The sequence below is a fragment of the Leptodactylus fuscus genome, chromosome 6 (genome assembly GCF_031893055.1).
Source record: "Leptodactylus fuscus isolate aLepFus1 chromosome 6, aLepFus1.hap2, whole genome shotgun sequence".
In the NCBI taxonomy this organism is placed as follows: domain Eukaryota; kingdom Metazoa; phylum Chordata; class Amphibia; order Anura; family Leptodactylidae; genus Leptodactylus; species Leptodactylus fuscus.
The window spans coordinates 72034978-72101729 of NC_134270.1; the positions used below are offsets into that span (position 1 = coordinate 72034978).

The 66752-nt window shown below is 45.7% G+C and overlaps 3 protein-coding genes across 3 annotated transcripts; 2 read left to right on the plus strand and 1 right to left on the minus strand.

Moving 5' to 3' along the window:
• Positions 1-12208: 12208 nt before the first annotated feature.
• LOC142210790 (ferritin, higher subunit-like) lies at positions 12209-14707 on the plus strand. Its single transcript, XM_075280212.1, has 4 exons — positions 12209-12477; positions 13276-13422; positions 14007-14132; positions 14363-14707. The coding sequence occupies exons 1-4, from the start codon at positions 12376-12378 to the stop codon at positions 14516-14518; spliced, it is 531 nt and encodes a 176-aa protein (XP_075136313.1). The 5' UTR covers positions 12209-12375; the 3' UTR covers positions 14519-14707.
• Positions 14708-30348: 15641 nt separating this feature from the next.
• Positions 30349-32795, plus strand: LOC142210792 (ferritin, higher subunit). The gene is made up of 4 exons (XM_075280213.1): positions 30349-30625; positions 31620-31766; positions 32137-32262; positions 32455-32795. The coding sequence occupies exons 1-4, from the start codon at positions 30524-30526 to the stop codon at positions 32608-32610; spliced, it is 531 nt and encodes a 176-aa protein (XP_075136314.1). The 5' UTR covers positions 30349-30523; the 3' UTR covers positions 32611-32795.
• Positions 32796-54889: 22094 nt separating this feature from the next.
• LOC142209570 (ferritin light chain, oocyte isoform-like) lies at positions 54890-58515 on the minus strand. The gene is made up of 4 exons (XM_075278580.1): positions 58336-58515; positions 57263-57409; positions 56460-56585; positions 54890-55083 (listed from the first exon to the last, which is right to left on the minus strand). Exons 1-4 carry the CDS (start codon positions 58435-58437, stop codon positions 54925-54927), a joined length of 534 nt encoding a protein of 177 aa, XP_075134681.1. The 5' UTR covers positions 58438-58515; the 3' UTR covers positions 54890-54924.
• Between the last annotated feature and the right edge of the window lie 8237 nt (positions 58516-66752).

Consider the following 66752-nt stretch of genomic DNA (forward strand, 5'->3'; position numbering starts at 1 on the left):
CCTATGTACCCCTCCTACTCACAGTCTGCACCCCCCATTCTGCCCTATGTGAGCAAGAGGAGAGAATGGGTGGTGTAGGCTGTGTGTGAGCAAGAGGGGTACATGGGCATGCAGGCTGTGTGTGAGCAAAGAGGGTGACCTGGGGGTGCAGGCTGTGGGTGAGAAAGAAGGGGGAATGGGGGTGCAGGCTGTGGGTGAGAAAGAAGGGGGAATGGAGGTGCAGGCTGTGGGTGTGCAAGAGTGTGGTGGAATGGGGGGTTCCCCCTCCAGATCACCCTCTTGCTCGCACACGGCTTGCACCCCCATTTCCCCTCGTGCTTATACAAACCCTACACCCCACATCACCCTCTTATTCACAAACAGCCTGCATGCCCATGTACCCCTATTGGAGGGGGCCCTATGTCAAAAGTGTGCCACGGGGCCCCGCAATTCCTAGTTACGCCTCTGACTGCTCCCATCATCCGGTTCCCTCTATCTGGGTTGTAACAACCCTACTTGAGAAGTTTAAAGTGGATTTTTGGCCTTCCACTGGTTTTTCATACTAATATTGTGTCCACAGGATAGGTGGAGGCTATCACACTAGTTGGAGTCCAGGGCAGCTCTGAGCCTATTCTATTAACAGCAACAAAGCTGCAGTACCCTGGAGCCACCACTATACAATAGGAACAGAGATGCAGATTCCATCCATTACTTGAATAGAGGTACAGGTGCTGCTGGGCCTGTCCAGTGCAGTTCATTGATCAGTGGGAAGTCTGCGTGTTGGACCACCACCTTTTGGATAAGTCATTGGTATCAAAAACCACTGGGGGCAGGAAAATCCCTTTAACTGAATTTTGAATCGTGATGTCATCATACTTTATCATACAGAAATCCATTTTTGATGATATGGCAGTATGATAAGCCATCAATAAAGCTTTGTTTAGATCTATCTCACAGCAGTGATATTCTCCTATAGAACAAGAGGTGTAGCTAGTAAGGGGGGTCATGCATGCGGCCATTTTCTTGTAGCCGCTTACACAGTACGCTCGTGTAAGCGGCCACAAGAAAATGGTCGCAGGCATGGCAGAGCCGACTACGCATGCGTTCCATTTAAAGCCAGAAGAAGCCAGGGCGTGAGGGCGTTCCAGAGGAAGAAGAGGCCGTCACTGGAGAGTTCTCTCGCAGCACTGGGGATGCCCCCAGTGCTGTTTGAGCGCTGGGGACTGCCCCGCCCCCAGTGGTGCGAGAAAACTCATTTGCATACAGATGAAAACCAGGATATCTACAGAACAGCGGCGCAGAGAAGACATCTAAAGGTAGGAGAAGAATAGCTTTTCTTAATGCTATTCCTACATGTTAGCGAGAAAAATGCAGTTTTAATGATAGAATCCCTTTAATACTAGTGATTAGTAACAGAGAAAGAAGTCCTGCGAAAATCACCTGTCACAAACTGATATTTTAGGAAGAGACAAGCAGTCCCAATGTAACACAGCTGATCTATGTACAGTTGTGAGGTTCTGGCATCAGAATGTGTTGCGTATACAAATGCTTAGTACAGGCATGGAAAATTCCCATTGACATGTATTATATAACTATTAACTACATTTGCAATCTGGGCAAGAATTCAGAGCATTGATTGAAAATTTTCCATTCACACATATACTGTTTATCCTATAAAAGCAATCTGTAATGTCAGTATAGCAAAGCTGGTTTCTTCCAGATCCAAGCAAATTACACAACATATTCTTCTTATACAACCTCAGTTGCACCCTAAAACGAATATATGTCTTAGGTATACCTGCACAAATACAAGTATACACATGACATGCAGTTTCTAATTGCAATTAGGAGGACTGGGGTGACACTATGTACCTGCACTCAGTTCTGGGGTCACAGGGGACATCACTAATAAGTAAGTGACACAGTGATTAATTACAGGCTATTTCTCATTACTAAAGGGATGACATACTATGTAATTATAACTGCACTCAGTTCTGGGGTCACAGATATAGTCATTAATAAATAAGTAACACACTGATTAATTCCAGGCTATTTCTCATTACTGAGGGAGCGACACACCTTGTACCTCAATGTATTTACACCTGCACTCCGTTCTAGGGTCATAGGTACAGTCACTAATAAGTAAGTGACACACTATGTACCTGGATGTAGTTATAACTGCACTCAGTTCTGGGGTCACAAGTAGTGTCATTAATAAGTAAGAGACACACTAATTAATTCCAGGCTATTCCTCATTACTGAGGTGGTGACGCACTATGTACCTGGATGTAGTTATAACTGCACTCAGTTCTGGGGTCACAGGGCCATCACTAATAAGTAAGTGACACATGGATTAATTCCAGGCTATTTCTCATTACTGAGGTGATGACACACTATGTAACTGGATATAATTATAACTGCACTCAGTTCTGGGGTCACAGGCACAGTCACTAATAAGTAAGTGACACATGGATTAATTCCAGGCTATTCCTCATTACTGAGGGGGTGACACACTATGTACCTGGATGTAGTTATAACTGCACTCAGTTCTGGGGTCACAGGCACAGTCACTAATAAGTAAGTGACACATGGATTAATTCCAGGCTATTTCTCATTACTGAGGTGGTGACACACTATGTACCTGGATATAATTATATCTGCACTGAGTTCTGGGGTCACAGATACAGTCACTAATAAGTAAGTGACACACTGATTAATTCCAGGCTATTTCTTATTACTGAGGGGGTGACACACCATGCACCTGTATGTAGTTATATCTGCACTCCATTCTGGGGTCACAGGTCATGTCACTAATAAGTAAGTGACACATTAATTCCAGGCTATTCCTCATTACTGAATTACTAAGGCGGGTGACAGACTATGTACATAGATGTAGTTATAACTGCACTCAGTTCTAGGGTCACAGGTTCAGTCACTAATAAGTAAGTGACACACTGATGAATTCCAAGCTATTTCTCATTACTAAGGGGGTGACACACTGTGTACCTGGATGTAGTTATAACTGCACTGAATTCTAGGAGAAGTGATTTCCTTTAACCCCTTCCCAACATCCACCTTGGGAGATGAGCAGCCACCATAGCTGCTGGGTTTATGCTGTATTATACAGTAGACACCCTGCGCTTATGCCCACGATCAGTGCCTGCACTGATTGCGGGCATTAACCCCATTGGCGAGGCACCAATTTGCTTTTTTCCAGCATCCACAGTATTTTTTTTTACATTTGTCATTATGCAGAGCTAACTATATTAACTCCCATATGAAAGCTGTCACTATGACTTCACTACATATAAACACTCACTTATGTTGATCTCTCTGCTAAAAGCTATTATTTATCACCATACTTTTTTGCTGGATTACATTTTTGTTACATATTTACACATTATTTCAACTACAGGTAGCATTGATCCCCTTATGTGTATATGTTTATGTCTCCGCACTGTGTTGTATTAATGTTTTTTAATATTTTCAAATAAATCATTTTTTTATGTATGATGATTCCATTGTCTATGTTCTATATTAATTTTTTTGGGATTATCATCTAAAACTTTTTTGCCTTTAGTTGTGTTTTCGTATTTTTCCTGTCAACACAGAAAACACACAACAGAAAGGAGACACCTGGGTGAAGATGCAGCTTGGGCCACTTTAGTCGCCAGAAACATTTTAATTACGTTATCTTGTGCTTCACGAAGGGATATGAAGCCAACCTGGTTGGTGTGAACCGAGCCAGGCATTAAGGGGGAGAGGAAAATAGCTAGCATATTAGAATAATGTTTAATGTTGAAGTTGATCAAGGAGATTGTTTTGATTGCTTTTTATTCAAATTTTTATTGGAGGCAAAACATAAAAAATAAAAAAAAAACTGCGTTTTTTTTCCTGCTATGGCATTCATTGTAGGGTAAAAATATTTTTTATAAGTTAGTAGACTGGATGTTTTCAGAGATAGGGACACCAAATGTGTATGTGTTTCACTTTACTTACACATTTTTAGATGTATTTTTTACTTTTTTTTTTACTATTATTTTTAGACCTTATTAGAGATGAGCGAACACTAAAATGTTCGAGGTTCGAAATTCGATTCGAACAGCCGCTCACTGTTCGAGTGTTCGAATGGGTTTCGAACCCCATTATAGTCTATGGGGAACATAAACTCGTTAAGGGGGAAACCCAAATTCGTGTCTGGAGGGTCACCAAGTCCACTATGACACCCCAGGAAATGATACCAACACCCTGGAATGACACTGGGACAGCAGGGGAAGCATGTCTGGGGGCATAAAAGTCACTTTATTTCATGGAAATCCCTGTCAGTTTGCGATTTTCGCAAGCTAACTTTTCCCCATAGAAATGCATTGGCCAGTGCTGATTGGCCAGAGTACGGAACTCGACCAATCAGCGCTGGCTCTGCTGGAGGAGGCGGAGTCTAAGATAGCTCCACACCAGTCTCCATTCAGGTCCGACCTTAGACTCCGCCTCCTCCGGCAGAGCCAGCGCTGATTGGCCGAAGGCTGGCCAATGCATTCCTATGCGAATGCAGACTTAGCAGTGCTGAGTCAGTTTTGCTCAACTACACATCTGATGCACACTCGGCACTGCTACATCAGATGTAGCAATCTGATGTAGCAGAGCCGAGGGTGCACTAGAACCCCTGTGCAAACTCAGTTCACGCTAATAGAATGCATTGGCCAGCGCTGATTGGCCAATGCATTCTATTAGCCCGATGAAGTAGAGCTGAATGTGTGTGCTAAGCACACACATTCAGCACTGCTTCATCAAGCCAATACAATGCATTAGCCAGTGCTGATTGGCCAGAGTACGGAATTCGGCCAATCAGCGCTGGCCAATGCATTCTATTAGCCCGATGAAGTAGAGCTGAATGTGTGTGCTAAGCACACACATTCAGCACTGCTTCATCAAGCCAATACAATGCATTAGCCAGTGCTGATTGGCCAGAGTACGGAATTCGGCCAATCAGCGCTGGCTCTGCTGGAGGAGGCGGAGTCTAAGATCGCTCCACACCAGTCTCCATTCAGGTCCGACCTTAGACTCCGCCTCCTCCGGCAGAGCCAGCGCTGATTGGCCGAAGGCTGGCCAATGCATTCCTATGCGAATGCAGACTTAGCAGTGCTGAGTCAGTTTTGCTCAACTACACATCTGATGCACACTCGGCACTGCTACATCAGATGTAGCAATCTGATGTAGCAGAGCCGAGGGTGCACTAGAACCCCTGTGCAAACTCAGTTCACGCTAATAGAATGCATTGGCCAGCGCTGATTGGCCAATGCATTCTATTAGCCCGATGAAGTAGAGCTGAATGTGTGTGCTAAGCACACACATTCAGCACTGCTTCATCAAGCCAATACAATGCATTAGCCAGTGCTGATTGGCCAGAGTACGGAATTCGGCCAATCAGCGCTGGCCAATGCATTCTATTAGCCCGATGAAGTAGAGCTGAATGTGTGTGCTAAGCACACACATTCAGCACTGCTTCATCAAGCCAATACAATGCATTAGCCAGTGCTGATTGGCCAGAGTACGGAATTCGGCCAATCAGCGCTGGCCAATGCATTCTATTAGCCCGATGAAGTAGAGCTGAATGTGTGTGCTAAGCACACACATTCAGCACTGCTTCATCAAGCCAATACAATGCATTAGCCAGTGCTGATTGGCCAGAGTACGGAATTCGGCCAATCAGCGCTGGCTCTGCCGGAGGAGGCGGAGTCTAAGGTCGGACCTGAATGGAGACTGGTGTGGAGCGATCTTAGACTCCGCCTCCTCCAGCAGAGCCAGCGCTGATTGGTCGAGTTCCGTACTCTGGCCAATCAGCGCTGGCCAATGCATTCTATTAGCCCGATGAAGTAGAGCTGAATGTGTGTGCTTAGCACACACATTCAGCTCTACTTCATCAGGCTAATAGAATACATTGGCCAATCAGCGCTGGCCAATGCATTCTATTAGCTTGATGAAGCAGAGTGTGCACAAGGGTTCAAGCGCACCCTCGGCTCTGATGTAGCAGAGCTGAGGGTGCACAAGGGTTCAAGTGCACCCTCGGCTCTCCTACATCAGAGCCGAGGGTGCGCTTGAACCCTTGTGCAGCCTCGGCTCTGCTACATCAGAGCCGAGGGTGCGCTTGAACCCTTGTGCACACTCTGCTTCATCAAGCTAATAGAATGCATTGGCCAGCACTGATTGGCCAGAGTACGGAATTCGGCCAATCAGCGCTGGCCAATGCATCCCTATGGGAAAAAGTTTATCTCACAAAAATCACAATTACACACCCGATAGAGCCCCAAAAAGTTATTTTTAATAACATTCCCCCCTAAATAAAGGTTATCCCTAGCTATCCCTGCCTGTACAGCTATCCCTGTCTCATAGTCACAAAGTTCACATTCTCATATGACCCGGATTTGAAATCCACTATTCGTCTAAAATGGAGGTCACCTGATTTCGGCAGCCAATGACTTTTTCCAATTTTTTTCAATGCCCCCAGTGTCGTAGTTCCTGTCCCACCTCCCCTGCGCTGTTATTGGTGCAAAAAAGGCGCCAGGGAAGGTGGGAGGGGAATCGAATTTTGGCGCACTTTACCACGTGGTGTTCGATTCGATTCGAACATGGCGAACACCCTGATATCCGATCGAACATGTGTTCGATAGAACACTGTTCGCTCATCTCTAGACCTTATACATTGACAAGCCTGAGAGCCTTCAATAAGCTGTCATCTGTTGCAGCTGTCAAATGGATCTATTCTATGTATGTAAAAAATTTAATGTGAATGGACCCTAATACTCTGTAAGAGGGGTAGCTTTTATCACCTTACATATACGTCAAACAGGGCTATAATGATTTACCTTCGTTCTTCCATCAATGAGCATAAAATTAAGGGACTCAAACCATATGACTGCCATTACAACACTCATAGGAGCTACCACTAAGCTTTCCTAAAATCCTGAAAAGTTAACATAACTGCCAAGTGATGCAACCATATGTACTTGGCAGAAGATAGTGACTTGTACGTACAGATTTTTTTTTTCCACAATTGCCCTTTCATTGACATAGAGAAATGATATGTCATACAGACAGGAGAATGCTGCCTTTTTAGAATGGGTGAAGTCACTAGAGTAGCTGTTGGGCCTCAGATCTGGTTTAATCTAAAGGCTTTTTCCTCAGTCACTAAGACAATCAGCACACGTCACCTCCCCTCCCCACTTCCTCTATTATGTTCCTAATTTTGCCTAGTCATGCTGGCTGGTCACTCCCCATGTGCACTTTGCTTAGTCATGTTCACATGACCACCCCCACTTCATAATGGAAAATTTCTGACATTTATGTCACAGGTTTATCATTTACGGTTACAAAATGTTTTTCACGCTTTAGGGTAAGAGGTTTATTATAATACAAACATGATCTATAACTATCATACAATATGTATCAATCTATATATTATATCTTGGAATCATGGGTAAGAGGGCACTGTAGGTTTCCAAGAACAGGAATACATAGATTCCTGTAGAGTTATATCATGTGTATATGTTTGTAACATAGCCCCCCACTATACTGTATCAGAACAGATGAAGGTGCATATCAAATTCCATAAGAAGCCACCAAGAAAAAGGTAATTGGTGGTTGTAGTTTGGAAAGGTGTCGGGCTGGAGAGGTTACGTGGTAGATGGCACTAGCAGGTCTGGGGAGCATTTGCAGATGAACATTGATGAGCATTTCAGCAATAAAAAGTGTGAAAAGAGATTGTATAGGGGAAATGTAGGATACAATAGGGGATTTATGCATACAACAGGTCAGAGGTTTCATAGCGTGTTAGGAGAAGTGGTTCATATTGATGACTCTACAGTATCACTTCCATCACTATTACACAGGAAAGGGTGATCTGCAAAACTGTACTGGAAAGAATTACATACTTTTAGGTTAGGCACATGGGAAGGCAGAGGCAACTGAGGACAGGGGCATACTGAGACTAGATTTACCCCTGGTTATTAAAAGTCAATAATCATGATACACATGATTGGATTTATTACATGTACTCGCTTTAAAGATTGTAATTATTTATCTACTGCTGCACAAACACACATGATTATGGAAAAAAAAAATGTGGACAGTACGCAAAATATCTTCAAAGATTATAAAGACAGTAATTGAAGTGGCGTGAAAGACAACTGATGGGAGTAGGGTCACATGAGACATTGACAAGGTGTATAAATTTGAGGATGGATTTTTGTGCTACTCTTACTGTTAGGGTGAGACCTGCTCCTGCGGACTCCAGTATGTTGGGAAAACAATGAGGGAGTTCCGCAGGAGGTTTAGGGAACACAACATGGCATCCTAAGGGAAGAGCCAACATCTATTTCACGCCATATTAAAGAGATACACGGTGGAGATTTTCATCATCTTGGCTTCCAGGGGATTGAAAAAGTTATCAAATCCCCAAGAGGGGGTGACTTTGACAGGAAGGTGATTCAACGGGAGACACGGTGGATCCTCCTGATGGACACAGTAACCCCTAAGGGACTCAATGGATATGTATCGTTCGCATCATTTCTATAGGAGGTTTGGTTGCTTCTGGTAGCTGTCTTACTTTCTCTATTTTCACTCATTAATCGCGCTACCCCATATCAGCCAATGCATTAGCAGATAGTCCTACTGTGTGCATGTTGCATGTGACACCAAAGAAATGAATTGTCGCAGTATAGTCCTAGCCTTATGATCAGTCTGCTGCTGCAGCTGCATGTGGATTTTACAATACAAATCAATAGGAAAAATGCAAGAGAAATGTTATGTAAATTGTAATCTCCCTATAAACTCTTCTTAAGGAGAAAAAGCGAATTTTTAGGTCTGGGGACAAAAAATGGCCTGGGGGCGGTGCAGAAACAGCTAAGACAACTGATCAGAGAAGGGAAAGCCAACTACAGGCAGAAGATGGAACTACAGATGGGGGAGGGTAGAGTCTCAAAGGTCTGGGACAGTCTGAAGGTGATATCCGGACATAAACAACAACAAATGGCAGCTCATCAGATTGAAGGAGACAGGAAGTGGCTTAATGAGCTTAATCTATTCTTTAATAGATTCAACTCCAAACCAACTCCCCCCTCACAAGCAACCCCCCTCCCCTCACACACCAAGACCCAACCCCCACCGACTGGCAGTAAATTGCAATCCGAATGTCTGATCCTCAAAGAGTCTCTGGTGTGTCGGGAAATCAAGACGATTAAGGCAGACAAGGCCGGAGGGCCCGATGGGATAAGCGCAAGAGTTCTTAAAATGTGCAGTGACCAGCTGTGTGGTATTATTACGCACATGTACAATATGAGTCTAAAGCTGGGAGTGGTACCTCAACTGTGGAAAACATCTTGTGTGGTACCAGTCCCAAAGAAACCCAACCCGATGGACTACAATGACTACCGACCTGTAGCACTGACATCCCACCTGATGAAGGTCCTAGAGAGACTGGTCCTGACACATCTACGCCCCCTAGTGCGCTCCGCTCTGGACCCCCTCCAGTTTGCCTACCAGCCGGGCATTGGGGTAGATGACGCCATCATCCACCTTCTTCATAGAGCTCTCTCTCACCTGGAGAAACCCGGGAACACTGTGAGAATAATGTTCTTTGATTTCTCCAGTGCGTTCAACACCATTCAGCCAGGACTACTGAGGGAGAAGCTGAACCTTGGTGGAGTGGACCACCACCTGTCCAACTGGATACTAGACTACCTGACAAACCGCCCTCAGTATGTGAGAGCCCGGGACTATGTGTCTGACACTGTGATCTGTAGTACGGGGGCACCACAAGGTACAGTTCTTGCCCCATTTCTCTTCACACTGTACACTGCTGGCTTTAGGCACAACTCCTCCAGCTGTTACTTACAGAAGTACTCCAATGACTCTGCTATAGTAGGCCTTATCACTGATGGCGACGATAGGGAATACAGAGACTTAAACCGGGATTTTGTTGAATGGTGCCAGCGGAACCAGCTCAGGATTAATGCTGGGAAGACCAAGGAGATGGTGGTGGACTTTGGGAAACGGAGGAGTGCTCCAACCCCGGTGGAGATCCAAGGAACATGCATTGAGATAGTCAGGTCCTATAAGTATCTGGGTGTGCTCCTCAATAATAAACTAGACTGGGCTGATCACCTGGAGGCGCTGCACAGAAAGGGCCACAGCAGACTCTACCTGCTCAGGAGGCTGAGGGCCTTCAGTGTTCAGGGGACACTTCTTAGGGCCTTCTTCAAATCTGTGGTTGCCTCAGCCATCTTTTTCGGTGTAGCCTGCTGGGGGAGCAGTATATCAACCAGGGACAGAAATAGACTTGACAGGCTGATCAGGAGGGCCAGCTCTGTCCTGGGGAGCCCCTTGGACCCAGTACAGGTGGTGGGTGACAGAAGGATACTGTCCGTGGTGACCTCCATGCGGGAGAACAAATCCCACCCCATGTATGAGACCTTGATGGCACTTGGCAACACTGTAAGTGACCATCTGCTTCACCCCAAGTGTGAGAAGGAGCGCTATCGCAAGTCCTTCCTTCCAACCGTGACCAGGCTGAATAATCTACATCAGACCAAGCGAAGATCACTCTGCACAGAGAACTAATGATTATGAATGTCCTCCTTCTTTCTTCTCTGTTCCTAAGCTGCTATGGACTCCTAGTATATCTTTCTCAGCATATGTGTGTCTACTTCTTCTGTAATATTTACTGTGTATTATCATGTATCTGTATTACTATGCAGCTGAAACATACTGAAATTTCCCCACTGTGGGACTATTAAAGGATTATCTTATCTTATTTTAAAATTCAGACAGACAATGCAAACTTGTGTGTGTGTGTATATAATATATATATATATATATATATATATCTCACAAACAGCCCCGGATTCAGCAGACAGATTGAGGGGGACATTAAAGGGATCCTATCATACAAGCCCTTTTAGTATTTTAAGGGGCCATTTTCTCGTAGCCTGTGGGCATGCGTAGTCTGCTCTGCTCGAGGCCTAGAAGTCTGAAACCTGCGCTGGAAGAAGAGGATGAAGAGGATGTTGCTGACGAAGATGGAGGCGGAGCTGGAGAGAGTTCTCTGGCAGCATTGGGGATGCCCCCAGTGCTGTTTGAGCGATGAGGCCCGCCCCCACTGCTGCGAGAGAACTCATTTGCATACCAACAAAAACCGGGATTCCTCCGTAACGGCGGCACGGGGAAGACAATGAAAGGTAGGAAAAGAACAGCCTTTCTTAAGGCTATTCCGACGTGTTACTCAGAAAAAAAAGGGTTTCTAAGATAAGATCCCTTTAAACTTTGGGGAAGATGTAGGGGAGAAATTACACTGGGGGGGTCATATGAAGAGGGACATCAAATCGGGAGGGCAGATGAAAGGGACATTAAACTTTGGGGTCAGATAGAGGGGGCATTAAACTGGGAGAAGCTGGAGGGGGACATTAAACTGGGGGCAGATGGAGAGTGGGAATAAACTGGGCAACAGGAGGGGGACATTGAACTGTGGGCAACTGGAGGAGGACATTAAAACATGGGGGTAGCTGGAGGAGGACATTAAACTGTGGGCGTAGTTGTTGCCCCAGTTTAATGTCCCCCTCTAGTTGCCTCCAATTTAAATTAGGGCAGCTAGAGGGGGACATTAAACTGAGGAACACGGGGAGAGAACCTTTGTACTGTGGGTGCAATTGGAAAGGTACATTATAATGTGTGGGTATATAATATTAGTGTAACTGTAGGTTCATTATACTGTGTGGGGGCACAAAAAGAAATGAATGGGAATTAGTGAAGTCCCACATATAAGTGGGCGGAGCTAAATTTGTTGTGGTGCACTATAAGCGCCACACATTCTGTCCCTCTTTCTGTCCTGTGAAAGTTTGGAGATAGGGGGTTGCTAGTCAGATAATTTCTTGTAACCTTTAGAGTTGCTGTCAGCAGAATCCTCCATAATGTGTATAGAGAGAAATAAAAAGCCTTTTGCTTGGATTTCTGTAAGGTGACACTAGAAATGTTACTTTGTATACCTTGGTGTCAGTGACATTACCTCACAGGCTTGAATGAACGTGTAGACAGACTGGTCAGATCTGCAGGAGGCTCCACCTCACATCTTGCTGTGTGTGAGTGCAGCAGGTCCACACAGGATTGGCTGCTGACAGATGATGTAAGTGCAGACAGCCCCACCACTCCCCAGACTGCTGCCTATAAATACACAGCTCTATTGTGCACGGAACAGACCAGCCCTGACTCTGAGCAGAGTTCTTGCTTCAACAGTGATTGAACGGAACACTCTCTGAGTCCTCCGCTCCTTCCTCCAACATCTTCTATTTCTGCATTGAGACTTTTTTGTGACCTTTTTGCGCCACCAAAAACCACCAAGAAGCCGCAATGGAATCCCAGGTGCGCCAGAACTTCCACCGCGATTGCGAGGCTGCCATCAACCGCATGGTGAACATGGAGCTCTATGCCTCCTACACCTATCTCTCCATGGTGAGTACTCTACTCTATGCAGGATTGTTTATGGTGCTTTTCATTGTGTCCAGGCTTCTAGTGCTAGCAGGATACATGAAGAATCAGATGTTGGGTCCTATCGTGCAGATCTATGGCCATAAAATGTCTGAGCTACCTGTTTAGTGATCTCCACCTCTTGCTTTGTAGTGCCTGAAGCTTTCCTAGCACCACAATGGAGACACTTGCTAGCATCTTCTTCACCCTTCCCTCTAGTGAAATCTTTAGCGCTCTCTAGTGCACACCCTGTACTGTACTTGCCCTCATGTGGATGACTCTGCTAATCTCTGAACCCTGGGGCTCACATGTATCTTGTGCAAAGTGATTACACAATGACATTGTGGGGGAGGGACCACAAACTTCTGACCCCAGCCTCATAACTTCATATATATATTAGAATTATTTTTATATGCCTCTCCCAGATTTATAACTTACACCAGTAAAATGTACAAATTGTCCGGGGAATCTGCCAGCTGAGCTGCTGTACACTTCTGCACACATATACACAGCTCGGTGTGCACCACATCATAAATGAAGTGCAACACCCACTGGCTCAGTTTGTGAAGCCTGGTGTTTAAAAATTTCATTCTTCATAAATCTGCCCCAGTGTTTAAAGTGTCTGTTACAGCCACCATTTTAACCCCCTTTTTCTGGGTATATGTAGCACAGGCTGAGGAAAAAAGTGTTGTGGTGTTTTTAACCTCATCTCTTAATCTTCTATATATATTTATTTTACAAAGAATTTTGAACGATTCTAATATTCCTCTCCTTCTTTTTCAGGCCTTCTACTTTGACCGTGATGACGTGGCCCTTCATAATGTGGCTAAGTTCTTCAAAGAACAGAGTCATGAAGAGAGAGAGCACGCTGAGAAGTTTCAGAAGTACCAGAACAAGCGTGGGGGTCGCGTTGTCCTGCAGGACATCAAGGTGAGACTTTGGTTTCTTCCTGGCTTAGAAGAGCATTTGAGGAGTACCATGGGAGTGGACCTCTGCAGTGCATGCCTTGTATATACTACTCAGTGACTCAGATGTTTCTGTGAGGACCTATTTCTATAAAGTGTTCAGTAGTTATGGAAAATTTCAGGGGCATACAATATCCACCACATGTCCTCATGTAGTATGCAGACCTGAAACTGAGTCTAAGTAAGCCTACCATGGAGAGAAATCAGTTGTGATGCCTCAATGACCCCATTTATCTTTAAGAAATGTCTCTCAACAGGAAAAAATTGTCAGGTCTTACTCAGGGCTCATTCACATCTGCGCCCGGTCTCCATTCATGCAGGTTTCCTGCACAAAACTGAGCAGGAGACGGAAACCTGCAGGACTCATTTGAATGGGTTTGAAAGATGTCCGACCGTGAGTGTTTTATGTTCTCCGCTGCGAAACTTTTTTTTTTTTTTTTAAATCTGACACCGAATCGGACATACAGTACGCTGTCCGGTTTAAAAAAAAAAAAAAACTCAGTGGAACAGTGGCTGCGTTATGGTGACTTTCTGTTTTTCTTCTCTTAGAAACCTGAACGTGATGAATGGGCCAACACCCTAGAGGCCATGCAGGCTGCTCTGCAGTTGGAGAAAACTGTGAACCAGGCCCTTCTGGATATTCACAAATTGGCCTCTGACAAGGTCGACCCTCAAGTAAGTGCCTCTATAGACTTGTGGACTTTCAACTGCCCCAGCCTGGAAAAAGTCAGCTCTATACTCTTTCCCCTGTTTCAAGGGGTAGTACAAGATGTTTAAAACATCTGAATAGATTGTTATTGTAGTACTGCTCTGAAATTAACTGATATGAGCTGCAATTCTACATCCAACCTATTCTTATAGTGGCGCTGGTAGTAATCTTATATAACTGACTCCTTCTCTTCCAGCTGTGTGACTTCCTGGAGACTGAATACCTGGAAGAACAGGTGAAGTCTATTAAGCGACTTGGAGACTACATCACTAACCTGAAGCGCCTTGGGGTATCCCAGAACGGCATGGGCGAGTACCTGTTCGACAAGCACACCTTGGGAGAGAGCAGCTAAGATGCCTCCTTCATGGATACCACCAGTCTACTCTGCATTTACAATTCCTTGTCTATCTGTGGAAGAAACGTAATGTCCTCCTTAGTTGTGATGGACCATCAAATCTCTTGTGATCTTTCAATTACCTAAGCAGACATGACTGTGCTTGTCAACAAGTTTTCCAATAAAGTTTTTTTTTCTGCATTTTAACTGGTGTTTGGTGTTCAATATTAAACTTCACAGGTTTTATTTAGGACTATCTTGCAAACCTCTGTCTCAAATAAAACCCCATTAGAGGCGCTGGAAAGGAATACAAACAAATCAATAGCTGTCCAACGTGCATTATGGCCTCAGCCCAGGTCTTGCTATGGGGTTCTAATTCATCAAAGGGTAAGAGTAGCATGAGACTGGCTGGAACAGGTCATGTGAACATGACAAGTCTACAAAATGCAAGTGTCCTAGCCAGAGGCCACAAGCAAGCGGATAATAACACAAGATGCTGTGGCACTGACTGTGATGGCCCAATCCTGGGACAAATGGTAAACAAGAGAAGCCAAGTCTCTCAGAACAAGACTTGGCATGGAGAACGGCTAAGGAGCTGGATGATTGCCTCTGGCAAGGCATATGAAAAGAGGACAGCTGGACAGAACCTGACATCTGAACTAAGGTCACGTAAAGAACTCGTTAGATATATTCCCTCAAGAAGGGATGGTTCGGAGAGGCACCACTGGCTTCAGGAGAGGAGATGCAGTGCGTGTATCACATTGAAAGCAATAGGGGGGAAAAAGCAGCCCATTCATTTCTATGGGGAGCACACGTATGCTGGCTCCCATAGAAAGCAATGGGATCTGTTTTAATGCTGCTGATTCGGAACGTGTTGCATGTTCAGAATCGGTAAGCATATACTCCTTGTGAACGGGCCCAAACATTGCTCTAGGAGGACAAGAGCAGCTATGGAACCTGTTGCAGGGATTAAACCTCAGCAATCTCTGAACTCGCAACCACTGGTTTACAAAACCAGTGTTCTAATTACTGAGCCATGGTCAGACAGTAGTAGGTTACTAAGGTCTGCATAGAGAAAACCCAGTGATAAGGAACTGGTAGGATCCCCAATGTAGCCTAGACAGCCAGTAGGTGTCAGGAACCGATGGCCCATGTGTAACATGCTGCCTAATTTATATACAGCAATCAATCCTCTGTAGTGTCTTGTTCAAACGCGGCTTCAGACCAGGAGTGTCTGGAGTTTGGAAGTTAGACATGAATTAGTTTGGTCCATAAGGCCAGTCAGTGGCGTGACTAGGAATGGCGGGGCCCCGCGGCGAACTTTTGACATGGGTGCCCCCTCCGAGAGGGGTACATGGACGTGCAGGCTGTATGTGAATATTAGGGTGATGTGGGGTGCAGGGTGTGTATAAGCAATAGGCGAAATGGTGGTGCAAGCTGTTTGAGAGCAAGAGGGTGATCTGGAGGGGGGAACCCCCATCACCACACTCTTGCTCACCCACAGCCTGCACCCCCATTCCCCCTTCTTGCTCACACACAGCCTACACCACCCTTTTCCTCCACTTGCTCACATAGGGCGGAATGGGGGGTGCAGACTGTGAGTAAGAGGGATACATGGGTGTGCAGGCTGTGTGTGAGAAAGGAAGGAATGGGGGTGCTGACTTTCTCACACAGCCTGCACACCCATGTACCCCTCCTCCTCACAGCCTATAACCCATTCCCCCCCATTTTACACTGACCTGTACACTACGGGTAGCTCCGCCCACAAAAGACACTGAGTCTGTTAGTAGATTAAAGGACCTTTGATGACGTCATATCTCAGGTCTTTCAATCTACTAGTATAGATGCCGGCACAGGGCTTGGGACAGCGGGCAGGAGATAGAAGTTTCTCCTGCCAGCTGTCACTATGCAAGTGCCGGGAGGCAGGGGCCCGGACAACAGGCGGCCCCTGCTTGGGTGCAGTATTAAAGGCAGCAATTGCTAGCTTTACTACTGTTAAAAGTGTTTAAAGGACTGTGGAGGAGGCAGCTCCTCTCCATCTTCAGGCAGCCCCCGACACTGCAGTAAATAAGGCCCGTTACGTGCTGGCATACCTCCCAACCGTCACGATTTGGGTGACATGTCCCGCGGTCCCGGTTGGAGGGAGGTATGTCCCGATTTCAACTCAGATCTGCGTCCAGAGGACGCAGATCTGAGTTGAACACATATGCGGCTGAAGCAAGGAGCTGACACAGGTCAGCTCCTCGCTTCGCCGCTGCCCGCCTCTCTCCCTGACACATGCGGCTGAAGCTGCTCGCGTGCTCGCTTCGCCGCTGCGTCTCTCTCTCGCTGACACATGTGGCTGAAGCGAGGAGCTGACCTGTGTCCTGCTGCTGCCGGCTCCTGGCTTGTAGACGCGATGTACAAGCGAGGAGCTGACACAGGTCAGCTCCTCGCTTCAGCCGCATGTGTCAGCGAGAGACGCAGTGGCGAAGCGAGCAGCTTCAGCCACATGTGTCAGGGAGAGAGGCGGGCAGTGGCGAAGCGAGGAGCTGACCTGTGTCAGCTCCTTCCTTCAGCCGCATGTGTCAGTGAGAGAGGCGGGCAGAGAGCGGCGAGGGAGCGGAGGAGAAGGTAAGTTTAATGTGGAGGTGGAACGTGAATCTGGGGGCAGATGAAGGAGAGGACGGCATGACACTGGGGGCAGAGATGGAGAGGACGGCATGACACTGGGGGCAGAGATGGAGAGGACGGCATGACACTGGGGGCAGAGATGGAGAGGACATGAATCTGGGGGCAGAGATGTGGGACATGAATCTGGGGGCAGATATGGAGGGACATGAATCTGGGGGCAGAGATGGAGTGGACATGAAACTGGGGGCAGAGATGGGGGACATGAATCTGGGGGCAGAGATGGAGAGGACATGAATCTGAGGGCAGAGATGGAGAGGACATGAATTTGGGGGCAGAGATGGAGGGACATGAATCTGGGGGCAGAGATGGAGGGACATGAATCTGGGGGCAGAGATGTGGGACATGAATCTGGGGCAGAGATGGAGAGGACATGAATCTGGGGGCAGAGATGTGGGACATGAATCTGGGGGCAGAGATGGAGAGGACATGAATCTGAGGGCAGAGATGGGGGACATGAATCTGGGGGCAGAGATGGAGTGGACATGAAACTGGGGGCAGAGATGGGGGACATGAATCTGGGGGCAGAGATGGAGAGGACATGAATCTGGGGGCAGAGATGGGGGACATGAATCTGGGGCAGAGATGGAGGGACATGAATCTGAGGGCAGAGATGTAGGACATGAATTTGGGGGCAGAGATGTGGGGACATGAATCTGGGGGCAGAGATGGAGAGGACATGAATCTGGGGGCAGATATGGAGGGACATGAATCTGGGGGCAGAGATGGAGAGGACATGAATCTGGGGGCAGAGATGGAGGGACATGAATCTGGGGGCAGAGATGGAGAGGACATGAATCTGGGGGCAGAGATGGAGGGACATGAATCTGGGGGCAGAGATGGAAGAGGGACATGAAACTGGGGTCAGATGAAGGGTGTATATGAAACTGGGGGAGAGATAGAGGGGGGACATATAATTTACGGGTGACTGTAGGAGGATTACACGAGTGGGCGGAGTCAACACAAAAGTGGGCACGCCGCACATTTTGTCCTTCTTTCGGTTCTTCAAAAGTTGGGAGGTATGCGTGCTGGAGTTACACCAGTAGGTAACGGCCTATTTAAAAAAAAAAAAAAATCTGCAGCGGTAGCAGCTGTCACCAGGTCCCCTAGTGTCCCAGGCCCTCTGGCAGCTGCTACCCTGGTAGTTACGCCCCTGAGGCCACTCCTAATGTTACATTAGCACAGTTCACTGTAACAGAAACTGAAAAGGGGCACACAGCCATGCAGTCTGTAAAGACACATACAAATGCTGAGAGAGACAGAAAAAGCATGGGAGACCTCAAGTGAGGCACCTGAATAAAATCAGCCCCATCACCAAAGAGGGGACTGTCTAGGTGTTACCGCTCCACAGAGAGGGTGCTTAACAGGGTCCCAAACAAGGTCAGTGCTTGTTGTGAGGGAAGGGAGACAGCCTCATGCAGAGGGAGTCCTTTACAGCCTGCATGGAATCCTGCAAGGCACAAAAGTAGTACGCTCAGATGGGTTACCCATCTAGAATACTCGCACTCAAAGTGGGATTACCAACACTCCAGCTGTGGTTGCAGTCAAACTGGGGGACTGGGTGACGGTGATGAGGAGAGACACAGGCCTGAGCCTAGCTGCCTGACTCCTAGCACCCACAGGGGTACAACTAATGTGGTAGTAAATGCTGAAGACCCCTCTGTAATCTCATTGATTAAAACATTTAATAAAACTAAAGGTACTATTCCGTTATCGGGCCAGCAGCAGCGCATTTCAGCACCAGCTTTCGGGACAGCAGTTCAGTTCAGCAGCGGGAATTACAATGACATCCGAGGACTGCTGGCCCGATGCTTGTGCCCAGTAGCCAGTACATCAATGACCCCCCCTCCATCTCCTCCTCCTTCCAGTGCTGCCCCCCAGCTCTCCTTACATCTACCCCGTACCCTCTCCCCGCCACATGACTAAGCCGATGCTGGCCCGATGATAGAGGCCGTGCTTGTGTGTAGTAGGCAGTACATCGATCGATGCCCTCATCCTCCTCTTCCTTCCAGTGCTGCCCCCCAGCTCTTCTTACATCTGCCCCGTACCCTCTCCCTGTAATAGGCCTCACCGTAAATCTTGAGCAATGAATGCTACTAGATAGCCGCCGGACGCTGCAGAAAGTTTGTCCCTCCGGCTCGCTGTAGCTCACCGTTCCTATAGTCGGCGTGTTTCTTGTCAGGGCCTGGATTGAGCCCCGGTGTCTTTCCTTTCGGTCTCGGTACTAGCGCTGAGGTGAGGCCTAGTCGTGTGGCGGGGAGAGGGTACGGGGAAGATGTAAGGAGAGCTGGGGGGCAGCACTGGCAGGAGGAGAAGGATGGGGGAGGGGGGTCATCGATGTACTGGTTACTGGGCACAAGCATCGGGCCAGCAGTCCTCGGATGTCATTGTAATTCCCGCTGCTGAACTGCTGTCCCGAAAGCTGCTGCTGAACTGCGCTGCTGCTGGCCCGATAACGGAATAGTACCAACTAAATAATAAAAAGCAGAAGGCCTGCAAGCAGGATATGTCTATCTTACATGGACACTAAGCTAAAACTGATTAACTCCCGATCGGTGGAGAGGGTAAAGCCCCCTTGGCCAGAACCAGCACTTTCTTATATTTCTCGTGCCGGACCTATACCCATGGTTCTGTGTCCCTCAATGATATAAACAAGAATGCGAATGCAGCTCTATTTTTATTTATTTATTTTTTTTACAATGTGTGGATTGTATTAACCAAAATCTCATTCATTTTGTTGGTACTGTAAAATGCAGTTTTTTCTCCACTGCATTTCTACACAAACCAAAAATGCTGCATTTTCACAATGTGGGGCCTTAGCCTAATAGCCTAACACTGAGTTTACACAGTGCTTTATTTTTTCTAAAGAACTGCACATGATTTTTAATTGTAATGAAAAGCACATGTTACTATGCCTCTCACCTGTCGGCTAAAGTCCAGTACAACAGAAGTTCTCAGTTTAAGGCTCCATTTTCACAGAGTAATGCGCCGCTCATTTAGACACGTATACACATGTCAGAGCGCGGCGCTTCAAAACAGATCCCATTGATTTCAATGAGTGCCAGCTTACGCGCGTAACACATTGAAATCAATTGGTTACAAAGCCTCCCATTGATTTCAATGTGTAGCGCACGTATGCCGGCACCCATTGAAATCAATGGGATCTGTTTTCAAGCCCCTCTCTCTGACATGTGTATACGTGTCTAAATGAGCGGCGGGTTACTCTGTGAGAACGGAGCCTAATGGTCTTTATATACTGTTATATATAAACATCCCTAAAAGATTCTATTTGGGAACTATAAAAATAACGATTCATAAGTCATCAGTTTCACTTCTGTCATTTTGCAAATCACATAGCATCAAAGATGTACGTCAGCAGTTTGGTTAGGATGACCATTAGTCTCAGAACACTTTCTTTCTGAGCCAAGAAATTAGGTGACCAGACATAGATGTAAGAGAGACTGAAGAGAGAATGAAGAGAGAATCTGAGCTTTTGCATTGTGACCAAGCCTGGATCAGTGTTGGGCTCACACCTTATTGAAGAAGAGTCGTTGATTTAGAAATATATTTTGGATTGACATAACCAACAAAACCATAACCACCTCTTCTTATGGGTGGGGATTGGCCCAGACAAAAATTTTCAACCATTGGACCCTTCCCTTTTCTCTCTGACCACCATGGTCCTTTATTTCATCAGCATCCATTGACTCTTTGTCTTGGTTGTCTAGACAGGTGTCTACTTCCACCACCACCAAAACCTCTGCACAAGGCTACTCTACAAGTGGTCTGGCCTTATCGGATCTTCTCTTCTTCCTGGCCTTGGTCTCCTGCACCTATGTGGCTTTTTTTTACTGGACTGTTCTTTGGCCAATAATCAGTTTGTTGACTTTATCAAGAAGAGGTTGAAATGGCGCCAGGTCATTTCACTGCATATTACACTAACCTACTCAAAGAGGATGTATAGGGTGACCAGCTCCTCGATATGCCATTGGTTCTAGAAGTTAAGTGGAAAAAGCACACTGATACTCTCAGGTCATGGTTTCACTGGCCACTTTACTTAGAGATTGTTGTTGACTACTTGAAAACAGTTCACAAAATTTACACAGCAGATCTCAGTGGTTTCACAGATTGTAGGAAATAGCTTCTTCAGATAGTGCTGGAGTCACAATCCTGTAGAGACACCTAGTAGAATTCATGTTCTCAAAGGGGTTGAGTTCAGCTCACACTGCTTATCCAGGCTTCTGCCGTCACTAGCTCTGCTGACTTTCAGGAAACACCCAGGCATGCAACAGTTAGGGTAAGTTCACAAGGGGTATTTTGGTCTGGCATCCAGTCGTGTACTCCGCTCCGGATTAGGCCCAAATGAATGGGCCTAGTCGGGAGGGAGTGTCTCAGGTGGATCTCGCGAGGCGAACTGACCGACTCCCATTGATTTCAATGGGAGCCGTCTTTTTGGTCCATAAATTAAATAAATAAATAAATTAAATTAAAATAAACATTCTTAACCTGAGTGGAGACTTAAAAGGGTTGTGCATAGAGGAAGATCTAGCAGGGGGGCATGGGTAGCAGCAGGCCCACTGACTCTGTGGGGCCAACCCCAGGCTGCTGCAAACACTAGTAGCCCTTTAAAGACACAGAAGAACAGAAAGCAGTTAGCTGTTCAGCCACTCTGTAACTTGTAGGCAACACGTCAGTTCAGGCCTGCATCTTACAAGACATCGTGACTACAAGCAGTACGTCTGCTTCCCATTGCAGGTGGATGCAGTGATGTCACAGCATTGAACCTCTGGTGCTGGGACCCAGACATTTTTTGTCTGTCGTTAGGGCACCTTATAAGCTGCAGGTCTAAAGTGGCTTCTAGCTTACAAGTCAGAGCAAGAAGTGAGAACACGAGACAACCACTCCATGCATGAAGGGATCAGAGGCAGGTGAATATAACTTTTATTAATTTTTGTTACACACTTTGGGGGATATCATAATTAGCATTTTATATTATAAGTGGCATTTTATAAGTGGAATATTAAAAGAGGCATATTACATTATGGGTGGTGTATTATAAATAGCATTCAGTCGCGGCTATCCATATTTTGGACTATATTATACGTCATATACGTCAAAATACTTAACTAATTTTAATACTTATACTACATATACATCAAACAGGGCTACAGTGATTGAGCTTTGCTCTTCCATCAATGAGCATAAAATTAAGGTCAAACAAAATGTCCACCATTACAACGCTCATAGGAGCTACCAATAAGCTTTCCTAAAATTCTGAAAACAACCTGCCAAGTTTTGCAGCCATATAGAAAGGAATAATGCGGCAATATGGCTACAATAATGACTTGTATTTACAGATTTATTTTTTCCACAAATGCCTTCACTGGCATACATAGAGAAGTTATATGTCTTGGACTAGTTCACACCTGCGCCTGATCTCCACTCAGGGATTCCATTCCCCATTCCACTTTAAAAATGTAGAGAGAAAAGTCCTGCAAGCAGGATTAGATTTCCGTTTGTGGGTCCCCAAGCGGACCCCGTGAATGGAAACTTGAATGCTGCCTTTCTAGTATGGGTGAAGTCACTAGAGCAGCTGCCGCTCCTCAGATCTGAAGGCTTTTTCCTTAGTCACAGACAACGAGCACACATCACCTCCCCCTCCCCACTTCCTCTATTATGTTCCTAATTTTGCCTAGTCATGCTGGCTGGTCACGCCACGTTCTCTGCTGTATACCGTGTGCACTTTGCTTAGTCATGTTCACATGACCACCCCCACTTCATAATGGAACATTTCTGTTATTTATGTCACAGGTTTATCATGTTTACTGTCACAAAATGTTTTCATGCTCTAGGGTGAGAGTATTTTCTATGAGAATTCTATAGCTGCATTTACACAGAGGTTTATTATAAAATAAATTTTATGCATACAACAGGTCAGAGGTTTCATAGCGTGTGTTAGGAGAAGTGGTTCATATTGATGACTCTACAGTATTACTTCCATCACTATTACACAGGAAAGTGCAGTATGCAAAACTGTACTGGAAAGCATTACATACTTTTAGGTTAGGCACATGGGAAGACAGAGGCAACTGAGGACAGGGACATATTGAGAGTGGACTTACCCCCTGGTTATTAAAAGTCTATACCCACGATACACATGTTTGGATTTATTACATGTACTCGCTTTTACTGCAAATCCATGTGCAGAAGGCCATAGTTACCCGACATGACAGAAGTATGCGCTGCCTCCGCATGGTGCTCTGTATAGAGATGTATTGAGGGTTAAATTTCAAAAGTAAAAAAGATCCAGCAAAAGCCAAGGTAGATGGTTCAATATAGAAAATTTTCTTCTTTATTATAAATCGCACATGCTCAATAAAAACCGCAACGGTACAAACATTACAAGCAAAAAATAGCGTCAGACTGACGCGTTTCGGATCCTATGTTCTTCCTCAAAGTCTGAACTTCAAGTTCAGACTTTGAGGAAGAACATAGGATCCGAAACGCGTCAGTCTGACGCTATTTTTTGCTTGTAATGTTTGTACCGTTGCGGTTTTTATTGAGCATGTGCGATTTATAATAAAGAAGAAAATTTTCTATATTGAACCATCTACCTTGGCTTTTGCTGGATCTTTTTTACTTTTGAAATTTGTGCCTACTGCTCCGAGTCGAGGGAGTCTAGCTTTCCGGGCATAGCCTTACCGAGGATATATCGGTGAAAAGGAGCTCTACACATGGAAACCGAGATTCGACGACGTTTGGGCTGAGTATCAAATCTTTTTCTTGCTCAATTTTTTCACTGACTGTATTGAGGGTTATCCTTCCCTAAAAGCAATGTTTTTAGATTAGAATAGATCTACAATATAGTGCCCAGAGTAATTCATATGAAATACCACATTATAAAACCTCTATTAAAACACAGAGTGACAGCATTGCTGCATACAAGTGTATACACTAATACTATGGTTGTGTACAGCTCAGTGACTGTATGGACCCATAGTATGGTCATGTGACTGAAGCTTGAGGAGCCCGACTGTTCAGGGGCTGTCGTCTGCTCTAGGTTTGAGCCCTCCAGAACTACCTCAGGCTAGGGCCACATACCGAAAATAAGACAATATGAAATTTTGGAACTAAAGATATGATGTGTCTTATTTTCAGGGGATGTCTTATTTTATTTTTGTGTGCTGCTGTCACCACTGCGCTACACTGAGATGTGCTTGCTGCTCAAAGACATTATGAAGAAAAACATTGCAGCCTGCTGAACGCTGTGTGCGGTGCTCTGTGTGCACAGGAAAGCTGGCTGCTGCCACTGCTGTGATACCATACGTTGTATCCACTGTTCCTGCTGCTGTGGGATGAGCTGGGAGAGTGGACCCCCCCGCTGCATACAATGCTTAGTGTATGTCCACGGGCATCTCCCAGCTCATCCTACAGCAGCAGGAACAGTGGATACAACGTATTGCAGCGGCGCCAGCAGCCGGCATACCTGTGCACATGGACCATCACGCACAGTGTCCAGCCAGCTGCAATGTTTTTCTTTATACAATCTTTGCACAGAAGGATTATTATAATTGGGGGATGTCTTACTTTCGGGGGTGCCTTATATTAGACAATTCAACAAAACCTCTGCTATGTCTTACTTTTGGAGGATGACTTATTTTCAGGGAAAAAGGGTAGCAATATATGTCTTGTGACTAGAAATTGCATTAAAATCATGTGATAAAAAGTTGCACAATATGATTTTGCTGTAACATGCACGTGTCTGCCATTGCTTGTTTTTTTAAAGGGATTCTATCAGTAGAATCCCATATTTTACTACTAACACGTAGGAGTAGCCTTAAGAAAGGCTATTCTTCCCCTACCTTTAAAAGTCTTCTCCGCGCCGCCTTTCGGTAGATATTTTTTTGTTTGTTTTTGTCGTTATGCCAAAGAGATTTCTCGCAGCACTGGGGGTGACCCCTTGTGCTGCTTGAAACCTTTCCAGTGCCGCCTCATCTTCTTCTGGCACGCCTCTCTGCCGCGTTCTCTGCGATGTCTTCGGGATCTAAATCCCAGGCATGCACAGTCGGCTCTGCCATCGGACTTTGGGCAGAGCCAACTTAGACCCATTTTCTTGTGGCCGCTTACACGAGCATACTGTGCAGTACGCTCATGTAAACAGCCACAAAAATATGGCGGCACAGATATGCGCAGTCGGCTCTGCCTGAAGTCCGATGACAGAGCCGACTGCACACAGGGGTGAGCCTGCTCCTTTCGCCGCCCGAGGCTAACTGCAGAAAGCCGCCCCCCCCCCCCCGCCGGGAGGAGGGGGCGGATCAGGGGTGTGGCCGGGCGGATCGGGGCGTGGCTGAGTGAAGAGGCGGGGCTTTGCCCCGTTCGCCGGCAGAGAGTAGGAGCGGAGACTGCCAGCTCTCTGCCTGAGCGTGAGGGGAGGCTCCTGGAGCAGCGCTGCTCCAGTGGCCTCCCCAAACCACCGCTCGGTGATAAGCCAGTCCAGGACAGCTTGTCCTGGACTGGCTTAGGTTAGCAAAAATGCCGCCCTCCCTGAGGCCCTGGCATAGCGCCGCCTGAAGCGCTCGCTTCAGGTCGCCTCATGGGAGGTGCGGCACTGACTGCACATGCCTGGGATTCTGAAGACACCAGTGCGGAGAAGACTTCTAAAGATAGGAGAAGAACAGCCTTTCTTAAAGGGATATTCCCATGTACATTACCGTTTTTACATTTTGTACATAATTAAAAGTTAAATATTTTTGCAAATATAAGCAATTAAACATTTTGCAGAGTTTTAAAGATATTCTCTAAGCATCCTGAGGTCACAGTTTTGTTGTATTGATCGTTTGCCAGTGGATACGACTAGAGATGAGCGAACAGTGTTCTATCGAACACATGTTCGATCGGATATCAGGGTGTTCGCCATGTTCGAATCGAATCGAACACCACGTGGTAAAGTGCGCCAAAATTCGATTCCCCTCCCACCTTCCCTGGCGCCTTTTTTGCACCAATAACAGCGCAGGGGAGGTGGGACAGGAACTACGACACTGGGGGCATTGAAAAAAATTGGAAAAAGTCATTGGCTGCCGAAATCAGGTGACCTCCATTTTAGACGAATAGTGGATTTCAAATCCGGGTCATATGAGAATGTGAACTTTGTGACTATGAGACAGGGATAGCTGTACAGGCAGGGATAGCTAGGGATAACCTTTATTTAGGGGGGAATGTTATTAAAAATAACTTTTTGGGGCTCTATCGGGTGTGTAATTGTGATTTTTGTGAGATAAACTTTTTCCCATAGGGATGCATTGGCCAGTGCTGATTGGCCGAATTCCGTACTCTGGCCAATCAGTGCTGGCCAATGCATTCTATTAGCTTGATGAAGCAGAGTGTGCACAAGGGTTCAAGCGCACCCTCGGCTCTGATGTAGCAGAGCCGAGGCTGCACAAGGGTTCAAGCGCACCCTCGGCTCTGATGTAGGAGAGCCGAGGGTGCACTTGAACCCTTGTGCACCCTCAGCTCTGCTACATCAGAGCCGAGGGTGCGCTTGAACCCTTGTGCACACTCTGCTTCATCAAGCTAATAGAATGCATTGGCCAGCGCTGATTGGCCAATGTATTCTATTAGCCTGATGAAGTAGAGCTGAATGTGTGTGCTAAGCACACACATTCAGCTCTACTTCATCGGGCTAATAGAATGCATTGGCCAGCGCTGATTGGCCAGAGTACGGAACTCGACCAATCAGCGCTGGCTCTGCTGGAGGAGGCGGAGTCTAAGATCGCTCCACACCAGTCTCCATTCAGGTCCGACCTTAGACTCCGCCTCCTCCGGCAGAGCCAGCGCTGATTGGCCGAATTCCGTACTCTGGCCAATCAGCACTGGCTAATGCATTGTATTGGCTTGATGAAGCAGTGCTGAATGTGTGTGCTTAGCACACACATTCAGCTCTACTTCATCGGGCTAATAGAATGCATTGGCCAGCGCTGATTGGCCGAATTCCGTACTCTGGCCAATCAGCACTGGCTAATGCATTGTATTGGCTTGATGAAGCAGTGCTGAATGTGTGTGCTTAGCACACACATTCAGCTCTACTTCATCGGGCTAATAGAATGCATTGGCCAATCAGCGCTGGCCAATGCATTCTATTAGCGTGAACTGAGTTTGCACAGGGGTTCTAGTGCACCCTCGGCTCTGCTACATCAGATTGCTACATCTGATGTAGCAGTGCCGAGTGTGCATCAGATGTGTAGTTGAGCAAAACTGACTCAGCACTGCTAAGTCTGCATTCGCATAGGAATGCATTGGCCAGCCTTCGGCCAATCAGCGCTGGCTCTGCCGGAGGAGGCGGAGTCTAAGGTCGGACCTGAATGGAGACTGGTGTGGAGCGATCTTAGACTCCGCCTCCTCCAGCAGAGCCAGCGCTGATTGGCCGAATTCCGTACTCTGGCCAATCAGCACTGGCTAATGCATTGTATTGGCTTGATGAAGCAGTGCTGAATGTGTGTGCTTAGCACACACATTCAGCTCTACTTCATCGGGCTAATAGAATGCATTGGCCAATCAGCGCTGGCCAATGCATTCTATTAGCGTGAACTGAGTTTGCACAGGGGTTCTAGTGCACCCTCGGCTCTGCTACATCAGATTGCTACATCTGATGTAGCAGTGCCGAGTGTGCATCAGATGTGTAGTTGAGCAAAACTGACTCAGCACTGCTAAGTCTGCATTCGCATAGGAATGCATTGGCCAGCCTTCGGCCAATCAGCGCTGGCTCTGCCGGAGGAGGCGGAGTCTAAGGTCGGACCTGAATGGAGACTGGTGTGGAGCGATCTTAGACTCCGCCTCCTCCAGCAGAGCCAGCGCTGATTGGCCGAATTCCGTACTCTGGCCAATCAGCACTGGCTAATGCATTGTATTGGCTTGATGAAGCAGTGCTGAATGTGTGTGCTTAGCACACACATTCAGCTCTACTTCATCGGGCTAATAGAATGCATTGGCCAATCAGCGCTGGCCAATGCATTCTATTAGCGTGAACTGAGTTTGCACAGGGGTTCTAGTGCACCCTCGGCTCTGCTACATCAGATTGCTACATCTGATGTAGCAGTGCCGAGTGTGCATCAGATGTGTAGTTGAGCAAAACTGACTCAGCACTGCTAAGTCTGCATTCGCATAGGAATGCATTGGCCAGCCTTCGGCCAATCAGCGCTGGCTCTGCCGGAGGAGGCGGAGTCTAAGGTCGGACCTGAATGGAGACTGGTGTGGAGCGATCTTAGACTCCGCCTCCTCCAGCAGAGCCAGCGCTGATTGGCCGAATTCCGTACTCTGGCCAATCAGCACTGGCTAATGCATTGTATTGGCTTGATGAAGCAGTGCTGAATGTGTGTGCTTAGCACACACATTCAGCTCTACTTCATCGGGCTAATAGAATGCATTGGCCAATCAGCGCTGGCCAATGCATTCTATTAGCGTGAACTGAGTTTGCACAGGGGTTCTAGTGCACCCTCGGCTCTGCTACATCAGATTGCTACATCTGATGTAGCAGTGCCGAGTGTGCATCAGATGTGTAGTTGAGCAAAACTGACTCAGCACTGCTAAGTCTGCATTCGCATAGGAATGCATTGGCCAGCCTTCGGCCAATCAGCGCTGGCTCTGCCGGAGGAGGCGGAGTCTAAGGTCGGACCTGAATGGAGACTGGTGTGGAGCTATCTTAGACTCCGCCTCCTCCAGCAGAGCCAGCGCTGATTGGTCGAGTTCCGTACTCTGGCCAATCAGCACTGGCCAATGCATTTCTATGGGGAAAAGTTAGCTTGCGAAAATCGCAAACTGACAGGGATTTCCATGAAATAAAGTGACTTTTATGCCCCCAGACATGCTTCCGCTGCTGTCCCAGTGTCATTCCAGGGTGTTGGTATCATTTCCTGGGGTGTCATAGTGGACTTGGTGACCCTCCAGACACGAATTTGGGTTTCCCCCTTAACGAGTTTATGTTCCCCATAGACTATAATGGGGTTCGAAACCCATTCGAACACTCGAACAGTGAGCGGCTGTTCGAATCGAATTTCGAACCTCGAACATTTTAGTGTTCGCTCATCTCTAGATACGACCATGAATGCAGGACCTTTCTAAGGACAGAAAATCAGCTATGATTTCCTTATTGTGGCCGGGATATCTTCTGATACATGTAGTGTCCCTGCCTGATAACCCAGCTACAATAAGAAAATCATAGCTGGGTTTTTGAAAAGTCCCAGACCATAGAAAGTTTCTGCGTTAGTGGTCGTATCCATTGGCAATCAATCAAGATAACAGGCTGTGACAACTAAGATGGTTAGAGAAAATCTTTAAAACTACAGAATTTTTAATTACTTATATTTGCAAAAATGTTTAACTTTTAATTATCTACAAATATAGATATGGTTATGTTCATGGGAATATCCCTTTAAGACTATTCCTATGTAGTAAAATATGGGATTTTAATGATAGAATCCCTTTAATACTCTAAAGACTCTAATTCTCTATCTACTACACAACACATATGTATAATATAACAATGTGGACAGTATGCATGCAGCATGCAGTAATGAATTGTAGCAGTGTAGTCCTAGCCTTTTAGGGCCCCTTCACATGGCGTAAGTGCGCCGCTTATTTAGACACGTATACGTGTCTGAGCGCGGCGCTTCAAAACAAAGCCCATTGATTTCATTGCATATACGCGCGCTTCCCATTGAAATCAATGGGCTCTGTTTTGAAGCGCCGCGCTCGGACACGTGTATACGTGTCTAAATGAGCGGTGCGCTTACGCCGTGTGAAAGGGCCCTTATGGTCAGTCTGCTGCTGCAGTTGTATGTGGCTTTTGCAACACAGATCAATAGGAAAAATGCAAGAGAATATATATAGGTGGTCGCTATTCATACAATTACTTGTAACCTTAATGTGTATAGAGAGAAATAAAAAGCCTTTTGCTTGGATTTCTGTAAGGTGACACTAGAAATGTTACTTTGTATACCTTGGTGTCAGTGACATTACCTCACAGGCTTGAATGAACGTGTAGACAGACTGGTCAGATCTGGAGGAGGCTCCACCTCACATCTTGCTGTGTGTGAGTGCAGCAGGTCCACACAGGATTGGCTGCTGACAGATGATGTAAGTGCAGACAGCCCCACCACTCCCCAGACTGCTGCCTATAAATACACAGCTCTATTGTGCACGGAACAGACCAGCCCTGACTCTGAGCAGAGTTCTTGCTTCAACAGTGATTGAACGGAACACTCTCTGAGTCCTCCGCTCCTTCCTCCAACATCTTCTATTTCTGCATTGAGACTTTTTTTGTGACCTTTTTGCGCCACCAAAAACCACCAAGAAGCCGCAATGGAATCCCAGGTGCGCCAGAACTTCCACCGCGATTGCGAGGCTGCCATCAACCGCATGGTGAACATGGAGCTCTATGCCTCCTACACCTATCTCTCCATGGTGAGTACTCTACTCTATGCAGGATTGTTTATGGTGCTTTTCATTGTGTCCAGGCTTCTAGTGCTAGCAGGATACATGAAGAATCAGCTCATGCAGATCTATGGCCATAAAATGTCTGAGCTACCTGTTCAGTGATAGCACCGTGTTCGCTCATCTGTAATACCCCTTGCTGTACGTGCCTGCAGCTTTCCTACAATGGAGACACTTGCTAGCACCTCCTTCACCCTTCCTTCTAGTGATATCAGCTCCTTGCAGAGCTCTCTAGTGCACACCCTGTACTGTACCTGCCCTCATGTGGATGACTCTGCTTATCTCTGAACCCTGGGGCTCACATCTATCTTGCACAACGTGATTACACAACGACATTGTGGGGGAGGGGCCACGAAACTCGTGACACACTGTAAAAAAATGTTTTTTTCTTTCACATCTGCCCGGAAATCTAGCATAAGTAGGATGGGAATGTTATGGCAGGAATGAGCTGATATGTCCACACACAAGTGCGCCCTCTACTGGCTCAGAGGTTCTCAAGACTGGTGTTAACCTTAACTCTTCATAGATCTTACCTAGTCTCAACAATGTTACTGTCACCATCTTAACCCCTTCCTCTATTCCTGGGTATGTGTAGCACAGGCTGAGGGAAAAAATGCTTGTGGTGGTTTTAACCTTATCCCTTAAAGGAGAAGTACATAACCATGTTTCAGCCAGATTCACCAATTTGAGTCTTGTGCTGGGAGCGGGACTACTAGCAGTATAGCTATCTCTGATGCTTATAGTAGGCCACTAGGAGTCAGGGTCTCCTATCCTTATAGATGACTATACTGCGAGGAGTCCTGCTCTCAGCATGGAATTGAAGACAGTAAATCTAGCTGACATGCGGACTGTGTATGGACTGTGTATCATGGGTCAAACACGTTTGTGTGCTGTTATCGTTAATCTTCTACAATTCTAACACAGAATCTTGAACGATTCTAAAATTCCTCTCCTTCTTTTTCAGGCCTTCTACTTTGACCGTGATGACGTGGCCCTTCATAATGTGGCTAAGTTCTTCAAAGAACAGAGTCATGAAGAGAGAGAGCACGCTGAGAAGTTTCAGAAGTACCAGAACAAGCGTGGGGGTCGCGTTGTCCTGCAGGACATCAAGGTGAGACTTTGGTTTCTTCCTGGCTTAGAAGAGCATTTGAGGAGTACCATGGGAGTGGACCTCTGCAGTGCATGCCTTGTATATACTACTCAGTGACTCAGATGTTTCTGTGAGGACCTATTTCTATAAAGTGTTCAGTAGTTATGGAAAATTTCAGGGGCATACAATATCCACCACATGTCCTCATGTAGTATGCAGACCTGAAACTGAGTCTAAGTAAGCCTACCATGGAGAGAAATCAGTTGTGATGCCTCAGTGACCCCATTTATCTTTAAGAGATGTCTCTCAACAGAAAAAGTCAGGTCTTGCTCAGTGGAACAGTGGTTATGTTTTGGTGATTTCCCCCTGTTTTGTTTTTTTTTCTTCTTAGAAACCTGAACGTGATGAGTGGGCCAACACCCTAGAGGCCATGCAGGCTGCTCTGCAGTTGGAGAAAACCGTGAACCAGGCCCTTCTGGATCTTCACAAATTGGCCTCTGACAAGGTCGACCCTCAAGTAAGTGCCTCTATAGACTTCTGGACTTTCAACTGCCCCAGCCTAACTTCCTAAATACAGGATGTATAAATCATGGCTGAATGGTCAGATGTAGCACAACTCTGAAGAAATTATGTGCTGCGATACCACATAAAACTTATTCTTATAGTGGCGCTGGTAGTAACCTTATATAACTGACTCCTTCTCTTCCAGCTGTGTGACTTCCTGGAGACTGAATACCTGGAAGAACAGGTGAAGTCTATTAAGCAACTTGGAGACTACATCACTAACCTGAAGCGCCTTGGGCTACCCAATAACGGCATGGGCGAGTACCTGTTCGACAAGCACACCTTGGGAGAGAGCAGCTAAGATGCCTCCTTCATGGATACCACCAGTCTACTCTGCATTTACAATTCCTTGTCCATCTGTGGAATAAACCTAATGTCCTCCTTAGTTGTGATGGACCATCAAATCTCTTGTGATCTTTCAAGTACCTAAGCAGACATGACTGTGCTTGTCAACAAGTTTTCCAATAAAGTTTTTCTGCATTTTAACTGGTGCTTGTGGTGTTCAATATTAAAATGTACTGGCTTTATTTAATAATCTGGTATTATTTAGGAATATCCTGCTAGCCTCTGTCTCAAATAAAACCTATTAGAAGACAAAAAGCATTGTTAAGGAATACAATCAAATCAATAGGTGGCCAAAGTGAATTCTGGCCTCAGCCCAGGTCTTGCTATGGGGTTCTGTATAACATCTGTAAGTTTGTATACTGTAAATCAGACCTGGGCAAAGTTCGGCCCCCGGGCCATATCCGGCCCTCTGACTGATTCAGTCCAGCCTACACCGCTTTGACTAGGGAGGCGTGTCTTAGTGCCGGCAGAAGATGGAGACATGTGAGTGTGTGTGTGTCTCTATATGTGTCTGTCTATATCTGTGTGTGTGTGTGTCTCAGTAACCTAGGGGCAGAGATGGAAGGGGAATGTTATACTAGGGCAGAGATGGAAGATGGAGGGGGACATGAAATGGGGAAAATGAAGGGGGATATGAAACTGGGGGTAGATGAAGAGGGCACTTGGAAACCGTGGCGGAAGCTGTAGGGGACCTGTCTGCCTCTAGTTGCCCCCAGTTTAATGTCACCCTCCATCTACCCCTACGGTTTCATGTCCCGCTCCAGTTTTGTGTCCCCTCTAGTTTATACTGGGAGATGGACTTAATACTGTGGGGCAGTTGGAAGGGAACATTATAATGTGGGGGCATATAATGTACGGGTGACTGTAGGAGGATTATACTTTGTGGGGGCACATGGAAAGATGATTGGGACTGGGCGGAATCAACGTAGAAGTGGGTGGAGCTAAATTTGCCGTGGCACGGCCCTCTAGCATAGTTTCAATTTCTTATGCGGCCCCATGGGAAAATTAATTGCCCACCCCTGCCGTAGACAATAGCGCACTGCAGATGTGGAAATTGGTAGCTACTATGGAGAAACTTCCATATCTGCCTAAAAATTAACTGGATGCCAACTGTATTTAATGGTACAGTTGGTTCTACCCAGTCAGACATAAAGGGTGGGTATATGGGAAACTTGTGCCTATTATTGAGTTTTTGTAATCTGTAACTTTTAGTGCAATGAAAATGTTATAGTGGAGCCCTAGTCGTCTTCACATGTGCAATGCTAACACTGGGGGACTTAGGCTATATATATAGCCTATATTTTTTTATTTTTTTTTTTAACAAATATGGACATGCAAAATGTGTCAATGCACCACCTCTATGCTAGTTCGCTATAGAAAAGTGTTTAACGTTCCTAGTACAGTAAACAAAGGCCATGTTCACACAGGGATCTGGACCCAATAGACTAAAGATTTTTTTTTTTTTCTTCCCTGTAGTGCTTCTTAGAGAATGTTTGCAGAGGAAACCTCTGCAGACTTTCTGCTTCAATTGTGTCTATAGGAAACCACTTGTATTTCCATAGGTATAACGGACATGCTGAGACTTCTAAAACCATGACTGTTTTGGAAATTGCAGTGTCCACTGCATGTATTTTACCATACTGCTATCGGATACCGTGAATGCAAAAAGCTTTTTTTTTTTTTTTTTTTTTTTCCTCTGCAGTGTTTATGCCATGTGGGGTCCCAGGCCCAAAGGGAAATCAAATTACCAGTAACTAATTATCATCTTTCCCCCTCCATGACAGGATAATGACTATATCAAGGAGGGGACACATCAGGCAGCACTTTGTAGCTAAGAGATCCTTATCCAGTCCTGACTGAAGTCCAGAATCAATGATACAAGAGATGGTCCCACTTGTCTTCAGAAAATAACAGGAAGGCATTCTAAGTCCTGAGGTAAATTTTAAAGGTAAAGAAGAAGCCATACGCAGGATAAGGGTAGGCCTCTCATGACGTGGGCCTGAGCCAGACTGCAGCTATTGGAGTGTAAGAGGAGGACGAAGATGGGGTGTACCTGATAGGTTGAGGTGGGGGGTTTAAATAAGCCTGTGAAGATTGCAACAGTCTCGTAAGAAAGAAGACAGGACAATGGGGGCCACACAGTGGCTCAGTGGTTAGCACTGCAGCGCTGGAGTCCTGGTGTTCAAATCCCGCCAAGGGCATAAAACCATCTGCAAGGAGTTTGTATGTTCTCCCCATGTTTGCATGGATTTCCATCCCATATTCCAAAAAAAAGACATACTGATAGGGAAAAATGTACATTGTGAGCTCTATGTGGGGCTCACAATCTACATTTAAAAAAAAAAAAAAAAAAATGAAGACAGGACAAGTGATCTCTGCTACTCACCGTAACACTGTGAGGCTTCCCACGCAGTGTCTGCTCTCGAGGTGACGATCAGTCAGCAGAGGTCCGCAGAGTGGCTGTAGATCCTGCTTCAGGGGCCAGCGGATTTCCCTGCTGTGGATCCCCTGTGCAGCAGCGTAACTAGGAATGGTGGGGCCCCGTGGCAAACCTTTGACATGGGCCCCCCCCCCCCTTCCTGACCGACACCGAAGACCTCGACCAACCAACCCCCTGCCGCATTCCTGCGTGCTCTATTATGCCTCATAGTGGCTCCTGCACACAGTATTATGTCCCATAGTGGCCCCTGCACACAGTATTATGCCGCATAGTGGCCCCTGCACATACTATTATGCCCCATTGTTTCTCTTGCACACAGTATTATGCCCACTGTGGACACCCATGAACAATTACTATACTCTGGGGTCTTTTCAGACTCCAGAATATAATAATCGGAGACCCGGGGTGATAAACATAAAAAAACACTGTTACTTACCTATGTCCCGCTCCGCTGCAGTATGGCAATGCGACCTGGAGCCAGGGGAACCGACAGTGGCAGGGGAAGGCGAGTACACAGGTTATGTCATTCATATATAGAATATAAGAAGGCATCTGACGTTAGAGAGTTGGGTGTACGTATAGATAAGGGCACCCTCACCTGTGCCTGTCCTCTCTAGCCGGGTCACCTTATTCTAGTCACTGATTCCTCCCTGTTATCAAGCAGCTTCCAGTATTGACAAAGAGCTCCTGTCATCTGCTTTTGCTATGGATGTGTGTGTGTATATATATATATTTCTGCCCCTGTGTGCTGGTAGGACAGGCGGATTTTTAATTAGCCAATTAATTAATCATGGCTTGCCCTATAAGAGGGCACAAGAACCTCCCCCCTGCGTGTATATACAAGAGTAACCTAATTATACATAGGTAACATAATATATTTATAAAAATGACAAAATTCTTCCGGGCGGAAGTCTTGTGCTAATGTTAGGACTAAGGGAAACAAGATTATCTTCATAATCCTTCATTCCCTGTCGTCCTACAGCAGCACAATATGGGGAGTTAGCAAGTAATCCCCTAGGGTGGGTCCTCACCCCCAACTGCACTTAAACCGTGACCAAAAGCAGTAGCTTCTGAAGCCTGAGTGTCCAGGCGGTAGTGGGACACAAGGGTTGCCTCTGAGGACCAAAATGCAGCAGCAAATTTGACTTAGAGACAAGGCTTTTGTCTCTGCCCAGGAGGTGGTAACCAACCTCGTGGAATGCGCCCTTGAATAAGATAACTTAATTGTCTCCCTGACCCAGCGTGAAATTGAGGCTTTGGAAGACTTAAGCCCTTTGTGTCTCGCCAAGAAGTTGATGAGGAGGTTTTCCGGACTTTCTGAAGGAACGCGTACGCTGGAGGTAGATCCTCAGGCATCTCATGAGGTCCAGTGTATGGAACTTTTCTTCGTCAGCAGCGGAAGGAGATGGAAAAAAGCTGGTAAGGTGATCAGCTGGTTTATATTTGTGGTGGAAGGATTTTGGGTCTGAAGCCCGGAAGGAACCTAAGCGGAACCCGATCCGGAAAGAGGAGGTATATGGCTTCTCCGAAGACAGAGCTTGCAGCTCACTGACCCTTTTGGCTGATGTTATAGCTAGAAGAACTGCTGTTTTATAGGTCAGGAACTTTAGTTCGACCTCTTCCAGTGGCTCAAAAGGCTTTGTGAGTAGTGCCGAAAGGACCATATTAAGGTCCCACTGGTGGACAAGTGTGGTAACCACAGGTCTCAGCCTAGTTGCCCCTTTCATAAAGGTGCTTACTATCTGGAGACAAACGCCTCCCCAGATAGGCGGACAGAGCGGCTACATGTACATTTAGGGTGTCAGCAGCGAGCCCTCTCTCTAGTCCGTTCTGAAGAAAATCCAGGATCACCCTCACTGGGGGATCGGAGGAGTCCACTTCATGTTCAAGACACCAGGCATTGAAGATTTTACCAATTCTTCTATAGTTGTTATAAGTAGACCCAGCTCTGGCGCTTGCGAGAGTCTTCAGAACGGCTTGAGACAGTCCTCTATTCCTTTATAGGGACTGGTCAACCTCCAGGCTGTCAGGTTGAGTCTCCTCAGATCCTGGCATCTCAGCTCTCCTTGGGTTACCAGGTCTGGGAGGGGGGGGAAGCCTCCAGTATATGTCTTGACTCATCCACATGAGCTGGGCAAACCAAGCCCTTTTTGGCCAGAACGAGATTATGGCAATTCCCGAGGCTTGGTCCTGTCTTACTTTATCAATGCCCCATGGTATGATTGGAATTGGAGGGAAGATGTAGAACAGCCTGAACCTCCATGGGATGGACAGGGCATCCACTGCCAAGGGATTATCCTTCTGGTACAGAGAGCAGAAGGTACCCACCTTGGCGTTGAGTCGGGTTGCCATAAGATCGACCTCCAGGAGACCCCATCTCTGGACGATCAGTTGAAATACGTTTCAACTGAGTGACCATTCACCAGATACAGTGATACCCCGACTCAACTGATCCGCTACTATGTTCAGGGAGCCCTTGATGTGAACAGCGGATAACTGGGTCAGATTCTTTCCTGTCCAGGTAAATATAAGCTTTGCCTCTCTCAGCAGGGTTGGAGATCTGGTGCCATCTTGTTTGTTCATATAGAATACAGTGGTCATGTTGTCTGAACAAACCTTCACAGCTTTGCAAAGTGAAGAATAGCCAGATAGACTGCTCTGTGCTCTTTGATATTGGACATTCCCAACTCAGGTCTCCTCCAACGACCTTGCACAGTCTTGTCTTCCAGATGGGCTCCCCATCCCAAATGGGATGCATCTATTGTCAACAGAGTCCACACTGTCGGGACCGGGGACCTTCCGTCTTTTAGGTGTATCACCATCTGAGGGAAAGACGGGTACTGTGAGAAAAGCAGATCTTCTTGTGCAATCCCTGTGGAGAGCCATTCCAGGTTCTCAACACTTCAGTCTGAAGGGGACTCAAATGCCATAAAGCCCAAGGGACCGCCCTGGCCAAGGATGACATCAGGCCAAGGACTCTCATGGCGGTGCGGATGGTAACTCGCCGGGTCCGAAATAGGAAGCAGGCGGCAGTCTCTATTCTCAACCTCCTTGGGCTGGAAGGAAGATCTGTATCAACTCTGAATCCACAATAAAACCCAGGAACTTCTTCCGGGTAGCTGGCACGATTTCTGATTTCTCCCAATTGACTATCCAACCTAACTTCTGTAGGAGGTAGATAGCTATCTGGAGATGATGTTGGAGGATTGCAGCAGACTGAGTTTTTATGAGCGTGTTATTCAAGTAGGGAACGATGAATAGGCCTTGTAGTTTGAGGGCGGCGGCGACCGGAGCGACCACCTTGATGAATACGAATGGAGCTGAGGAAATGCCAACCGGCAGTGCGGTGACTTGATAACGCTCTCTGTGGTGGGCCATATAAATGGCGATTCTGGGATACTTCCTGTAAGGACTAAAATTAGGGACATGGAGATACGCGTCTTTGAGATCTAGAGTAATCATTACTTCTCCCTGCTGTAGATAAAAATGTTACAGAGTTTACCGACTCCATCCGGCCGGTCGGAAGGTAGATGATCGAACTCTATAGAGTAACCGCATTCTACCACCTGTAGAACCCAAAGATCTTCTATGTGGGTTCTCCATGCTGCTGAAAAAAATGGAAAAGACGTCCTCCAACATGAATAATGGCCACAGATAGCGGTGCCCCATAACAATTCAGGCTTCTTTTTGGGGTCATCCCCGGATTACCACAACCCACGCCTCTAGGACAGTATCTAGACCGCCATTGTTGCTGGCGTCTAAGGCCAGATGTTGACCCTCGACCCCTAGGAGGGGGAGATCTCCTTCCTCTGGAGGCTTGCGCCAGGGATTTCCCTTTGCCCTCAACTAGACCTTCCATGAGGTCATCCAGCCCTCGGCCGAATACCTTCCCAGGCTCAAAGGGAAGGGAGCAGAGCACAAATTTTGAGGCGAGATCAGCTCTCCAAAGTTTTAACCATAGAGGTCTCATGCGGCCGTAGACATAGCCATGGAACTGGAGGCGAGCCTTAGCTGTTGTCTGGACGAGATGTAGTCCACTGCTCTGTGGAGGTTACCGTTCAAGTTGAGAAAGACGGGTCCGCAGATAATCGGACACAGCAGTTGAGGCTATGGTTACTGAGGCCTGAGCTGAACTAGCGGAATACACCTTCTTTAGGTTGGAGTCTGCTTTGCGATCCCAGAGGTCCTGAAGATTCGAGCCATCTTCTAAGGGGACTACAGTCTGACGTGATAGTTTAGCCACCACGAGGTCCATCTTTGGGGGAGGCCCCCACTTGTTCCATTGTGATGGGTCCATGGGGAACAGGGACCTGAAGACTCTCATAGAGGAATGTCCTTTCTCAGGTTGTTTCCATTGCTGAAGCATGATGCTGGCCAGAGATGCGTCTGCATGGAAGGTAATGTGCCCCCCAGAGGTAGACGTGGAGGCTTCCCCGTCAACATCCTTGATGACCGGATGGACTTCAGCAGCCTTGTAGTCTGGTCCTAATAGGAGATAGGTCTGCTGGAATGAGTTGTCGCCTACCTGGAGCCTCTCATAGAGGGGAACGACAGGGAAAGCCTTCCAGGGCATGGCTTCTTTGCGAGCTGAGTCAAGGAAGTACGGATGTCTACTAGAAGTGAGGAAATGCTTTCACTTTTATTCCGGATCCGTACTCACCAAACCACCTCCTTGAGGAGGGTCCATAATCTGCACCAGCAATATACGTCTGCTCATGATGTTCCTACAGGAGCAGAGGTAGCAGGTACTCAAGGCAGATAGCCCTCACTAGGAGGCCAGTAGCTGAGTCAGGCAGATGCTGCAGATGGCTGCCCAAGTAGGCAACAGTGCAATGAGCCAGGTAGTCAAGCCGACATAGTCGGCGTTAGTCAGGCAGCCCACAGGCAGATGGCGCAGATGGCAGCAGGCAGGTTTTACCTTCGGGTAGAGTACAAACAGTATAGAACTCTAGACCCGGTGCACTCAACATAAAAGTCTGTTTCCTTACAGACACACAAAGGGCCTTGTTCACTCACAAAAGTAGTCTTGGTGCACCTTCAGCTTACCTCACCAGAGCTGTGGGAGTTCCTGGAAAACTCACTGCCATCTCATAGGCTGCTGTTCCCATTAGCTGCACTTTAGGGCAGCGGGCGAAGCCCGGCCAGATAGGTGCGGTCAAGCCATAGCAATCGCACAGGCCATCGCAATAGACATGCACAAACTATGCACTAATTATAAAGGGAGCAGAAGCTGCCACACAAATTCCATACCTGACTGTAACACAGACAGGCACATACAGGCCATTGCAATAGACATAACAGAGTGCCCATAACAAAAAGTATCAGTGCTTTTAGTTTGCACTAAACACAGAAGAAAGCTGGAGCTAGGACTCAGCTTACCTTACTGGGCAGTGAATGAGTTGTGCACAGCTGAGCCATCAGAACACCCTGCAGAGCAGGTAAGACAAAACCTAAATCTTTCTCTCAGGAGGAAAGAAAAGGGAAAGCGAAAAAAAGGGGGGAGAAGAAGGGTTAACAGACACCTTCTTCCTACCCCTACAGGAGGCCACAGGCCTCTTCACCACCTGTCCGGTCACACAGGACAGAAAAAAACACGCAGGGGGGAGGTTCTTGTGCCCTCTTATAGGGCAAGCCATGATTAATTAATTGGCTAATTAAAAATCCGCCTGTCCTACCAGCACACAGGGGCAGAAATATCCCATATTGTGCCGCTGTAGGACGACAGGGAACCGTTATTTATCAACATTACAAAATAAATTTTATTGGCAAATATAACAATGATAAAAACACCAAGAGATATGTAAGGCAGAACAACAACCATATAACAATAGCCTGCTAAGTCACAACCACCGGAAGGGGAAAAAGGTAATCCCATGTATGTGACTAGTCAACATTACAAAGTATCAATGAGTATCACCAAACAGCATAGAGAAAAAAAGGAAAGCCACAATGTTTCACAAAAAGGATTTTTCGGACTATAAGACGCACCTAGGTTTTAGAGGAGGAAAATAGGGGAAAAAAAATTTGAAGCAAAAAATGGTAAAATATTTAATATATGGAAGTTGTAGTTTTGCAACAGCTGCAAGGCCACATTGACAGGTGACCCTGCAGCTGTACGGGGACGCATAGTTTTTTTTTTTGAGGGCCCAGATGTACTTTTTAGTTATACCATTTTGGGGCATGTCTATTGCTTAGATCACCTTCTATTGAAAAAAAAAAAAACGGCGGTTTAGCAATTGTGATATTGACGTTCACCGTACAGGAAAACTATTAGTAGACTGGGCATTTTCGGACATAGGGATGCCTAATGTGTATGTGTTTGACATATGATTTTCTACTTTTATATATATTCTAGGGAAAGAAGGTGATTTAGAACTTTTACTTATTTAATTTTTGTATTATATATTTTTAAAGCTTTTTTTTTTTTTTTTTTACTATTTTATTACCCCCGGAGGGTTTGAACCTGCAGTCATTTGATTGCAAGTCCCTATGGGACATACTGTATATTACTATTACGGCTGGTCATAGACCCAGCCGCAATACTAATACAGCCGTGACAGGCCTGGGAGCCTTCAGTAGGCTCCCGGCTGTTACCCGAACAGGTCGGCTCCTGCGATATCGCCGTGCAGGAGCCGGCCTGCAACTTTACAGGTATGGAGCCGGTGGGGACCGGCCCCGGGGGAGAAGGGGCCACCAATACAGACCCGGCATCCGCTGTAATAGAGAGGCGGATGCTGGCGAGGGATAGACGCCGGCACAGGTGCCGGGGCCTGAGACATCACTGCCCTGCCCTGCATGAAGCCAGCAGCGGCAGGAGCGATGCTGATATTCCCAGCGGGGGGACGGAGGAGCGGAATAGCAGCATCGCTCCTCCCACTGCTGGCTTCATGCAGGGCAGGGCAGCGATGTCTCAGGCCCCGGCACCTGTGCCGGCGTCTATCCCTCACCGACATCCGCCTCTCTATTACAGCGGATGCCGGGCGGCCACATTCGAACTATAAGACGCACCCTTCTTTTCCCCCCAAATTTGGGGGGAAAAAAGTGCGTCTTATAGTCCAAAAAATACGGTACCTATAGTGTTACATGCAGTATAAATTTGGACCACATTACAAAAATGTATAATGTGGTATAACAATACCACAAATATGCCAACTGATGTGCTTGTACCACTAGATACGGACAAGGAACGAAAACAGCGGTTAAATCAGAACCAAGTTGTTTAAAGGTATATATAACATAATAGTAACACCCAAAATTGGTTCACCGAGGTCAAACAGTGGTTTGTCACAAAACACTTGAAAAATTCAGTGTAAAAAATATGGTCTTACCCATGGTGTTAATGAAGCAGAGGTGAGCAGTGGTTCTGTGAGCGCAGGCCAGGGACCCAACGCGCGTTTCGGCACAAGCCTTCGTCAGGGGTTCAATTTGTTGTAGTGGGTTCTGGTGCTGCCCCATTGAAGTCTAAACTGAATTATAAATACAGAACAGGTCAGACTTTATAGTATGCTATGGAGTTTAAAGCGGTTGTCCGGGATTGAATCTAATCTAAACACTCTCCCCCTCCTACTTTCTAAATAACATAATTTATCAAAAAAGTATATTTACCCATATCCCTAGGGTGGTCATGTGACAGCCCCAGGGACATTTGCTGGTTATCCGGTGACAAGCCATTTGTGGAAACGGAACGTCACTATAACGCTAACTCCCAAGGAGTTAAATCCACTCCTAGCTTTGGCAAAAAAAAAATTGCAAAACTGATAACAAGAAAGCATCCTTTCCTTATTGTGGGGCCTTAGCCTAACCCTAGATTCACATGACCAAGTTTCACCCTTGAACGTCTTGTCTATTTGCCATATGTACTGGCCTGAACATCATGTTGGGGGAGGGACTCCAAGCATAAAAGTTATATATACTGTAGGTAGTATAATCAGTATGGGACAGTATGTATGCTTGGAGGCAGGGATTTCTATTAGCATAGATAACTATTATGCTAGAAGTCCCTTTCCTGGCATGATGTTCAGGCCAATCAATCCAGCAAAAACACGAGTAGAGTTTTATGGGGCTCACAATCTACGTTAAAAAAAAAAAAAAAATTATATATATATATATATATATATATATATATATATATATATATATATATATATATACTGTGTGCTACACTATAAGGCTAAGGCCCCATGTAGCATCCTGCAGAAAAAAAATGCTGTGGAAAAACCCCGACGGCAACGCATCAGTTTTTCCCACAGCACTTATTGCAGAAACTCCGCAGAGGTTTCCTCTGTGGACTTTCTGCTTCCATTATACCTATAGGGAAACCGCCAGTGTTTATGTAGGTATAAGTGACATTCTGCAATTTCCAAAACCACAACAGTTTTGGAAATTGCAGTGTGTCCACTGCGTGTATTTTTCTGCAATGTGTGGATGGGATTGCATACACTATATACCTACACATTCAGGCCTGGTTCACATCTGCATTCAGTAATCCATTTGGGGAGTCTGCATGGTGACCCCCCCTGAACAGACTACTGAACGCATTAGCAAGGGTGTGCAGTGAAAGCACATGGACCCCATAGATTATAATGGAGTCCGTATGCTTTCCGTGCAGTGTCCACACGGAACATGCGGACAGAAAAGTATTTCATGATCTATTTTGCTGTCCGCATGTTCCGTACAGAAATCGCGCGGAAAGCACACAGATCCCATTATAATCTATGGGGTCCATGTGCTTTCACTGCACACCGCTTGCTAATGCTTTCGTAGTTCATTTGGGGGGGGGGGGATTACCAAATGGAGATGTGAACCAGGCCTTATACATATACCATATATACATTATTATAGCATATATACACATATATACATTTACTAGCTTTTACCCGCGACTTCGTCTGCGGTGAGTTGAGTATTGGGCGGACACAGACGTGTGAAACTGTAAAAGTGCTTTAAAAAGTTTGGTGGGCTAGCAAATGTGTTTTGATGTGTTATATTGTGTATGTTGTGATACAGACAATGTGATGTGTTATACAGCCTGTGTACAGGAGTATATATGTATCAGGTACTGTATATAGCAGTGATAGGAGATACATGTAATTATATAGTATATACAGCCTGTGTACAGGAGTATATATGTATCAGGCACTGTATATAGCAGTGATAGGAGATACATGTAATTATATAGTATATACAGCCTGTGTACATGATTATATATGTATCAGGTACTGTATATAGCAGTGATAGGAGATACATGTAATTATATAGTATATACAGCCTGTGTACAGGAGTATATATGTATCAGGTACTGTATATAGCAGTGATAGGAGATACATGTAATATATAGTATATACAGTCTGTGTACAGGAGTATATATGTATCAGGTACTGTATATAGCAGTGATAGGAGATACATGTAATTATATAGTATATACAGCCTGTGTACAGGAGTATATATGTATCAGGTACTGTATATAGCAGTGATAGGTAATACATGTAATTATATAGTATATACAGCCTGTGTACAGGAGTATATATGTATCAGGCACTGTATATAGCAGTGATAGGTAATACATGTAATTATATAGTATATACAGCCTGTGTACAGCAGTATATATGTATCAGGTACTGTATATAGCAGTGATAGGAGATATATGTAATTACAATGTGATGTGTTGTATTGTGTATGTATAGTGGAAAGCTATATGTAAATGTGAGTGAGTAGAGTGAGGGCTACTCCTGAGGAGACAGTAACGAGTGTGCAGGCAGGTTGAGGCAGGAAATGCCAGGCAGTGTGTGTGAGTCTATAGCTGGGGCTAGGAGTCCTGCTTTTGTGAGTCTCCTGCTAGGAAGCCATGTTGTTTAGTGGCACCAAAAGTAGCCTGTGACTTAATCCTAAGGGAAAACTATATTTGTGGAAAATTGCACGCAAATCCATCCAGGCGTTTTAGCGTGATTGAGGAACAAACATCCAAACTCACAAACATCCAAGCACACAAACTTTCACATTTATAATATTAGTAGGATATACATTCATATACCATATATGTCATCCTATTGTTTGTGAGTTTGTGGGTTTGGGTGTTTGGATGTTGTGAGTTTGTGGGTTTGTGTGTTTGGATGTTTGGATGTTCGGATGTTTGTTCCTCAATCACAGCCAAACGGCTGAATGGATTTTGGTGAAATTTCACACACACACACACACACACACACACACACATTTGCCAGGAAGGAATGATAGGCTACTTTAAATGTGGGTCACTCACCCCAAATCGCCACTGTCACCGTCCAAACACCCCTCCGGGCTCGGCTATAGAAGCTGGCATTCTGCCACCGCTGCTCTGTCCACGCTTCTCCTATTGGTGCATGGTAGTTGTGGGCGGGCTATGGAGCCAGGGCTGCGGCACCATAAGTTGAGGCCTCAATGTGGGCGTGCCGATTCAGCAGTGACACAGAGAACAACATGGCAGGCGCCCACAGGGACCCGGAGCCGCAGCTATGCCAGGCTGCCACACACATTGCGAAGGAGGCTGCTGCACCGACCCAACAGATACAGGTCAGTGCAGCGGGGGGGATGTCCCGGGGGAGGGGGGTGTCCGGCGGGGAGAGGGTGTCCTGGGCGGGGGGGGGGGGGGGGCCCGGGGGTAGGGGGTGTCCCCCGGTCGGTGTCCCCAGCTTCAGTTCCCCCGTGTAGTAACACTCACCTTGGTCTCCTTCGCTCCTGTGTGTGCTGGCTGACTGCATACACTTCGCGGCCGGCTGCCTGTGTGTCCTATATGAAGCACAGCAAGCTCCGGCGTCTGGTTGCTATGACGCTCACTCTGCTACATAAACGACACACAGGAAACAACACTAGAAGTCTATGCCGGCAGCCAGCACACACAGGAGCACAGGAAAGAGACACAGGTGAGTGGTACTACACGGGGGCCGCTGTAGGGGGGGGGGGGCATGAAGATGGGGGCAGAGATGGGGGGACATGAGACTGGAGGGCAGAGATGAGGGGGAAGAAACTGGGGGTAGAGATGGCGGGGCCATGAAGCTGGGGGCAGAGATGGGGGGACATGACACTGGGGGGCAGACATGGGGGGGGAGAAACTGGAGGCATAGATGGGGGGGCACATGAAGATGGGGCAGAGATGGGGGACATGAGACTGGGGGGCAGAGATAGGGGGGAAGAAACTGGTGGCAGAGATGGGGGGCAAGAAACTGGGGACAGATGAAGTGAACTAGGGGCAGAGAAGGGGGGGACATGAAGCTGGGGGCAGAGATGGGGGGGAAGAAACTGGGAGCAGAGATGGGGGGACAAGATACTGGGGGCAGAGATGGGGGGGCATGAAGCTAGGGGCAGAGATGGGGGGACAAGATACTGGGGGCACCGATAGGGGGACAAGAAATATAAGCGGTTCGGCGCCACCGCCAACCCGCAGATGAAGTCGCGGGTACCTGCTAGTATATATATATACTTATATGAATGTATGAATACTATATATACTCACATATATAAATACACTCACTCCTACACATTATTATACTATACTATATACATACCTGTATACATACCTGTATACGAACATACAGTACTCACACAATATACAAGACAGAAACTTTAAACAAATGTACACATATATACATATTAAATAGACAGATTTTACCAAAATAATATACTCACATTTTCCAGAAGAGTGAACCGTCACAGCATACTGCTTTCAGTCTTCCCCACACGCTCCGATGTGAGAGACGACTCACTGTGAGGAGGAGGGGAGGGGGAGGGAGGAAGTCCGGGCAGCACAGCAGGTCCTAACAGGAAAGCAGCTATACAGTAGCTGCAGAAGGTCAATGAGAGGATTACGAGCAGCCATTATAGCTGATGCTGAAGCTGCACACTTGTCCTCCAATATGTACTTTCCCTATATATTGGAAGGACACTATGTGCAGCTTCAGCATCAGCTAATGAGGGCCCGTTTTTGCTGAGGCAAATGCAGATGCATTGGTCAGGTGCTCGATTTGGGGCCCCTGACCAATGTATCTGCATTAGTACAATGAGGACTTAACAGTCGGGACTCGGGGCCCACCGGGGGATTCACCAACTGAGAGGGAAGCTCTTGCAGTTGTATGGGGATGCCTTCATTTTCATCTTTACCTCTTTGGTCATTCATTCACAATGATCAGTGATCATAAACCACTCATTCCAATCTTCCAATCTTCAATAAACATTCATCAAAGCCACCCCCACGATTTGAAGCTGGCTACTCCGCCTGCAGACCTACCACTTTCACTTGAGATATGAGGCAGGAGCTGGGAACCCTGCAGACTATTTTTCAAGACAGCCACAGTCTTCACCACAGTCTACCAAAGACGACTTGCCTGCCACTGTCTTAGCTGAGGAGCATGTAAATTTCGTTGTTAGGAAGCGTTCACACTACCGTCGGTGTCCGACAGGTAGTCTCCGCTCCTAGTGTCCGCTCAAAATCTGGCAGGGACATTAGGAGCGGACACTAGCTGTGTCCGTGACACCTGTCATTTATTTCAATGGGCATCGGGTGCTTTCTTTTGCACTTCGTGCCCTTCCTTCCCTGTCCGCAAGTGAAGGTGTCCGACTTCTCAAGCAGACAGAAGAACCCTGCATGTAGGGTTTTTCTGTCCGCTTGAGAAGTCGGACATCTTCACTTGCGGACAGAGAAGGACGGGCACGGAGTGCAAAACAACGCACCCGATGCCCATTGAAATAAATGACAGGTGTCACGGACACAGCTAGTGTCCGCTCCTAATGTCCCTACCAGATTTTGAGCGGACACTAGGAGCGGAGACTACCTGTCGGACACCGACGGTAGTGTGAACGCTCCCTTACAAATTCTGTGTCAACAGCAATGACCATAGAAGAAATTAAATGTGGTGGATTCTGATCCCCAACTTCAGTTAGTTATTGACGTTGTTTGGTCTAAGAACTGGAGCTCCTTTCTAGCTGAGACTCACCTTCAACCACAAACATCATATTTGCAGGCCTTCTTTCATGCAAGACACTCTGTATCTGACTCAAACATACTACTGCGTGACAACCGCCTGGTCATACCTCAGAAACTTCAGAGTAGAGTGATCGATCTGGCCCATGAGGCCCATCAAGGTATAGTTAAAACAAAGCAATTGCTTAGGGAGAAAGTATGGTTTCCAGGACTAAACAAGTAGAAGCAGTTATCGCCACATGTATACCTTGCCAAGCAACTATGGTGGATCATAGCCGAGCACCAGTACAAATGACACCTCTGCCAGAAAGTCCATGGACTGCTGTGAGTGTTGATTTCTGCACTTTGCCAGATCATTCCTATATACTGGTTGTTATAGATGATTTTTCTAGGTTTCCAGTTATTGAACCTGTTTCCACCACCTCTAACAAGAGCTGTCATACCAAAACTGGACAAGATCTTCTCTGCATATGGCATACCTGAAACAGTGAAGACTGACAATGGGCCACCTTTCAATAGTGCAGATTTTCAGTCTTTTTCAACTTATTTTGGTTTCACCCACAGGAAAATAACTCCTTACTGGCCTCAAGCCAATGTCGGTGAAGTGGAGCGCTTCATGCAATCATTAAAACTCTTCAGATTGCTACCATGGAACACAAGGAAGAATTATACAGATTCTATAGACAGTACAGAGCAACCCCACACTCTACTACAGGAACTCCACCAGCAACTGCGCTTTTTGGCAGGCCTTTGTGCATTAAGCTTCCAAACATCTCTGTAATTTCTGTCCAGACTCCATTGGTCCTCAAAGATTCCCTTGCCAAAGGTAGGATGAAAAGATATGCAGATAAGAGCAGTTGTCTCTTCAAACAGCTGGATGCATGGAATAAAGAGTTCTGATCCATAAAAGTAACTATCACATAGTGGACTTATTCCAGATGATCTGCATCCTCACTACAACACTTATCACAACCACAGATTTGTCTCCCCACTAACAATAGGCCACTGGCCACTGTAGCACTTACATACCATCAAAACTGGCTAAACTCGCTACCAAACCATTGCCTTGTTTGCAGTATAACTTATATGTCTAAAAAAACCCTCACATTACTCCAATAAATGGGTGATGTTTGGAGCATTTTAAATGTTAAAGGCGTAAAAGTGAGTGTCAGCACAGTGTATGGTTAATCTCTGAGTTTGTATCCTCTGCTTATTATACATGTCACATTCACTTTGACATAACTTGTGTTTGCCTTAGAGAGCTAGAACTTGGATAGATTCCTTGGAATTCTCAGAGTTCTGAGTTCTAAGTTTTATAGATGGGGTCCTAGGAGCCCTGACAGTATTCTACACTATGTTTTATAGATAGATAGGTTCCTAGGATCTGTGACAGTGTTCAACACTATGTTTAATAAATAGAGTCTTAGGAGCCCTGACAGTATTCTATACTATACTTTATGGATAGGTTCCTAGGAGCCCTGACAGTCTTCTACACTATGTTTTAAGCCAGTTTAAAATGTGGGTCATACCAAACCTGTTCATCCTGAAATAAACTGAGGACCCGAGCCACTGAACCTGAACATGAAACGTATCCTGAGAGGTTCACCCATCTATAAGCCAGAGTTGTACTTTCCATTTTGACTCTCCATTCACAGCCAGAGCTGCAGTCATCAGCTTGACTCTCTAGTCACATCAAAAGTTGCACTCACCATGGTGTCATAGGCCCAATTAAATGACTACAACTATACTTAACCTTAAATAACCCTAAATAAAAAACACTATTGGATGAATAAAGGCCTCGATGTTTATTAAGGGTTACAGTTGTAATAATTAATTCAATCAATCAACTAATTGGATCAATCAATTAAACACAAATAAATATATTAACCAATATAAATAATGAAATAACCAAAATCAAATAAACTATAAACCAATAATTCAACATAATCAATAACCATAAAGACCAAAGAAACTAGTCCAGCCAGCATTAGCTGGGTGACCATTACCCTCTAATAAAATATCGCGACAGTCCCATAGAGTACGTATAAAACAACGGGCGGGTGGGCGGGAGTTGCAAAGGTTCAATAACTTCTTCTGAGGCAACAGCCTCCCACTGTGAATCTCCTTTTATATCCAAATATGTTGCCATCCAGCTGTCAAGGACCAATCATCTGGCTCCTCCTATTCTGCCCAGAGATGGAGAACATCTGGATCACCAATCATCTGGTTCCTTCTAATCTGCCCGGAGATGGAGAAACATCTGGACCACCAATCAGCTGATGATAGAAACCTCTGAAAACCTCTGGAAGGCGGTTGATACCACTGCGACGCTGACCACAGGGGAAACCCTTGGTAAGTACCATGATAATACCTGAGGGAAAAGAAGGGGGAGAAACACAGCAGAAAGTATCCGAAAAAACACATCACCTAACATAACAACCCTAAAATAAAATTATAAACTATCTCTATGGGCCATGACACCATGTGTCCCCCAGGCTAATAGCTCTGGGGGGCCCTTTGTCATTCTGCCTCTCTATACACAGTGAAAGTTTAACTTATATTCTGTCTTTCCATTTCAAGCCGGGCTTGAACTCACCATTCTGACTTTTCAATTCCAGTCAAAGTTAGACTCACCATTCTAAATCTATAGTCACAGCCAGAACTGCACTCGCTTTTCTGACTCTCTAGTCACATCCAGGTTGCACTCACCATTCAGACTGTTTAGACACAGCTAAAGCTGCAGTCACCATTCTGACTCTAGTCACATCTAGAGCTGCACTTATCATATGTAGGCCAGATATGTGACTTGTCTCTTCACTTTCTCCAGGTCCATCACATTCTATGTCGCTGCTCTTATTACCTCTCACAATACTCCTCTAGGACTGAGCCTACTTTAGAACTGTCCTGATAACCATTTGTGTAACTCGGGTTCTTATAAAGCACAGGTTTTCGGCTTCCTACAAGCCATTGGTTGCCTCCCACCAACCACACTCCACTATTCCTCTCCTTCTGGGAATATATATAGATATATGGTATATATCAGGGGTTGGCAGCCTTTTTTGTTCGGCGCGCCGATTTAAAGTAAAAAAAAATAATTAAAAATTATGGTGGTCCTCGGAGTGCCAGGCAATAATTGTAGGGCTGGCGACCCCTACCCTATAGTCATATAGCACAAACCACAGCATGGGGGGGGGGGGCTGTCATACTGTGCTCCCAGCTACATACGTTTACCGCTATTTGCCTACAAGTAAAGTACCTAAAGTGCCTATAAGTACACCCGTACTTATCCATTAGAAGCAATGCAAGTACATGTGTAACTGGCAATTCATGGTAAATGTATGTGACTGGGAGCAGAGTGAGGTAACACCTGTAAAGGAAGGGGGGGGGGGGGGCGACACACTATGTACCTGAATGCTTTCACAATGTTCTTCTTCTGCCACACATGTAGGTGGAAACACAATTGATCTTGTCTTCCATCGACTCCTCACAGTTTCTAAGCTTACTAACTCTTCTCTGCCACTCTCTGATCATAATCTTCTATCTCTCACCATCAGTGCCTTCTCCCCTTCACAAGATACCCCTACCCATCACACATATAGGAATTTGCTATCGACACACAGCACCTCTCAGATACTCTACAGTCCTCTCTGTCCCAAACTGGGCACCAGTCCCTATAATGAAACCCTTAAAAATGCATTGGATGAGGTGGCTCCCCCCTCCACTCGTAAAGTCCCACATAGGAGGCAGCAACCCTGGCACACGCCACAGACACGATTTCTTCAGTGGTGCTCTAGGTGTGCGGAACATCTCTGGAGAAAATCACATTCACCTGCAGATTTCCTCCACTTCAAATTTATGCTTAAAACATATAGTTCTGCCCTTTACCACGCCAAACAAGACTATTTCACCGCCCTCATCTCTTCCCTCTCCAGCAACCCTAAAAGGCTTTTTGAAACTTTTCACTCCTTACTCACACCCAAGGTGCAGACGCCATTCACAGACCGTAGTACCGATGACCTTGCCACTTATTTCCATGATAAAATTGATAAGATCCATCAGGAAATTACTGCCCAAGCCCCAGGTGGCATTGATCCCATCACCAACCGCACTTCAGACTGTACATTCTCATCTTTTGAACCTGTTACAGAAGAGGAAGTCTCCCAACTACTTTCTTCATCTCGCCCTACAACCTGCAGTAGTGACCCCTTCCCCTCACACCATCTCCAATCTCTGCCGCCTGCTGTCACTACTTATCTTACTAAGATATTTAACCTCTCTCTCTTCTGGAATCTTCCCATCCTCCTTCAAGCATGCTGTTATAACCCCGCTATTTAAAAAAAACCCTCCCTGGACCCATCCTGTGCTGCTATCGACCCGTCTCTAACCTCCCCTTCATCTCTAAACTCTTAGAACGCCTGGTCTATTCTCATTTAATCCACTATCTCTCTGCTTGACCCCTTACAATCTGGTTTCCACGCTCTGCACTCTACTGAAACGGCTCTCACAAAAGTCTCCAATGATCTCCTAATGGCTAAATCCAATGGTGACTTCTCTCTTCTTATTCTTCTGGATCTCTCTGCAGTTTTTGACACTATTGACCATCAACTCCTTCTCACTATGCTTCGCTCAGTCGGCCTCAACGACACTGCGCTCTCCTGGTTCTCCTCTTATCTCTCAGACCGCACTTTCAGTGTATCATTTGTGGGCTCTGTTTCCTTCCCTCTTTCCCTTGCTGTTGGGGTTCCTCAGGGCTCGGTCCTAGGCCCCCTGCTCTTTTCTCTTTACACAGCCCCCATTGGACAAACCATCACCAGATTTGGCTTCAGGTACCATCTTTATGCTGATGACACCCAATTATACACATCTTCCCATTACATCACCCCTGCACTCATACAGAACACTAGTGACTGTCTCTCTGCTGTCTCAAATAACATGTCCTCACTCTATCAAACTAAATCTCTCCAAGACTGAACTACTACTGTTTCCCCCATCTAATAGATCTGTCCCTGATATAAAGATTGTAGTCTCAGGCCTTATTATAACTCCTAGGCAGCAGGCCCGCTGCCTCGGGGTCATGTTTGACACAGACCTTTCCTTCACCCCTCATGTTGAATCACTCGCACGTTCATGTCACCTCCACCTCAAAAATATCTCCAGAATATGCCCTTTCCTTACCAGGGATACACTAGACACTTATTGTCTCTCTGATTCATTCTCGCCTTGACTACTGTAACTCCTTACTAATTGGTCTCCCCATACTAAACTCTCCCCTCTACAATCTATTCTGAATGCAGCGGCCAGGCTCATCTATCAGGCTAGACGCTACAGCGATGCCTCTGGTCTGTGCCAGTCGCTACATTGGCTGCCTATTCATTATAGAATAAAATATAAAGTATCACCCTCATCCATAAGGCTCTCCATAATGCCGCCCCTCCCTACATTTCCTCCCTCATCTCTGTCTACCGCCCAACCCGTGTTCTCCGTTCACTCAATGACCTAACACTTACATCCTCTATTATCAGAACCTCCCACGCTCATATACAAGACTTCTCCCGAGCTGCACCACTTCTTTGGAATGCTCTACCCCGGACAGATTAACTCCCAATTTCTACAGTTTCAAATGCAAACTAGACGCATCTTTTAAGACAGGACTATCACAATTTCTAATGTAAACCCTTCCATACTATAATTAGAATCCCCAAAATTTAACCTTCCTCTGTCCCCACTCCCACATGATATGATGTCATCTCATGCTAACTTTATAGGTCCAAGCTCCATCCACATTTTAAAGGACACGACTAGTGATGGCTCATAAAGTTGTTTGTGTAACGACAGTAACCTCTATTACAAAAGTGTCGGACCTCTGCATAAGCAATGCCGCCCCTGCTACCTCGTGTCACCCCCTCTACCTCATAGATTGTAAGCTCTTGCGAGCAAGGCCCTCAGTCCCATTGTGTGAAATGACTTTGTAATGTATCTGTCTGTATTTGAACCCTACAAATTGTACAGTGCTGCGGAATATGTCGGCGCTATATAAATAAAAATTATTGCTGCATCCAGTACTTTCATTTTTCTGTAAGTGATGCTGAAACATTTCAGCCACATTTAATTCCTGGCGATGCGGCAACAGCAAATCCACAGCCAGAAATTAGTGGGTGTCAAATATACCCCAACGTGACAGCACTGGTGCCCAGAAACTGGATTTGGCTATAGCCGCATCTGGGTACACTGTGTCACAACCTGAAGAGAGGAATGTTATTGAGCTGCAGGTGGCAAGAATGTGTAAGTGAAGAGGCCACAGCAGCTCAGTGGTTAGCACTGCAGCCTTGCAGTGCTGGAGTCCTTGTGTTCAAATCCCACCAAGGGCAAAAAAACCATCTGCAAGGCGTTTGTATGATCGCCCTGTGTTTGCATGGATTTCCATCCCATATTCCAGAGATAGGGTGCATTCAGACTACGTAACGCCGGGCGTGTATGAGAGCCGTACACGCCGGCATTACGGCAGACTGCCGAACACTTCCCATTCACTTCAATGGGAGCGCTCGTAACAGCGGCGTTTACGAGCGCTCCCATTGAAGTGAATGGGAAGTGTTCGGCAGTCTGCCGTAATGCCGGCGTGTACGGCTCTCATACACGCCCGGCGTTACGTAGTCTGAATGCACCCATATACTGATAGGGGGAGAAAAAAAAAAAAATATATATATATATATGTGCAAGTGTCTGAATATGTTGAGTGAAGGTGAGATCAGAGTAAAGTGGGCACTCTGAGGTTCAGCCATCACAAACTGTAGTGTTTTCAAAACACAACAAGATAGTCTCTCTGAACAGTTTATTTTTCCTCTCAGCACTTATACATGATCCACAGTTACAGATATGGGATATTAGTCGCTGTCTTCTCCCAAGGTCAGCTTGTCAAACAGGTATTCTCCCATGCCAACCTCGGCTGCCTTCACACGTTTCAGGTTGGTAATGTGGTCTCCCAGTTTCTTGATCAGTTTCACCTCTTCCTCAAGATATTCTCTCTCCAGGAAGTCACACATCTGTATGTGAAAGGGATATTAAGCAGTTTTAATGCATGTAATTTTATATTAAATTAAGGGTGTTGCACTTCATAAATCATGTATTAATTGCTGGGACATATCTATTGACAATGGTTAAAGTGGGAAGTACATGTGCCTGCCAACAATTAATGCACGCCATCCAAGATCACACCGTCCCGTAGCATGATCAGGTCAGTTATTGCAAGCGTTTACAGCAATACTCACTCAATAACTACCCCAGTTGTCTACTGATTGTACCATAAAAGGTGCAATACCATCAGCAGCACAGAGCCCTGTGTAACAAACATACAACTAACAATAATCGCTACTAGTCATAGAGGTTCCCTCCACATGTATAGATGAGAGTCTACTGCTGTGTCATTGTCAGCCTACACTCAGCCTGATACTGGCAGTGTAAGTGGACCTGGAAAAAGCCATTTTCTCAAAAGCATAAATGTTCTATTCAGGGACCCAAGAGTCGCTGGGAATCCTCTTAGACCTTCTTACAGTGTAGTTGAGTTGGCTTAAGGTGGTTCAAACACCTTGAACATATGAAAGCTTTCTACTAAGGAGGAGGGGGGGGGGGGGAGGCAGCTGTGAGGAAGGGAGTATAATGATCCCCACATCAAAAGTTTGCATGTGGGGCCCAGTCCTTACTAGTTATGCCTCTGGCTATTACACACTGGGGCACTAAATTAGGAGGACAGGTTTTTGGGTGGCAGAAAACAGGACCACAAAAGCATGTTTATTGTTGCCGTCTATGATCTTACAAGTCAGGCCTAACCTACATCTGGTACCTACAGAGAGTTGCCTTTTTGTACATGCACCATAGTTCTACTGAGGCTTGAGTGTCAGAGCGATGCATTGCCAGCGAGAGGAGTCATCTAACTTGCAGTGGTTGTGTTGGGCAGGACCCAGTAGAAGACAAAGCAATTCAGCAGGTGCAAACATATTTCCAGTGCCATCAACAGCCCACTTGTGCACACTTGTTACAGTGACCGCCCACAGTAGGGTTAGAGAAGCTAAACTCTTAGTCAGCCAAGTTTACAGTAGATTGTCTAAGAGGGCCTGCTGAGGGAATCCCTTTAGTGCTATAGTAGAAACAAAGCTCGTGAAGAGGACAGTGTGACAAGAGGGCACATTGCAGTGTGTTTTTGGCCCAAGATGATCCTATGCCAAGAATGCACCACATTTACATCCATCTGTGCCAGAAAGTGAGCATAGATTATATACAGATACTAATCATAGGTCTTCAATTGGATCATCTTGTTTATGCATGTGATATCATCCATACAAGTCAGTTTTTACAAGTCACAGGATTGGTAAGGTGGGGGATGCATGATGAGAGTTCCTGCATTCCAGAGTGTCAGACTTACATGAGGGTCATTGTGGTCCATAGCAATCTTGTGGAGGTCCAGCAGAGCTTGGTTTAAACTTTTTTCAAGTTTCAAGGCACCCTCCATAGCACTGGTTCCATTATTCCATTCCTTAGCCTCAGGTTTCTGAAGTAGAAGTAACAAAGCCTTTCAATGAAGTCAGGATAGACAGCAGCTTTCAGATTTTGACAATGGTAAAACCCGGAGGTAGGCAACCTTCAGCACGATAGCTGTTGTAAAGCTACAACTCCCAGCATGCATACTTGCTCAGCAGTTATTGAACTCCCATGGAAGTGAGTGGAGCATTTTGGGAGCGGTAGTCTCACTGCAGCTGGAGTGCCAAAGGTTGCTGACCCCTGGCATAACTCCTATAAGTTAGTGTGCAGAAATAAGCTTGTAGTAGTGGTGAAGGCTCTCTCTCTCTAAGCATTGATTACATGCCCAGTCACAGGCCTCATCAGTGACCCTGGGGTGCATGAAAGATGCAGGCCAGCACCTCCACTGGTGCCACACAAGTTCGGGTGCTACCTAGTTGATTATTCCAACAAGTACTAGCTGGTATTTTACTCACTGATCCCTGCTCATGTTATGTTTGGCCACCGCTTTTGACTCCAGAGCGAAAGAACACTGCAGCACCCTCTGGATGAAGCAGAGGCTGGACCACAATCGGGGGCAAGATATCGGCCAATACCTTTTGGAATAAGCCAATCGATAGCAGCTGATTAAAAGTGCTGCCCATAGTTTGTGGCCCCAAACCTGTGTACATCAACTGTACAAACCTCCCTAGAAATGGACCTTCTTACCTTGATATCTTGAAATAGTATTCGTCCTCCACGTTTGTTCTGGAACTTTAGCAGTTTCTCAGCCTGTTTTTGCTTCTCCTCAGACTGTTCATGGAAGAATGCTGAGAACTTGGCCAAAGCTATATCATCCCGGTCAAAGTACAATCCCTATGGTGAAAGATATTCAGAATTTAAAGCCCTGATGGAAGGTCTAAAGTGATCATTGCATCTGGGTAGACTTACCAGGACAAACCACTTTTGATAGAGGAGAAAAACAAAAAAAAAAAAAAATTCCTGTTTCCTGTAGACATGTCAGTTTGTTCTCTTATACAGAGATGACCCAAGGTTTGTGTGGCAAGATCTTTAGAAAGTATTTTATATATCCCCCAGTTGAACAGTATTAAAGAGGAAATGCTGAGCTTGGGGAGAATTTTCTGACTTGATTCAGCATTTCTTCCATCATATGCTGTCCTCATGGTTAACCTGGAAAACCCACTGTAGTGTTCAATTTATGGAGCTACTCAATAACAGGAGGTACCATAGAACACAGTATCCAGGGAACTTCGATTTTCACATAGCTTTCCTGCCATCTTCCAGCCTGTTTTACAACAATCTGAACAGCATCTTATTTAAAGGCTACAGACTCCTCTGGCAATAGCTTGTCTACCATGATAAGAGGATCAGGCGGAAATTCAATCAACCCAATCCTCCCACCTGGGAAGAGTTAGGATACTGCATGTACAATGGCAGGTTAGTTTGCAGGAATGACCAGTTTCTAACATTCTTGAAAGCTTTGGGAAGGTCTTCAGTACATAACCAATTTTTCCCAGACAAGTCAATATATTAAGAGGATATTGTGTTCTAGTTACTTTTTTGGATTAATAAACCTAAACATTGTACATGTGGCTCTTTAGGTCACCTAAATGGCTTTTAAACAGAGGACACTTGCAGTAGCCATTCATAGAACTTTAGAACTACTGACATTCTAAACATTACATAGTTAGGAACAAGCCCCACCATAAACAGGACATAGATTGACTGGTACTCAAACACATTTACTCAGCTGTAGAAGTGTGTGCTAATACACTACTCACCACAGACAAGTAGAAATAGGAGGCATGCAACACAAGGTTGATAGTACGGTTGACTCCAGCCTCACTGTCCTGGTGGAAGTTCTGGCGGATCTGAGAGCTCATGATGATGGTGGTAGCTACTGTCTCAGATAATAAGATGAGATTCTAGAGAGATGGACAAGTTCAGTAGATCTAAGCACAGTTCCGTTCAAACCCTGTTGAAGCAAGAAACAGAAACTACTGACTACCAGCACTGATGGATGGACTGCTGATCTCTGGCTTTTATACGGTCACCGGGTGGAGTCTTCTAAGACATAATCCTCCCACCTACTTTCATCACATTGTTGGGCTTGTAAATTAGGAAGTAATGCAAAACAGAAGATCTTGTCATCAATGTAAACCTGTACTGGAAAGGAAAGAGTTAAAAGTCTAGCGTCAGGGTTCCACAGTGTTAATTGTTATGGGATATTGCGCTAATTTAGTAAGGGCAGACTTTATGTACACTATGGAAAGTGTTATTTTGAAACTCAATGCAGAAAGATTAGAAAGTAAGAATTGTTCTAAACATGCCATACTTCTAGATAGAGAGGTACTCGCATTGCCACCATGCTGTATCTAAATAGCTGGGGTCACAGCTCTGTCATTTATTTCAGTAGGCGATACCCAGCTAAGCAATGCTGAGAAATTCCGTTCTGGGCAGAATGATTTAAAGCGTAACTAAAATTTCAGACAACTTTTGATTTTCTGGCAGCATGTGTGTCATTAATACATTTTGTAATATACTTTATGAACACATTTTGGCTCCTTTCTGTGAAAACCTGCATTTTTAACTCTTTCCCTTGCTTTTGTATTGAGAGTTTTTTTTCTGGCTTGCACTGAGTGTTAGTTTGTACAGGAGTATGTGGCTATGTAAGGCTAGGTTCACACCTGCGCCTGGTCTCCATTCACGGTTTCCGGCAGGATTTTTCTCTCCACATTTTTCTACTTTACATGCTGAAATCTGGAGGACCCCATTATACTCCATGAGGTCTGCGGGTTTCTGTGGATTACTGCTTTTTAGGCTGAGGCCCCATGTTGCAGAAACACAGCTTTTTTTTGTTTTTTTGAGCCAAAGCCAAGAATGGCTAAAAAAGCAATGGAAAATATATTGGAAGTTCTTATACTTCTCCCTTCTGCTCAATCCAGTTCTAGATTTGGCTTAAAAAAACGCAACAAAATCTGCAACAAAAAAAAGCTGTGTTTACACAATGTGGGACTTGAGCCTTAACCTTAGCCTTAAGTATTATCATGGACCATTATCATCTATCATAGACCTCTATCATACACATGTCATTATGACAGACACCATGATAGTACTTAAAGGGATTCTACCATTAAAAATTTTTTTTTTTCTAGGTAACACGTCGGAATAGCCTTTAGAAAGGCTATTCGTCTCCTACCTTTGGAAGTGATCTCCACCGCGCCGTTCGTTCAAAATACCGGTTTGTACCGGTATGCTAATTAGTTCTCTCGCAGCGATGGGGGCGTCCCCATTGCTGCTCAAAAACCGACTCCAGCGCCGCCTCGATCTTCTTCTGCATCCTCCCTTTCCTTCTTCGGCTTGACGTCAGACGCCTGTGCAGTACGCTCTGTTCGGCTCTGTTCTGTTCGGGGTGAGTGTGCGACGCTCTCCAGTGGTGAACCTAGCCTTTCTGCTGCCTGAGGCGAACAACAGAAAGGCACCCCCATCCCCCGCCAGACTAAATACCGGGGGGGAGAGGGGTGCTAGTGGTAACATACCAGAGACGACCCTGACTAATCGCTCACATTTCCCGTCTCTTCCCTTTGGACTGCCATGACTACTTCCAGCATGTGATTTGTCTCTGTAAAGTTTGCAACACAAACATCTTTGACTCCTCACTTCTCCAGGCACCCAACCCATATTGTCCTCACCTACACAAAGCCCCTTAAAGAAGACCTTTCATGAGTTGGGGCACATACGGTTTTATATACCGCTGGAAAGCCTACAGTGCGCTGAATTCAGTGCATTGTTGGCTTTCACGATCTGTGAAAGAGCTATTGGTGCTGGTAACGTAGCTCTTCACCGTCAGAAGGGCGTTCATGACAGTCAGTCAGGAACGCCCTACTTCACAGCAGCGCCCCCTCCCCTCCTGATAGTACTTGTCCATAAACGAGTACTGGGGAGACGTTCCTCCCTGCTCTCACAGTACAGCGCTATAGGCGCTGCTGTGAAGAAGGAGCGTTCCTGACTGACTGTCACGAACGCCCTTCTCACGGTGAAGAGCTATGGTACCGGCACCATTAGCTCTTCACCTGGGGCACAGATCGTGAAAGTCGACAGTGCACTGAATTCAGCGCACTGTCGGCTTTCCTGCGGTATATAAAACCGCATTTGCCCCAACTCATGAAAGGTCCTCTTTAAATAGTGCCCCTTATTAATAATACCCCCCTTATATTAATAATGCCCCAAATAGTCCTTATATAAGTACCAAAACCACAACAAATAAGGTAAGCTACTGAGATGCCGGAACATTCACGTGTACTGTGCAACCAACAGCTTCAGTACCATGCCAACTTGAGAACTGCCGAAATGCCAGAGCAGGCGGATCATCAACGCCAACAACACGCTCATTATATGGCATCCCAGTGAGCTGCTGACATGCCGGAACAATCACAGGCACAGTGCAAGAAAAAACTTCAGCAGCAGGACAGCTTGAGAGCTGCTGAAACGCCAGAGCACAACATCGACGGCAGCAATTTGCTAAATTGAGGCGGATCATACACGCCAACAACCTTCAGACGAAGTCGCGGGCAGAGGCTAGTTTTTATATATATTTGTTTATTTCAATAAAATTTTTATATATTTTTGTAGATAATGTTTAGTGCTTTATTTACGTCATTTGTTGTGGTTTTGGTATTTATATAAGGGTTATGAGGGGCATTATTAATACAAGGGGGGGTATTTATATAAGGGCTATTAGGGGTATTATTAATACAAGAGGGGGGTATTTAAAATACCCCCCTTGTATTAATAATGCCCCTAATAGCCTTTACATAAATAACTCCAGTTAATAAAGTGCCCCCTCCTAACGACCCATTAAATACCCACTACTCGCCTTAAAAAAAAAAAAGTTATATTCACCAACCTAGGAGTACTTGATGCAGCCGGCGTCTCCTCTTCATTAGCTGGGATCACAGGCCGTTGCCTTACATCGATGTAAGGCCGTTGCCTTACACCGCCTCATTAGAGGTGCAACCCTGACGCTCTCTGGGCAGTTGTGGTTCTGGGTCCCAGAATTTAACAAGTCCAACTCCACCATCAGGATCTCTGGTGAAGACCTCTGGGACCTGGTTCCGCTCCAGTTAGTAGAGCGTTGTACACTCAGGACTGTTTTGGGCCTCGGTGTTTGGGGATTCTGGTTGCACAGGAATAACTGTCCGTGTTTGTTGCATCAGGTTCCTAACACATTACACAATCTGATAACACAACTCAATGGAGGAAACCGGAGGATGCTAGTTAGTGTTGTTAATGGTAGGTCAAGGACACTCAACCAACTTCTCCAGACCATCTCCCAAATTGGGGAAAGATTGTGAATGCCTACAAAGTACCTAATGGTGTTGGTAGTCTACCTGAGGTGCTTTCAGTTGAAGGGGATTCCCTTTACTCCTGAAACTGGTGAATGTAGACAAAAGGGCCTTGAAGGTAAGTGTATGAATGACTCAGGAGATAGTAGTGCATTTGAAAGAAATTATGAAACTTTACTGACTGAGGTAACCAATGCGACTTTACCAGGTGGAGGTAGTAATAGGAGTTCCACTGTCATTGATGGTGCTGAACATGGTAACAGTTCTTACACAGCAAGGGGGATGCCCATACTATACTCTGCCTCTCCCACTAAGTATATGGGGGCTGATGTGTCAAGGATCCCTGTCTACTGTGGGGTTTATACTGTGGGGCGCTGGGAAACCTCAACTTCTCTGCCAGTTTGGCACTTCTCTTCGCTCTCAGGCTGCTGGCAGAGATTCTTCCCTGTCTGAGGGCTGCAGCATTAGTGAAGTTGGGGGGAGGTGCCTCTGATATGAGCCCACTATATTCCCCTCAGGACCTGCAATGGTCACTCACTCTCAGTGATGGTCTTCTCTGCTCAGAAGACTTCACAGACTCTGTCTGGACACTCCAAGTGTCCTCCCTTCACCCCATTACACAGTGGATTAGTCAATAAAAGGGGGAAATTAACATAGGAAAGCTGCAAACATGCAAATGTATACAGACAGTGACATAAAATAAAACAAACAAAACAAAAATATAGCAGTGCCCACTGAGATGCTTCAATTGCTGTGCTTTAACTTGAGCTGGCCTTGGCAAATCTTGAAAGTCCTACGGTTGGAATTGTAAAGTAGAACCAATAATAAAAAAACATAATATGTACAGTGCACAATAACAATAACAATAATAAAAACAGAGGGTCAGTCAGTAGTCCAGTCGTCCTGTCAGAACTCAAGGGAAAGGAGTGTAGGTAACAGAGAACTAGAGACACAGGTTCATTAATCATCTCAGGTAAAAACAAGGAATAGTGAAAATACAGACATGTGGGATCACAGGTCTGTAAATTGTCCATGTAAAGTCCTAGAGGACATGAAAACACAAGGGGGACTCCAGGAGCCACTGGGAATAACAGAGCACAGGAGTCATAAACTGGGGCAGTATCCAAAGTTTGCACTGATGAAGCAAGAAAATGAGAATGGGTCTATACGTCCACACATATATAAGACAGGGAAATCTACTCCTGCTCATCTGGCATCCCCATAATTCAGGTACCTGACTGGTCTCTTGCCTCTGGTGGCTCTTTGGGATTTCCTCAGGGTAATTTCCTCAAGAATAACAGATATCCCAGCAGGATCATGAGGGACATCATCAGGGACAACAGGAATCTCAACAAGAACAGTAAGGTTGATGTTGGTAGTCCATCTGTTCCTCTGGGCTGGTGTTGATGGTAGGTGGTGATATCTCTGGAGGTAAGTTCAGTGCTTCACCTCTAATTAGGATCATGAAGGTCAGGTATGGTGCAATGAATTGAGGAGGCACACCATTCCTAGGAAGTGGTATTTTAGCATCTGATGGATCTGCTGATGCATGAGGAATCTCTTCATCTTAACTCTTTTCTGTCAAACAGTTTCAGTAAGTATTGATGAACCACTTCGGGGTTCCATCTTTCTTTTTCAATGATGTTCATGACAGGATATGGCAGATACTCTATAAGGTTCTCTTTTTCATATAATATCCAATTTGGTGGTACCATGGTCACTCTTTAACCGCACTCTGTACCCGACTACAAAGGGAGCAGCTTTGACATAAAGGTTATGGTCCGTTATGTTCATAAAGGTTCTAAAGGTTCCTTTCTTGTATGCCTCCACAGTGTCATGGACTTCAACCAGTTGCCTTTGATTCACCCAGTTAGTCATTGGCAGTGGGTTGATCTCAATGGAGTCTCCCATAGCACAATAAGCTGGCAGTTTTCCATATCTCCTAAACATCAAGTAGTGTGGTGTGTACCCAGTAGACAGTTGATTTAGATTGTTATACTGGTACACAAGTTTGGGAAATAACTCCAGCCATTCATGTTCTGAGGTGGCTGAGTTTTGAGAAGGCCAAAAAGGATCTGGTTTATCTTTTCATACAGGTCATTATCCCGAGAGTGATAGGCAGTGGCACAGAGTTCCTGGAAGACCTGGGGCTCAAATGAAGAATCTTTGCTGTAAGGATCTCCTCTGGGCAGCCATAGGGTAGAAAAAAGGACTTACAGAAAGCTTCTGCTGTAATTTGACTGTTAAGTCTTGTACTAATTTGGTGTAATGATCAATGATGGTCATCCCATAACTATACCTATTGCATGAGGTGACCAATGGTCATGATTTCCAGAGAACTTGGCTCTACTCAGATTGCTCACATGCTGGACAGGGTACAAGAAGTGCCCTCACGCATTACCCCTTGATGTCTCCTCTCATACCAATCCAATAGAAATGGCTTTGAGTTCTGTACTTGAGAGTGGCCAGACTTGCTATAGTAGACCCTAACATAACTTCTGCATCATGTTCATTAATCATAATCTGGTAAAGTTACAAGATACAGTGTATGGTAAAGCACCTTGTCTTCATGAAGAAGTATCTCCTCTGTATCCACAATCATGTTCAGGAATCATAATCTGGTAAAGTTACAAGATACAGTGTATGGTAAAGCACCTTGTCTTCATGAAGAAGTATCTCCTCTGTATCCACAACCATTGCCACACTAGATTAACAAGTTCACCTCATTGTTCAGGTATTCTTATATCTTAGCCAAGACCCAGCTGTCACACTGGAGTCAATCCAACAGGCTTGTATTTGGCCACAAAGTTGTATTGGCCAGTCGAGGGACCCAGTTCTACCTCAGAAATCTTACATGGGTGGTGGCAAAATGCACCAATGTATTGTTGTAGTTGAAGTTGGAGTAGTGGCCAGATAGTCTTTGAATTTTTCAGTGATAGCTCAAAAAAGTGTCAAGAATTCCAATTTGAGGGAACTTTAGTTCTAGTCACTTCATTCAGCTCCTTTGAGGGATCAGCTAGCAATCCAAGGCAATCACCTTCTCTTTTCCTACTTGGACTTAAGACATGAGAGCTGTTAGGCCTTTGGTGCTGGCAACTGTAAGCAAAAAGATAGGAAAACTATAGTCTGAATAGCCCAGGATAGGTGGCTCAGTCAGCAGCCACTTGAGTCACAGGAAGGCTCCTTCCTGGCTCTCTCCCCATTCCCCATTCTATCGGGATCTTCCTTTTCATCTCTTCTTTGAGATGACTTTGTAACAGTTGTTGTAGTGGCTTAGAAATTTGGGCAAACTTTGGGAGGAACTGTCTGTACTAACCTGCAAAGCCCAGGAACTTTCTCACCTCCTTCACAGTTGTTAGACTGGGCCAATCATTGACCACGATGATCTTGTGGGGGTCAGGCATAATGTCCTCTCCACTCACCACATGACCCAGATAGTGAACTTCAGGCTGTAACAGATGACACTTTGAAGACTTCACTTTGATCCCATGCTGGATAAGAATTTTGAAAACTTCAGTCAGACATTGGAGAGTGACTGGTTCGCGATCCTGGATGCAGCTTGATAAACTTCCTCTTTTTCACTGACAAACTTCTGTTGAACAGCAAGGATATGGATGGTTTTCTAAATCATCGTCTGGCAGGATCATAAAGCTGTGGGTAGAGATTTCTTGAGGGCTTCCAACTTTTCACTGAAGCATTGTGTAATACATTTATGCCAAACATTGACATTTACCATGAATATATCTTGCTTCTACAACTTCACTTCTCTGCTTCCCATCTACACGTTGGGTTCCCAGTAGTCCTGGAGGGGTACACAGACTCTCTATTACAGGAAAGAACATTCAGCCAGGTCTCATGGGGTTGCTTCAGTTGAACATCATTAGAATTTTTTGGCTATCTGGATACTGGTGATTAGGGAGCCAGTATTAAGGAGTGCTGGGGGGAATATTGTGTTGATTCATTCTGGACAGGGAAACACAAATTCAGGAGGTGAGTCTGATTCTGATGGACCTACTGTTCTTACTCCTAGGGGTGGTCTTTTGCTTTATGGGTTGCCAACACAGCTGTTCAAGATATACCCCAGCCAACAGTTAGCTAGACTAAACCAAGGTCCAATAGAGGAGTGCACCATTCCATTACTCAATAACTGTGGGAAATTAATATTGAGAAGCTGAAAATTGTGCAATTGGATACATACATTGGCAGGAAACAAAACAGCAGTGTCCAATGGAAACTTTCACTCTCATTATTATTGCAACTCACACAATAGAATTGATTGATAACCTGTGAACTGTAATTGTTTTACAATTTTGTGATGTCAATAATAGCTTTCATGACCTTTGGGCACCATGACCAGGCACAATAACTAAGCAAAACACAGTTTTACCTCATCTCAAAGAGCAAGTAGATACACTCTGTTGTACCAATGAACCACACATCACTTGGAATCTTGTATTAATGAAAAACATGATTGTAATCAAAGGAGAATTCCTCTAGTTATACAGATTATATGAAATGGAATAGCAAAAGCTTAGATGCAACTCACCCACTGAAGGGGATGGACACATTTAATACACCCGATCTAAAAGGATACAGTTAGTTTCATAATAAGTTCAGAGTTTACCCATTATAAGAGATTACCAGCAACAATCAATGGTAATAAATTTATGATTTAATGATTTTTCTGTCATATGCTCTATATTAAAGGGGACCTTTCATGAGTTGGGGCACATACAGTTTTATATACTGCTAGAAAGCCGACAGTGCGCTGAATTCAGCACACTGTCGGCTTTCACGATCTGTGCCCCAGGTGAAGAGCTATCGGTGCCAGTACCATAGCTCTTCACCGTCAG

What these genes read in the sequence shown, in the direction of transcription:
- LOC142210790 (XM_075280212.1), top strand. Translation starts at nt 12,376, where the DNA reads ATGGAATCCCAGGTGCGCCAGAACTTCCACCGCGATTGCGAGGCTGCC. An exon ending in TTGTCCTGCAGGACATCAAG is followed by an intron (nt 13,423 to 14,006) that starts GTGAGACTTTGG and finishes TTCTTCTCTTAG; the next exon opens with AAACCTGAACGTGATGAATG. An exon ending in CTGACAAGGTCGACCCTCAA is followed by an intron (nt 14,133 to 14,362) that starts GTAAGTGCCTCT and finishes CTTCTCTTCCAG; the next exon opens with CTGTGTGACTTCCTGGAGAC.
- LOC142210792 (XM_075280213.1), top strand. Translation starts at nt 30,524, where the DNA reads ATGGAATCCCAGGTGCGCCAGAACTTCCACCGCGATTGCGAGGCTGCC. An exon ending in CCTACACCTATCTCTCCATG is followed by an intron (nt 30,626 to 31,619) that starts GTGAGTACTCTA and finishes CTTCTTTTTCAG; the next exon opens with GCCTTCTACTTTGACCGTGA. An exon ending in CTGACAAGGTCGACCCTCAA is followed by an intron (nt 32,263 to 32,454) that starts GTAAGTGCCTCT and finishes CTTCTCTTCCAG; the next exon opens with CTGTGTGACTTCCTGGAGAC.
- LOC142209570 (XM_075278580.1), bottom strand. Translation starts at nt 58,437, where the DNA reads ATGAGCTCTCAGATCCGCCAGAACTTCCACCAGGACAGTGAGGCTGGA. An exon ending in CCTATTTCTACTTGTCTGTG is followed by an intron (nt 57,410 to 58,335) that starts GTGAGTAGTGTA and finishes CTTTCACCATAG; the next exon opens with GGATTGTACTTTGACCGGGA. An exon ending in TACTATTTCAAGATATCAAG is followed by an intron (nt 56,586 to 57,262) that starts GTAAGAAGGTCC and finishes CTTCTACTTCAG; the next exon opens with AAACCTGAGGCTAAGGAATG.